This window comes from Apus apus, chromosome 4 (genome assembly GCF_020740795.1).
Source record: "Apus apus isolate bApuApu2 chromosome 4, bApuApu2.pri.cur, whole genome shotgun sequence".
In the NCBI taxonomy this organism is placed as follows: domain Eukaryota; kingdom Metazoa; phylum Chordata; class Aves; order Apodiformes; family Apodidae; genus Apus; species Apus apus.
This window is the reverse complement of record NC_067285.1, coordinates 19,255,439-19,316,386: the sequence shown is the minus strand read 5'-3', so window position 1 is coordinate 19,316,386 and position 60,948 is coordinate 19,255,439. Positions and strand designations below refer to the sequence as shown.

The window sequence follows — 60,948 nt, the reverse complement described above, 5'->3', positions numbered from 1 at the left end:
AATTGATCACTTAAGTGAACTAACAGCACTACTGATTTCAAATGGACTCACCAGCAAATGCATCTTCATTGTCTTTCCAACTGGATTTCAATTTCTAGACATATTTATTATTCATATCTACTTACAATATTACTAGTAGAAGTTATTTGCTATTTGTGGCCATATGATATAGCTTCTGGTCCCTGAATGAATGGCTAAAATTTTTATATGTTTGATTTAACAATTACTATTGTGTGTACATGGCAGAACAATTGATTGTGTTTAGGAAAATGAAGCAGTATATCTGGATCATGTAGATATCGAAGAGGCTTAAAAGACATCAGAAGAAATACATTAGTTTACTCATTCACTGTCTACTCCAGTTTTTTCCATAATTAAATAATTTTAATGCTCTTCATACATATATAACTTTACACAAAATTATGTATGAGTTTTAATTAACTTATTTTCCACAATACCGAGTTCAACAACTAGCTAGTGCATAAAATCAGAATACAAAAATGACTCAAAAGAGTTCAAGTTAGTGATTGCACTGAGTGTAGTTGGTAAGACAAACAAGTAGTAAAAAAGATGGAAAGTTTATTTGGTTGTTAAAATTAATTCCCTGTAAATACTGGAAGAGATTCTCTGCAGTCAGATGTTTAAGCAGGATTTATAAAAAAAGTGTCAGTAACTTACAAATGAGCAAGCAAGCAGCGATGTGCAACAACTACAGATTGGCTAAATTGGGGGACAATTTTCCTAACTTAATTGCTTTACATTTTGTAGAGATGAGAAATTTTGAGATCTAGATTAGAGTAATGTGTATTTCTAAATTATTACGAAGACATATGGTTAGATAAAAATTGTAAGAAATACAAGGATTATTTTTAACTGAGTAATTAATTAATAAATAACTCTGCTAGTTGCCCTGGAATACACTATTACTTAATAAGTAGACTGTTAGTAGGGTGCAGAGGACATTTCTCTGCTTTCCTCTTGTCTTCGGGGCAGGATGCACAACAATCTGTTTTTAACCTTAAGTGAAAACATGTAACTCTTTTCCCTGGCTCTGTTGATCTGAGCACTAGGTGAGTCAATTTTCTGCCTTTGTCCTGGTTATTCCCCATCCCCCTGCTAGATAGTAGGGGGAAAGCAGGCATGCACGTAAGAAATGCAAGGAGTCTGGGCAACCACGACAGACTGGGAATGTTTAATTTTGGTACATCTAAATGATGAAATGAAGAAAGACTTAATTTAGCTCTTGCAGTTTGGAAAACTGATTCTCCCAACTACTACTAATTCTTCTTTAAGATGTATAAATAGGAAGGTACCAAATTTCCAAAGGAGCAGAAGGGCTTTTTCTATCTTTGCATAAATGCTTTGAGGTGCTTCACATGCCTTCAATACTGAGAGCTGGGATTTTCTAAAGAACAGAGGGAAATGTCTGTGATTTGGAGCTAAATCTTAAACACCAGACACTGCAACAACTAACATTTACATTTCAGCACAGCAGAGGAATCCAGAAACATCAGTGAATTGTCCAAATATCTCAGCCATGCCCAGAAAGAGTTGGCTTCCACAGAACAAGCTAAAAAATCAACATGTTGAAAAGGGAGTCACTTTGAGCTATCAACCAGTGTCCATAGAGATGGAAATGAAGTTCCCCCCTTCTTTCTAGGGTTTTCATTTGGGGAAGCAGACTTTTTTCTCTAAGAACTTGGTTACTAGAAAACTCACACATTGTGAAGCTTCCCTCAGTTGATAGAAATTCAAATCCACTTCTGCTACCCAGAAGAGCACCATTGTTGATGCCTGTGAATTATTCTGTGTAGCAGATGGGTCTTGCATCTTCTCCTGTTTGTATTGGGCTCCTGTGCAGGAAACTCATGATTTACTGAGTCAGGGAGATAACAAAAGGAGGAGGACCTGTAGCTTACCCATCCCCTTACACGCACATGCACATACTGTGAGATTTTGGGGGTCTCAATTTTGCATTAGTGAACTAAATTACGGCTAAATCCTGCTCTGGATTCCTAAACCCATTATTGGTTCAGATCCTGAGAGTGTAAGTCCCTTGGTCTCCTTTGAAAATTGAAACCTACCTTTTTTCCAGAGCCATGTTCCCCCATTGGGCTATCTAGAGCTATGCAGCTGAGCAGTAAGCATCTCCTTCGCTTTGATGAGTGCTGTGTCAGCTGGTGTTTCCATGTGAGGAAGCACCCCCTTCCCTTCCCAAGAACTGCCCTCTGCAGACATGACTGATCTGGAGGTAGGGATGATGATGTAGAAGTTGGTATCATCTACTTGATGTGTCTCGGGGGAATGGCAGCCACCACTGGTCTGTTCCCCAATGATGAGAGCTCTACTCAGTCTCTTCATGATGTACACAAACTCTTCGGCAGCCCCAGCTGTCACACCACTGGTGAGGATTATGAGACCCTTCTGAGACCCATACCTCTCCCCTGCTGGAAGGGACAAAAAGCATCAGAAAATGCATCTGTGTTCTGAGTTTACATGCATAATGGAGCAAGAGAAGCCAAGATACAACACATGTAATTCCAAACCTGCTATTAAAAACCAAAGAAGTCTGGAAATTTACTTTGTACCTAAGCACTTTTTAAAGTAGCCCAGCCTCTATACTGTAAAAAATACTCTGTCACCCGGTGTGGTGCTTTTGTGCCATAAGCTCCAGCTTCAGCAGCTGGGAGGTCAGCTCCCAGTAACTATCACGGCTGGCTCTTCTGTGGATTTAACTTTTACAGGAGGTCTAGATCCCATCACAGGAATGGGATAGGCAGGTGAGGAAAGTGACATTTTCCAGTGCTCAAAGCCTATCAAGCAGAACCCTCAGTTTCACTATCATCCCTGCTCTAGGAACATGGCAGTTTGGCCTGCAAACTAGGCAAGCAGCAATTTATGAAATTAAGATAGCGGTTTCCCACAGGTTTTTTATAGTCTATAAACGGAAGGTATTGCATCACATTCAACAAATACTCCTTTATTATTAGAATCTGAGCCAAGTTATCTAGTTTTCTAACATAAACTAGCTGACAGGAATAGGAAATATCCTGTACCTTATTTTCAATATATCTGAACATGCTAGATACTCTTTGAGAGAGTGGTTTATTTGAAAAAGTGGCCAGTGCATCATAACTGGGACCTGATAACTTGAAAACTACTCTGAACTGCTCTAAATATAGGACAGTTACAGTATGACATATAATTCTTATAGGAAGCTGTGAGATATGGATCAATAGCGTGGTAATTAATTTTCACACCATCTTTGCTCTTCTCATTTCACTATAGATGTATTATCCATTAGATACTACATTTTCATTAGATATCCATTTTCACAGTAGATATACATAATACAGGACCAGATTCAGCTCCTTTGAAGTTAGTATGAATCTGCCTGTTCTCTTTGATGGGAGCTGGAATGTGTACATAGTAATCATACCCAATAGCACAGCCCACCTCTGACTGGAAAAACAGATGAACCTTGAAGTCTGGAACAAAGTTTAACTATTTCAGCATGCTCCAAACCAATAATTGCAGACGTTATCGTGACACATTTTTTTGGTTCTGTCTTAGCTTTAAAGAGGAAAAGAATTAAAACTGATGGCTAAGGCTTCTTAGCACTGTGTCTGCACTTTATGAGCACTGAAGAGCTCTGTTTCTGCATGTTGCACCATCCCTTCAACTTCTGTCAACAGTGGGATGGGATGTGTGTGTGTGATACATTGCCAAATGCTCCAGACTCACTCAGATGTGCAAACTTGTTGTGAGCCGATGTAGTGGTTTCTTTTTGTCTTGAATTCTCTGAACAAGCTGGGCTATAGTGGACATTTTCATCTAATGAAACAGATTAACAGGCAGGAAGTGAGGAATGACATATAAAACTACATGTGAGTATTGGAAGAGATATTACTAGAGGTCTTAGCAAAACTGGATTTATTTTTAATTTTGGCAACTTTTTAAAGCAACAAGTCACAACTACTGTACACAGTATTCAGCTAAACTTCTGGGGATGAGATTCCTAACATCGCCCATTCTTAGGACTGATTAACAGTTATTTCTAGATTCCACTGAGGGACATGGTTGAAATGCATGTTTTTGTTTTTGCATTCTCTGCACAGCTTGGCAGGTGTTTTCACTAAGTGAGTGATGGTGTCTAATGGCTCACTTTGAAATATACGAGGAGTGACACCTGAAACTAAAAGCTAGTAAAAAACCCAACAAACTGGCATTTTACCTTTGAGCTGTGGCTGCGTCCATATTTCCTTTACTGAGTCACTGGGTCTGTCATAAACTTTGTCCAAGAGAATTTGGTGTCCTTCATCAAAGAAGTATGAACATAGGATTGGTACAGAAGTGGTAGACCCTCCAATATTATGCCTTTTCAAAATAAAAATATTAAGAAAACAATTGAAAATCATCCTTTCAAGTGTTATTCCTTAACATCAGTACTGCAAGGGCTTATGACTACATTTTGATACATTTACATTAATTGTCCCCTGTCAGCATTTTCACATTTATCAGAGAAATAAAATCCCATCTAGCAGTCTCCGGCTGCCTTTGTCAACAGCTGACTTCAAAAGCAAATATAAAACTGAACTGCCTATTTTTTGCTTGATTCAACCTGGAAAAAATTCAGAAGGTAAGCAAAGACTCTTAATCTGCAGAGGAACATCCAATTCTTGTTATTCTTCCACTCTGAATAATCCATGCTGTTACTGAAACAGGCAGCACAAGTAAATACCTGAACCCTAATATGTAAATGTACAACCCAATGTCATCAATATATGTTTGTAGACCTGGCATGTTCTAATTTCCTGCTGTACACAATGAGAATACTTGGGTTTTGGCACTTTACAAGACCAGGCCATTTATTTTTGTGTCTGCTTCATTAGTACAGTCATGTTTGTTGACTTTGATTGTAGTTTAATTTCACATAATTCTCTGCAGATTAAATTCACTGAAGAGCCTAAGTGTCACTGGAGAACCTCTGCTATGAATATACACAATGGAAATTTTTTTTTTGTTTGTGTCTGTCACTTTTCACTAATACTAGAGCACATCCAGCACTGAAAATATTTGTACCATGCTCACTAGTGGGAGACAGACGCAGTGCTTTTCTGTAGTTGATGTTAGGAGCGCTTAGCAGAGACACTCCAGGAAAAACCTGCTAGAAAATGAGTTGTGCTCAGTCTAGCCCATAAAGAAGTTTATTTCACCTTGAGAAAATGGTTAGACAGTCCAGAGAGAAGAATTAAAAACCCAAGAAAAGAACTACAACGAGACCATTTGGTACCTAGGACATGATTTCACCTTTGCTGTTTTAATGCCTCTGGTCCTGACAGGAGTTTTAGTGTAGGCGAAAAACAAGGCAAGATAGAAGAAAGTCCCAGTCCCATCTCATGTCTGCTGGAAGATAGTGAAGCCTTTGCTGAATTTAAATTCAGTCACGGGTGTGTGTTGTTGGTTGCTGCCCTGCTTTCTCTGTGCTTACATAGTGAGACTGATCTCTCTGCTCTCATTGCTGTGCTCATCTTTCTTGCAAATCCCAGAATATTAAGATTACCACATACTGAGAGCCTCACAATGGCAATGGACATTAGTTATTTCAGTATTAAAAATGAGTTCTTACAAAGGCCTTATTTTATTTAGTTGATCTTTGTAATTTTCTGGCCTCACAAAAATTAGCTCTGGACCAAAAGAAGGGAATGACTTATCTAAATATTGTATGGGAAATGTATGCCTGTGCTATTAATCTGCTTTGATAGCTGGCAACAAATGGATGCTATCTTCTGGTTTGTAAGACTTGGTGGATTGTTGACAAACTCAAGTGTTCAGCAGCAGAATCCTAAGTTGAGAGCAGGCATATGATGCCGTAACTTGCTGCAGCAGGGTCTAGGAGATCTATAGTACCTTTGAGGCAGCAGTAGTACCTTTAAGCCTCCTTTGTGCTCTGTGCACAAGGGCTATTCTGTACTGGGCTGATCATCCAGGATAATTTAGCACTACAGGTATGGCAAACTAGATGTTATAACACAGCCTTATGCATGGTCTGTTTTTGACTGTTCAATCATTTGACCATTGCCTGCACTAAAAAATTTAATTAAGCCATATATATATATATATATGTATACACATATAATTAATACAAAGCACATGCAGAGTTAGACTGGAAATAAATCAGAGAAAGAAAACAGATGTGACATCCAGGATTGCATTCTGCAATATATTCCCTAATTTTGCCTATTTAGTTGTAAACATCTCAAGTGATAGTACAATTTGTCTTGAGATACACTTCCAGATTGTTACTGTTTGCCTTGGCTGTTTTCCTTTTCTCCTTTAATACCAGCAATGCTAGCTTGTAAACAGGACAGTAAGCCATGTAAAGCTAATTCACTTTCACAAATAAAATGCTGTTTTGAAAGAGCCTTGGTTATTTGCCATTCAAAGGTTTACCTCATGTCTATGATTAATGCATCTGTGTGAACAATTTTCTTCCAAACATGCTCTACTAGTAGGTCAGACACCTGGGTTAGAAGTTCACAGTCTCCAAACATATCGAATCTCAGATAGCCGATGTTGTTTTCAAATACTTTTGTGTGGAATGAAAATTTAATCAGATCTTCAAATCCTTCTGGGGAAGGGATCTGAAAGAGTTTGCAAAAACAAAACAAATCATTAGCTGGCACTCATAGCTTGGCACACGATTTAAAAAGAATTGTATGGAGCAAGTTTAGTCCAGGTGGTACATATGTGAGGAATGTGATCAAGCTTGAAGAACATAATGAATTATATTAAGATTTTTTAATATTAAGCATAGGTTATCATGGGCTGCTGCACTGTTTGCCCAGTATAAGGTGCATCAATAGCACACCCAGAGTCTGGATCAAGCCCCTATTTGTCAGAGTTAAGTTTATTCAAGAATACAGGAATTTACTCAGACTAAAGAGGATGAGAAGGCTACAAGAACAATCCCCTGACTTGCAGCACAGGCCACTATCCCAGGCCTGCCACCCAAGCCCATTAGTTTTCTTTAGCAATTCTTTCTAAATAAAGGCACCTGGGATGATTATCATCTCTTGATTGGTCTCAGATGACAAACAGATGCTGGCTGCAGGTTGGCCCCAGCCCCTCTTGATGAGCCAGCCCCTGTGACAAAGAGGAACCGGATGTGCTGGGCATGTGCAAGGATACTCATGAGGTAGACTGTGTTAAATCTCTCATATGGTGGCCATGTGCCTGGAGTCTCACGTGCTGGGCTTTGAACAATTTAATTTTGTTTAGCTTACATTATTAAACAGCACGTATTTCTTAAATAACAATGTGTAGCCAACTAATAAAGTTATCCTAGTAGCCCTTATATGCATTGGAGTGATAGCCTGCTCCTATTGCCAAACTTGTTTTGCATGCCTGGGTCTAAAAAATTAACTCTCCTTCAGCCTGAGGAGATAAGGCTTTGAGATGTATATGACTTATGTGACCTTCAGCGATTTGGCTCCTCCTTAGAGTTGCTGTGAAAATGATTCTATACGTGCTCTTCAATCAGTTGCCCTCTGCTATAGCTCAGCCCCAGACAATCCATACTTTTATACCCAAAAGAACAAGGAGTCAGCAGCGAGCCATCTGCTAAAAGGTGGTCTCACAACCCAGAATATGCCACAAAATGCAGGAGGCATTTGGGCTTTCTGCAACTGTAGAGAAGTCAGGCAACCTCCTGTCCTATATGTAGTGCTCTGGTCTGGGGTTGTGCTCTTGCTAAATGCATGTCTGCCACAGCAGAACGAGGGTTTCAAAGGTGTGAGAACACAATGTAACATAGCTGAAGCACAGTTACCTTTACCTGCAGCAGTATTACCCACCATATCACACATCTGGCTGCCCTAGGCTTAATCATTCAGTACCTTCCATAAGCCAAAATTGCCAAAATTTCAGGCGTTAATAAAAAAGCCCTGTTGGCTAGGAGTTGATCTAATGGTGAGAGTAAGTTCTATGGAGTCCTCTTCTGTATGCTTTTTTCTCACTGTACCTTGGGAAAGTAACTACTGTATCTGGACTGCAAACATATCAGTCCAGCACTGCTGAGTTTGTCATTTCCAGTCCACTTCCCAGTGACAGCAATGCTGCTGGATCTGTCCACTGTACTTTGATTAACAAATCACAGTTTTGAAGAATATGGCCATCATGCATTGCATCGTTCTGACAGAGCTGAATCATCATTCACTGGTAACATCTACAAATAAAATTTATGTGTTACTCTCAGACGCTTACTAATGATATTTCAACTGAACACACAGGTTTCTTAGCTCTATCTCCAACAAGAATTGCTAGATGCATACCCATAAGCAGGCTGATTAAGAATAACTTCTCTGCCTGCAGTAATTTTTTCCCTATGTTTTCTTTTACTGTGCTGCATCACATCTTTGTTCACAGAGGAGTACAGTGCTTATTAATTGTGTTGCTAACTTGTGAAAATTGATTACAGTTTTCAAGGTGGGCAGGTTGCTTTTAAAACCTCAGCTCTCATTTAATAAAATGAATACGCAAGGTTCCCAGATAAACTCTTCTTCATCTTTATGGGTGTAGGAAAACGTATGAAAATACATCTATTCAAAAGGGTATAAGACCAGAACTCAGATAAAAAGCACTCAGAATGTAATTCTGAGGGGTGGAGAAAGCCTCCTAATTTTAAGTAAAAGAGGGGAGGAGGCTAGGACTGACAGAATCATGAGAGTTACTGAGTTACTGTCTAGGGAAGATACAGGTTCATGACACTAGCATATGGACCATGTGCTGCTGGTACCTAAGAAGGTGAGTCTATCTAGCTCCAGAGAGCATGCTCTGCTTTGGAAGGCAGAGCTCTGTTTGCAGGCCAAGGAGAAGCTGGGACAGGATGCAGCTGAGAGTTAAGTTGCTGCTGCTCAGTCAGGCAATGTTTACATACAAATTACTTGAAGGTTAAATATAAACCCTCAGGTGCCTTGGTAAGAACTCTGTAAGCAGTGTGGCTAGACTAAAGGACCTTCAAGCTAACACCACTTAAGCCAAGGAAGGATTGCTTTTTGTTAACTATATAGGGTTTACAGTCTGCACTGTCTTTCCACAAGTGAGTGGCCTAACTGGAACAAGTAATGTAGCACAAATTAGGACCTAGAATGCTGCCCTGGAACTCATGCATTTAGTTGCATCACTGGTGCTGCTACTGATCCATAGCCCAACCATGGGCAAACTACTTTTCCAGCTGTGCGTCTCTTCCTTCTTTTCTCCCTTTTCACCCATCCCCAAGTTGTCCTGTCTATTTAGATGGCAACTGTATTTTCATATCTAATTTTGTGCTGACCATTGTAATATAACTGTGATATGCACTAAGGTTGTTAGTGCTGTCAGCTGCCAGAGTAAAAATGGTATCAGGCAACACCCTTGTGCCATTGCAAATCCTGAGATTGGTTTATGAATCATGAGATCTCTGGGGCTGGATGGTGGAGTTGGGCAGTTCTTAGAATAACATTCAGGTTCCTTGTGTATCCTCACAGGCTGGAATGGAACCATCCATCCTAGTAGGTCCCCCAGCTCAAGGACTGAGCATGATCAGCTACATCCACAACAGCTGATTCTCACTTTCTCTTAAAAATGCCCATATCTCTGGGTGATTTCCAGGCAATTCAGTCTAGTATGTCATTTGCCTTTCTATTACTAAGATGTTTTTAATATCTAGTGTAAACAGTCTAAGTTCAGTATTTTGTACAGTTTAAGTGCCTTACTTCTTGGCCTGCTCACCATGGACAAGGGAACATATTATTCTCTTTGTATTTGAAACAGTCTCTTACGTATCTTAAGACTGTTTTCATGTTTCCTCTCAGTTTCCTTTTCTCTGGAATAAACAATGCAATTTTTTAAACTTTTTCAAGATTACTCTTGTTAAGTCTTCTCTTCGTTCCTGTTCCTTTTTTCTGTGGTTTCTCCACTTGAGCCACATTTTTCCAGAAAATCATTGCCCAAGACTCTGCATAGTATAGTGTAGTTAAATTTTCTTTAGAGCTGAATGTAGCAGAAGACTCCACGTCTTACTGATGATAGTTGTCCTTATCCATTCCAGTTTGATGATTATTATTTTTCAGCAACAACTTGACTCTATAGACTTGTGTTCAGCTTAGGAACACTGAATAATCCATACACTTTTTTACAGGACTCCCCTAAACAAGTTATTTTCCTCCCAGAACTGTGCAGTCAATTACTCTTACCCTAGAAACTGTGTAAGATCCTTCCATGTGTTCTTATTTAACCTCATCCTGCTTTTCATAGATAATTTCTCCAGTTTGTTCCAGAACTGTAGGTTTGAATTCTAATACTGCCCTCCATAGCACCAAGACACCCAGGCCGGGGGTTACCAAAAGGAAAAGCTGAAGGCCTCTGGGATGGTGCTCTGGAAAGGATTAACAGAATTTATTTAAGGCTCTCAGTCCCCATTGAGGGAGTGCAAGGCAGAATGAGAAGCTGTACTTCAACCCTGCAAACCGTGGCGCTGCATGGCAGTGTGTCAGCCTAGTCTGACAATGCACAGCTTGTAACATACCCATTGTGAGCCAGAGAAGTTACTTCCTAGTCAACTTCCTGGAAGATTACATTTGAAAGGAAAATTTGAAAACATGATTAATGGCTAAATTTTTATTTTAATCCAAAACCCATTGAAAATCCTTAAAACTAATAGCTAAAGCTACTGTATCATTAATGACAATAGAAAAAAAAAAAAAGAGCATAAATGCATCTCTTTCATGGGATTGTAACTATGAATGCAGCTGCATTGAGCTTGAGTATCAGAATCAGAAAACGAAAGGTACTACAAAAAGAGCAAAAGTGATTAACAAAGTGTTGTACTGTTTTCTGCACCAAATAAACGCAACAAGTCTGAATTGCAAAAGGTGAAAATGAGAGTTAATGAGTATAATGACAGATAAAAATGAGACATTTTTTGGCTTGCAAAAACTTGTATAGTTGTACTGACTTTACTGTGGTTATTTTGATATAAATCAGCATTGTATGGGACCACAAAAATTTGTCCACTTGTTAGCAATAGATGTAGAAATTTTGTTATCTGTCTTGACACTTGAAGCTGAGCATTTTGATTTCACTCATGAATGCAGAGACATAAGAAAACTATGCTCTTTTCTGTTGAAACATTTCTAACTATTGCTTCCTTCAGCAAGGACAATACTTTGCTATAGATGCATATTATTTATCTAGGAAAGGGGAACTTCAAATGCAGGAACAATTCCTCATTAGAAAGGATTTATTTCTGTCTTTTACTCTGATCATCATGTTCAGCTGCTTATCTAAAATATTAATACATAAAATCTCCTAGGCATTAAGATGGCATTAAAAGTATTTGGACATTATCAGGGGGCCAAAAGGGTAATTCAGGGAGACTCTTGTCACTTAAAATTGACATGACACATTTACCAAAATCACACAGCAGTTCTTCCACAGGTAGTCTGCAGTACTCAGATACTCATGAACACAACGTTTCAGTATTGAAAAAAAGGTATGACTGGAGGGAGAGAGAGGCAAACAGATGCACAAACGGTAGCGAGTATTGAGCAGCATATCAGCAAGTGTACAGATCTCTGCTTTATAAGCAAAAGGCTATTTTTTGAATCACAAAAAATCTATACAACATTTGCCTCTGGGAAGTCCGACTTCAGAAAGTGGCATTTATGCAGCAGACAACTCTGGCTAGCACTGACCTTGCTGCTGTCATAGAGGAGACATATTCTCTATCCTGTATTATGCTTCAGCAGCTACTCTAGTGTAGCAGATGCAAAGGTCTACATGCATTTCACTTGTCTGTCTCCTATGTCCTATCCCATTCTTCCTGCAGTTATTCATCATTATTTTCATTTAATTGTGTTGGATCTGCTTCACTGTCAAGGTCATTATCAAGAAAATCCCACTGTAAGGGAAAAGGTGGCTTGGAAGGTAGCTAGCACAAAAGAAAAACAAGTTCTTGGGTTTTTGAGGAATAAATGTGGTACAGATTAAAAGAGTCACTATGTCTATGTATAGAACTGTAAAAAAATAAAAATTACAAATGCAATTAGTGACATTGTGTAAGCTTCACTGTAATCTTAAGGAATTTGCTCTCTGGAGTACTGGTATTGCAAAAGCAAGGCAGGAAACAAAGGTACTCTTCCTGCCCAGTGCTCTGTGGAATAGCTGAATCTTCTATCACTAGGAAAAGCCTTTAATTCAGTGACTTCAGTGTCTTCATTTACTCACCCTCCTTTGCTTGGAAATGTGTGTTCTCTTGTCTCTCTGCCTCCCAGTTTCCTCAAGCACTATGAGGGAATGCATATGCCTTTGGAAACTATTTTAGTCTCATGAGAGACCTGTACTTCTCTGCTTGTTATACATTGTTTCCCCTTGCAAGAAATCTCAGATTTGTCCCTATTTTCATCCACATTTATGTGATTTCCTTATTATGGATCTATCCCCTGACCGCTTCCAATATTTTGTTTTGACCAAGAGGTAAACAGAAGCATTAATTAGTATAATGGCATTTCCTCACTACCTGTATCAGGATCAGAATTTAATGTCCTGTGACAAGTAAAATATTTGTCCTGTACATCCTTTCTGACCATTCAAAGTCTGGCTAAAGTAAATAAAATTTGAACAAGTGAAAATAGACAACAATGTCCAATAAGGTTCTCCAGTGAAAACAGTGACTAATTTGCAAGATGGGTCCACTTTCTAGAATTGGGAGAAATTATGATGTATCACTATTGATATGCTGCTAATAATTTAGCAGGAAGCTCTGAAAAAAAATGTATTTAGAATGAAGTTTTCTACACCCACCAAATGTAGGAGGGAAACAGAATGATGGAATAGAAAAAGCCTTTAATTAATTATTTCTATTTAAAGTTAGAGGCAAGAATGGGGCCAGCATTTCTTGGTTAACAAACTTGAAAAAAAACATCCTCCTTTGGCAATGCTTAGACTTTGTCCTTGAACATAGTGTTGGAGATAATACCACAAAGGTCATGCTCACTTTAAATCATGCATGCCAAAAACTTCAGAGGGTGCAAGCCTACAGATTTCCTCCCTTAGGAAACATTTAATAGTTACCTGACACTTAGTATACTCAGGTTCATTGCAAAGGCAAATGCATTCTCTTCAAAAAGTAATTTTATGAGTCCCTGGAGAAAAAGTCGTCTCTGATAGCCATGCCAGAGTAGTAGCCAGAAAGGAGCTAACTCCATCCAAGAAAAGGATCAGGTTATCCTAAGCCTCCCTTTAATTTGAAGATGGAATTTCAACAAGTGCTCCTGGGAGCTCCCTCTAGCACAACAATGAACAAGAAAGATTGCCAAGGCAGACCGGTGTATAAATACCGAAGTTCAGAACAAAGCACAGGCTGTTTTGCAAACCACACAGCAAGGGAAAAAGTAGATATGAAAAATAAATTTATCCCTAGGGTCGCCTTACTTCCACCCAGAAACTTCTTTCAGCATATTTCTAGGTGACTAGAAAACTGTCTGATGCTGAGCATGAGATACAATCAGAAAAACTTTCCACTGTCACTACCAAAGAAGTTGCTTGTTATTCTGGTGTATATTGAATTAGAAGTCAGGTACAGCAACTTTATATAGAAAAATCCATTAAAAAAAATGTGGCTTCCTGTTTTGCGGATGTATGCATTTAGTCTGGTCCAACCAAATTTTTCTTAAATTACAAACTTGGTTTGCAACCGGTGGTTCTCTGCATTAACTTATTAGAGTTTGAAAAGCCATAGCAGTGAAAAAGAGGGATTACAGAGAAAATGAGATATATTCCCTCTAACTGTGAAGCCCTGCATCAGAATCTTTGCTTGTGGCAGGTGACAACAGAGAGAGATTCACAACCTGAAGGTTATTGTCTCCAAAATGCATACATCCAGACCTACCATCTACTACCATGAGCTACTACTCTGTTTTGCCTTAGTGTCAGAAAGAGCTCAGCCTCCAAAACTCACTCAGGCACTGGCTTCTCTAATGGGCACATGTAAATCCTAGTGGGTTTATGATATGGGCTAGAAATGAGATAAGATACCTGACTCAGTGCTCTCATTCTAGCTGACATCAGAGAACTGTACCTGTTTTGGTATAATCCCTGGGATATTGTCCTTGGCATGTTCAGGGATGTAGAGTATTTTCAAGTGCTCATCACCAGAAAGAGCTTTCAAGTTGGCAGTCACCTTCCTGGCCAGCTCCTCTTCTGTATTAATCCTTTTATAACCGTCTTTGTTGATATTGTTGGTGAGGCTGGATGCTATAACAGTCCCAGTGTCCACAAAGGCATAATTATCTGCTACAAGCTTCCCTACAGTTTGCAGTATCTGTGGCACCTGGGCACGCAGGTTGGCAATGTGCTGAGCTACAGCCATAGCCTCACTGGTCTGGATGGTGATGTCTGGCTCCACTCCAGACACACTCCACACTTTGCCAGTGACTGGGCTGAGCACCACTTGGCTGGGGATGGAGGCGTACAGGGAACTGTTACCAACACGATGAATGCCCACTGAGAGGGCACCACCTACAGTGGGCTCACCAATAACTGTGGCTCGGTGTAGATCCTTCATAGCACGAGTGAAAGCTTCAGCTGCTGAGCCACTCATATGGCTTGTTAGGATGTAGATGTCCTTGAGGGAGCCATATCTCCTGCCAGCGACCTGGGGGAGAGTCCAAACCTCTGTGCTGCGGGAGGTACTACGATCGAAGATAGTGTAGAGGTGTTGCCGAGGCTCAGGATCAAAGAAGTAGGAACAAAGTATTGGGATGGCAGAGGAGTAGCCACCCGTGTTGTACCTCATGTCAATAATCATGGAATCTGTGTCCACCAGCTTGTTCCATACCATCTGCACCAGCTGAGGCCCAATGGCCTTCACTGCTTCTGCCTCAGCCATCATGTCAAAGCGAAGGTAGCCCAGGTTGCCTGGCAATACTTCAATTTTGAAGAGTGCCTCAATAATGTAGTTCAGCTCCTCAGGGCTGGGAATCATGTTGGGGAACTGTTCTTCTGGTGTTGGTTCCACGTGACTGTGGAAGACATGAAGCCGATGGTCTCCTGAGGCCTCCTGCAAGTCACTGGTAAGCTGGGAAGCCAATGTCTCAAAATCTACAGCTGATCGATAATCTCCTTGGGCCCGTTTGGTGTTAAGCATAGCACTAGCCTTAGCAGCCACTTCTGGGATGGCATAGTGAGCCTCTAGGAGTTGCCCAGTACCCTCCAAAAGTACTCCCATGTTCTTGTGGAAAGCTAGCACCTCCTCAGCCTTTTCCAGTGCATCCTCAGCTAACACTATGGCATCAGGCACAACTCCTCCGCCCATCCAGCTTTCCCCATGGTTGTCAATGAAGGTGATAACAGGAACTGTGATAGTTAGACCATGAGTTACTCCCCGCTCAGGCTGCAGCAGAGGAAAAGTAATAGTATGTGAGAGGCTTCCTGCTGTGATCTCACCAATCAGTGTGGCACGGCCCAGGGATTGCATGAGGTAAGCAAACTCCTCGGCAGCTGTGGCAGTGTGGTGGCTGGTGAGCAGGTAGATGCCCCGCTGAGCCCCATAGGGCTGGCCCAGCAGTTCTGTCTGGCTGTTATGCTCCTGTGTGTGATTGGTGCGCCTGTCATAGGTTGTGAAAAGATGGACAGGGCCAGCAGCAGGATCTTGGAAATAAGAGAGTAGTACAGGCACAGCAGAGGAGGAAGGGCCCCCAGGGTTGTAACGTAGGTCCATGATCAAATTCTCTGTATTTTGGAGGGGCTCCCACACTTTGTGGACAATGTAAGGTCCCAGCTTAACAAGCACAGAGGCATCAGCAAACTCATCAAAGCGCATGTAGCCTACATTGCCTGGCAACACTGACACCTTGAAGACCGTATCCACTAAGGCTTGCAGCAGTTGTTCATTGTCAGGTAAATTGTCTGCTACTGCAATTGATTGTTCAGCAAGGGGGGCAGCAGCTTCACCTGGCATCATGACTCGGACCAGCAAGCGGGGATCTTCAGATAAGGTCTGCATCTCAGTGTTGAGTTTGGTGGCCAGGTCCTCTGCGGATTGCACAGAAGAGAAGTCAGAGGTGAAAAGGTGCTGCAGCAGGGCTGGCACCCGCTCGACTAAGCTGTAATTGTTCTTTAATATGTTTATGAGGTGGCTTAGCGTGCCAGGTACTGCTCTGCGCACTGCCAGGATGTCCAGAGATTTCTGCAAGGCTTGCTCTGCCTCAGTAGCCACACATGGCATCACACCACTCACCTCCCAGCTCTGTCCACCCCCACTCAAGGGGCTCACAGATCGTGACACAGGAACCATCATATAGAAATTGGAGGGGCCAATACGCAGCTTCTGGATGTCCAGAGAGCCCCCAGCTGTCTTCTCCCCAACAATGATAGCCCTGTTCATGTGCTTGAGGATGTAAGCCACATCTTCAGCCACTCCTGTGGTATGGCGGCTGATCAAAACAATAACATCCTTGTCTTTGCTGTACCTCTCTCCCAACACCTTTGGCAGTGTCCATATCTCTGTGGTGGTGTTGGAGGGCCGATTGTATACAGTCTCAACATGTAACAGCTTGTCTGCTTCATGCAAGTATGAGATGATGAAGGGGAGGCCAGAAATCTGTCCCCCAGTGCTGTAACGAAGATCTATCACCAGGGCAGATGTTTCTATCAGTGTTTTCCACACCTTGTCCACCAGAAAAGCTCCAACTTTCTGCACAACATCCTGTCCTATGATATAATCAGTCCTCAGGTAGCCCACATTGCCCTCCAGCTTGTCATATGTGATTACATGCTCAATAAGACTCAGGAGCTGTTCACGAGTGAGGGAAGTCTCCATTTCTTGTTTGGGAGCTGCATGCAGTGATGGTTCATAGGAAATCACCAGTCTTGGATCATTCAGAGCACCTTGCACTCCAGCTGTCAAGACACTGGCCAGCATTTTTGGATCTGAGATGTCCAGGATCTCCCCACTCTTGATTGCTTGTTCAATGGCTTCTTGCATTCCCACTAAGTTTTCAGGATAGCAGTAGTTATCCAGAAGAACTTTAGCCATGTCCAGCACTAGAGTTGGCTGAAAGATTTCCTCAGCAGGTATGCTGCACATGATCAGTGCTGAAAACAGGAAGAAATGTGTCCTGATCATTTTTTCTTTGTATGGAATAGAAGAGAAGAAGTCAGAAACTCTGATTGATCAAGACGATGTAGTTCTCCGCTCGCTCTCTGAATCACACTGAAATTCCTCTTTTGAATCCAGGTGCACTGAACAGATAGAAATCTTTTATCTGCATTAAACCTTTAATCTCATTAAAATGGAGTGCATAATCTGAAGTGCTCCAATAGATGAAGTTCAGCTCCTTACTACTTCACAGCCCTCTTACGAAACGGTAATAAATTTCAATCATCAAGGGAGATCTTTCTGGTAGCTATTTGTTTTCAAAAGGTAATGCTTTGCCTGTTATGAACTGGTCCTGGCATATACTGACAGTGGATTGCTTAAATGGAAAACTTGGATTTTAACCACAGTTAGAGCAGCAGTCATCCAGTTTTTTACCATTATTTACAAAAAGCTTACACCAGGAGATCATTCAGTGACTTATTTGTATCAATATTTAATATTTTTTTTTTCAAAACTTGTTGACAATACATTGGTTTTGGTGGTTTTCAGTCTGAGCTGCAAAGAACTCTTCTTACATTTTACAGCTAAGACCTTCAAACAAGGAACTCCAGACATTTAGAACAGCTCATAAAATCCAAGGTAATGACAGCCTGTTAATTTCTGTGCTGAAAATTGCCAGGATTTTAAACAAGACTTTGAAATACATTTGCCTCAACATAATACAGCTAAATCTGAGGTGACTTTAATCTTCATAATTTGCACTCAATTAGGATTTACTTGTAATACCATTGAGTAACATATGGTCATGTCTGATGTCAGCTCCCAGCCAATAGACTTCAGGCTCAACAGACCAAAATAGAACATGGGGAGGTGTTTGCTTCTGCTCACAATGTATTTGAGACCCTATTGTATTAAGAGTTTGAAAGAGGATCAGAATATGTGGGATGCAGCTTCAGGCTGTACCCATGTGAGTCTTCAACATTCAGAGCTCCAGTACGATATGCCAAAGACATACAGTAACAGACTCTTGGCTTTAAGTCTGAAATGAGTTGCTATCACAGCCATTCTACTTGCTCGAAGTAGCTGAAAGAACAGACTAGGAAATCTGGAGAAAGCATGTTTTTGTATTTCTTTCAAAATGTCACTTGTTGCTACATATAAATACATGTGGAAGGAAAAATTGAAAGGTGGTCTACCACGGCTGGGTGCACTCAGTATCATGTGTGAGTGTCATTAGTGAAGCCTCACATGAGTGCAGTCCTCTTTCTGGGTCATTCAGCAGCAGTAATAAAGGAGTTTTGTGAAGTTCCTTCCTTTAACATGTAACATATGGGAATATCCTCATCTATATATGCAGGCACTATTTAATCCCATGGTTAATTTGTATCTGTGTGTATGTGAATGTACAACTGTAAATCCATCAAAGTGAACTATTAAATTCTTCTAAGAGTCTATAAGAGAAAGGACTGTTCTATGGCAAAAGCTGTAAAATGTGATGTTATAAACACAGTGTTTCTAAATGCTGTTTCCACAGGAATACTCACACACATTGTAGTGTGTGTCAAGACAATCAATTCAAGGTATTGTATTTCACAATCTCTGATTTAATTCTTAAGCACCACACGCTTTGTGCAGTGACTAAATCAGGGGACGTCTGAAAGAAAATCAGATAATCTTAATTCTGACATTTCCCACTTTGGAGTGCTTAACATTTCAACGTTACTTTAGTATTAACAATTTCTGTGTGTTTCAGAATTTTTCAATTAACTTGAAAGGGAGGATATAGATTATTTTGTTATGACGGAAACAGAACATAATGATAAAGAATATCTATGTATGATTTAAAACAATGAAGTAAAAATGTGTAAACGTGGAAAGGCTGGATATTTTGCCCACTGGGCTAGGGAGTTGGGTTGTTCCACAGGTTCCCTTTTTGTTTCTTATTTATTTCTTCCTTTTACTCCTGCTGGGTGCTGGAGGAGGGCATGCCCAGCAGCCACACAGAAGGGTTACAAAATGCATCCATTGTGACAGGAACTGGGAAAAAACGTACAATAATCCATATCCCTAAGAATATGTCAGAATGGATCTCTCTTTCTGTCTGTCTGTACAGTAGCTTTAAGCATGCAGCTTTCTATCTCAGAAAAAAGAATGACATTGCATGTTTATGGAGTATACATAGTACTTTCTTTTTTCTGTAATTCAGTACACAGTACAAAACGGACATATACATTTATATGAAACTATTTACCAAGTATGGAATAATTGTGGAAATAAGGTTAAATTAGTTACTGTAAAAATTAAATAAATTAATTTTTCTGGATTCCTTGAAAGCAATTTAATCCTGCTGTTCTTTCAAAAAAACTTTTTTTTTTTAGAAGGGCTTTTTCCCCACTGTATTATTTTCTGCCACTTTCTGCTTTTAGAATAGAAATTAATATAACTTGAAATGACAAAGCATTATTCAAATTATCTCAGTTTCAACTTTCTATGCAAAGGGTGTTATAGACTGTTACTGATGTTATACAGGAGGTGTTTACAGTCACCTCCTCTTACTCTGAACATAATAGACATAGATGAATTGCCATGAAGATCACACTCAAAAAGGAGACAGTAATACACAGTAACTGAGCATTTTTAATCAGGACATGTGTTAGAAAATTGCCTTCTGTATCTAAATGAGTTCTGGTAAACTCATTGTATAGTAAATTTTTTTTTCCCCTAACATTTAAGGGTTTCCACAAATTTATTTTTTTTCTAAACTGAGGCCTCATCTAGACATTAAAAATAATGAAATAGCCCTTTCCTGCCTGTGATCATTGCAAAATCATAAGATTAAAAAAATAACTTTCCTCTGCTTTCTAACATTTACTGTGCATTGTATCATGTTCTAAAGATTTTCATATCAGAAGGTCTGGAAACTGTAGCTGAGCTTTTTATGAAGCTAGAGTTTTGAGGAATAGATACTGGATTATGTTTATTATTTCTCAGTAAAAATCAAGATATGGCAACACTCCACAGCACAATTTATTCTACAAGTTCAGATGCATATTCTTCCTCATGTACTTTATCACTAGCACACAGAAACAAAACTAGCTTAATGATGTAAATGTAAAATTAATGCTTTTCCCAAAATGCATGACTTAAAAAGCTAAGACAGTGGAAAAAACTAATTTTCCACACTGGATCTCTTCAGTGATCTATTTCTCTTGCCCTGAATTCACCTGACATGTATAACTCACTGCTATCTTGTAATTCTTTATAGATGGTGTTAGAAGGTAAGAATCCTTCTTTATGTGGTGTGGATAATACAGGCTTTCGGAAATGACTTTTTACTTACTTTGTGCTCATTGAACTCTGAATACCTAAGTCCAAAATGTAACTCTACCATCAATTCTAATTTAAAATAAAACCCAAACTAAATTCCTATTTTTATTTTAGTTTTGAGCTGACCTCAGTATCTTAAGCCTAGCTCTAGCTTTTATATCTCATAAAACTTTAAGATTCTTTAAAGTCTGTCCACAAATATTTCATTTTCTGCCTTCCTGTGGGTATGAACTTCCCACATCCTCTGAGAGGAAGTACTTTCTTTTATCTGTCCCAGTCTGCAACACTCAGATCACATGCTAAAAAGCTTTCACAAGAGTGAGATTAAATGTTTTCCTATGTATTTTTTGCTTTACATGTTTTGCTTCAATACTTCCTAGTTCTGATCCCTCTGATTCCCTCATCAGACCTGTGTAGACCCTTTGGTCACCCGTAAATCGCAGTAGCAGAATGCTCATCGGAAGGTGGCAGCAAGAGCAGTTTTTCCACTGGCAGAAATAACAACAGGACAAAGGTGAAATTTGGAAAGCCTTCTGGAACAGCCACATTTTAAATTATATGTAATAATCAGAATTAATGTAAAGGTTTTATTTAGCTGCTAAACATTGAGAGGCAAGGTTTAGCACAGGACTATACTAATGAAATATTTAATGTTTCCAGGACTTTGGTAAGTGTTTCTGGACAAACCTCTACTGCCTTTAATAGATGTGCAAGTCTGGGTCAGTGCTACTACATGGCTGTCTGCTACAGGCATGACTGGCTTGCATAGGTATGGTCTAAGACTGTCTTTTCTGTTCTGTTCTTGTACTGTTTGGTACAAAGGGAACTTTGTCCCTGAGTAGGATTTCTAGGCCCCTTGGTAATACAAACAATAATAACACCCTTAGATTCCTTTATAATTCCTGTGCCAAAAGAAGTAATATTAGGTTTTTATCCCTAGTTCTTTCAGTTCTTATGCTGTACAAACCTGCACAAAATGAAAATTAAAGCTGTAGGAAGTTTTCTTTCACATTTTTTTAAATATTGAAAGCTTTCAATTTAATGAAAATTGAAATAGCACTTCAAGAGTATTCTTAATGATTACATTCATAATAAGAAAAACTTAAATCCAAAGTGTGTTGGATTTTTATTTTCTTCCCTTAATACTCCTTTTCTTTCTATCTTTTGACAGTGACCAAGAAAGAGAAAATGAGAAAAGAACAAAAAAAGAAATAAGAGAAAACAATTACTTTTTTTATTTAAAGATTTTGAAATGTTTCTGATTTCAGCCAGGAGCAGATGGAGAGCCATCACAGCTCACAGAGCACATCTGTGATAAACTGACATTGAACAGTTTTGCTGAACAGATAAACTGCCATATTCTAGGTCAGCAGAAGATTCAAGAGGGCTTCAGGAAAATACCTTGCAGCTACCCAACCTGAACTAATTCAAGAATACAGTTTAGAATTTTGGCAAGTAATTTTTCAACAAAAAGTAGAAACTGAAAAATTTCTACTAAAAGTAGAAAATTATCCTTAGATAATTACTCCGTTATGTGCTTGCTTTACACTGCCTGTATTCCTTAGGGCCTACATTTCTGATAGATTTACGTGTTGTTCAACATGGTGCACCAGAGGTTGCCAGTAACAAACAGTGAATATTAAATATTGCATGAAGAGCCTTCCTATCCTGAGGTTATTACTTGAAACAGTGAGAACTCCAGCCATCCACAGTAGTCTTTGTTTAGTGGCCAGGCACCACAAATGGCGGGCACCAAACTGGCTCCTAGAGATTGTGCTGCCGACGGCCCGACACCTCTGATGGCCGGGCAAACGTGTCCTGGCAAGCTGGCTTCCTTGTCCGCCATGCTGACATAGGTTAGTAGTGCCCAGCACATCCTGACAGACCAGCTGTTGGCATTTAAGCCATCTAGTTTGTTGTAAAGAGCTAGGTTTCTCCCCCGTTGCTGGATCAGAAACTTTGGTTGCTGGCCGGCTAGCAAGGCCTCAACCGCCAGGCCGCGGCCCACCCGGTGTGCGGGGCTGGTGTCCCGGCCTCCTGAGGGCTGAGGGCAGGGCTGCCGGGCTCTGGCCAAGCATCACGCCTCGGTGATGGGACCGACTCCGGGAGCCCCGTTCTCCAGGGCTACACTGCAGCCATTCTCTTGTGAGTCTTGTAGCCAAATTAAGTCTGATGGTTCATAAGAATCTTTAAGGGAGAGGACAAAAAAAGAAACGGGAACTGCTCTGAGGTGGGGGACGACGCGTTGCTGCGGCGGCCTGGAAGCAGCAGCTGCGCAGAGGTGGTAGCGGGGCATTTCAGAGACATGGAGAGGGCAAAAAGCCAGTTGGCAGCCCCGAGAGAGACATCAGGAGACACCTTTAAGTGGAGAAATTTTAAGGTACCGTGCGAAGGAGAGTAAGAAATGGGGTGAAGATGGCTGGGGAGCAAAGGCCAGAGCTGGCGCAGAAGCACCAGGCAGCCTGAAGATGGCGCTGAGGCAGCACGGAGGGAGGGTGCTCACACCTCGGAGATGGTGCGGCTGGAGCAGCCGGTAAGTTTCCCATAGCCTGGCCGTGGCACTGAGGTAGCTTGGAGGAAGGGTTTAGAGAAAGCCCTGAAGGCTGAAAAGAGATCAGAGATGGCTCTGGGAGAGTTTGTAGGCCTGGGTCAACCCCAGGTCGGCACTGAGAAGATTAGCACCTCAGGCACCTGCAGTTAGAGCCTCCTACCTAACAGATGGACAGACAGATCTCTTTGAGACCCTTGCTCTCTAGAGACTGCAGAGGGACCTGCCTTGTTTTTTCCCTGCTAATCACACTACAAATGGTATGTTGGGGAGGGGAGAGGTGGTTAGTAGCCAGATGCAGTGTTCTGTTAGCTGTTGAGAGCAGCCAGAAAGGTTGTGGAGCTGTTGTTACGCTATGGAGGTTAGAGTCTTGCCTCACAGACATTGGTCATTTACTACTTACTGGCTTTGCCAGCTAGTTCTGTGTTTGTATCTGTACCCTTCAGCTCTTTGCAGTAACAAACTTAGATTCAGTGCTGCCTATGAGGAGCTGCAGCAAGGTATTTATACCTCCTGGAGCCAACAGTGTATGCCTATGTGGACCTACATGCTGCATAGCCATGCACCTATGTGCATTACTTAGAGGTAATTGCCAGACTCTGAGGAGGCTGGAGAGAAGAATCACCTGTGGATTCAGTAATTGTGTTAGAGCACAAATGTGTCTGAAATAATAAGCCTCCTTTAGAGGCAGTCTAAGACCTATTATTCTGACTATAAGAAACTGTCAATTCTAGCTTATCATTTCCGTATTGTCAGAATCTTTCCAGTAGAAAGGTGTCTAAGTAGATATGAGCTGAACACCTCTAGATTCTCATGAGGCCATTACTTCTTCACCTGTGGAAAAGAATAGTGAAAACTGGTATATTTTTGATTTTCAGTGATTGCAGGTGCTATATTGTTAAGGGGCTAAGTTGCATCTGCTGTCCCGTGTTAGGACATGGCACAGAGAAGTGAATGAGATCAGTGGACATTGTGCCTGCTGTGTATGCAGAAAATGTGGGAAGCTGTGTAAAAATAGTGACAGCTATATCTCCTGACCAGCTTCTACCACCAGCTTCCCATGTTTATCTTTTAAGGCTGAAGTGCTACAGGATAGCCTTAAAATTGGCTGTAGAGTCATTTGGTGATTCTGGTGTTGCAGGTCTGTTAGATAGCTAAGAAGAAGGGCATATTCCAGCCATGTATTTGTGTTAAATAAATAAGTTTAGATTTTAACTGTACATCTGATGTACAAGTAGTGCACAAGCCCCAACCTGCTCCTCAGTAGCAGAAAACTGCTGGTCAACGTGCAGAATCGAGTCACAAGAGGCATTTTTTCTGTGTTGAAGCAGGGGGCAAGGTGCATTGCCTGCTCTTGGTAACCTCTCTAACACGTTTTGGCCACCTGGCTGACTCATTGCATCCCAAAGCAGTTGAAAAGTGAGGAAACTCGAGCAATTGTTTAAAATGAAATGTTCAAAACTACATAAATCAAGCTGCTAAATTTACAGTGTAAAAGCAAACAAGAATTTGACACACACTTCAGCCGTGCTGTAGGTAGCATCCATAGTCACAACTGGGTTCTCATTTCTTCATGGCCCTAGTCATCACACTATGGAAAGATTAGTGTTTCGTTTTACATTTGACTTCAGAATGTAAAAAAAAAGAAGTCTTGAGAATTTCTGTCTGTGAGCATGTGGGGACTGGTCTTTCCCCTTTCACACTTTTTCATTTAATTATGGACAAAGTCTTATATTCATTGAAGTAAAAATATAACTAGGACCTTGTGTTTAGATGACTTAAGGGCACACAGCTACAATTACCTTGACATATGGGTGAATGATTTCCCTAATGTGATCACATCAAGTGCTTGTTTGGTGGTTTCTTTAACTTGATTAAGATTAGTTGTGTGTCATGAACTCAGAAGATACGAACAACACAGGGAGGGAATACAAGGGGTTCTGAATGGAAGAAGACATGACAATGACTGTAAGATGATGAGCCAATGAGCAGTGGTAAAATGAGAGGACTGTCATGGGAAGCTTAAGAGGTAACTGACATGCAACTATAGATGGATGGTGTTTGCCTGGACCCAGATCCCAGATCTGATCCAATTGCAGTCCAGTTCTAAGGGAAAAGGCTTTAAGTCAGTCCAAGGATTCTGGTGAATTGTGCTTTGTGCGCGTGGTTTGTGATGTAACCAGTAGTTCTTGATGGAATTACAAACCACTCTGCTCACACTCACCTGCTATTTGCTCTGCATTAAGTTAACAATAGTAAATAAACTAAGTATTAGATTTCAGGCTGACCTGTTCATGCCTAATGAATTCGTCTTGCCCGCAGGCTGCCCTAATTTAAAACATATGGATTCATTTAGATCCTGTTGCTTCCATACATGTTTAGATTTTTTCTCCATCAATATTCTTCACCATTTTGAACACATGTAGTTTGCTGTGGGTTTGGACTAAAAGTGTTCTCTGATATAGTTTTATATTTGTGTGTGTGTTTGTAAGATGATGGAGTAGAAGTGAGGTGGACTACGGTGGCATTGTACACTTATAACTATCACCTGAAACCAACAGAAGACACTTTGTTCTTGTACAAGCAAGACTTTCATTAGAATCAAAGGAAGTTTACTTTAATTGCAGGAAAGATGGGGTCCTTATTTAGTAAAAATACAACTGAAGTCAGGAGAACTATTGTATGTTAGTGTATTTCACATACAGTGTAAGTCTCATAGAACACAGAGATTTCAGTTTTTCCCAGACTTCTAAAGGCTGACAAAATTTTGTATGCAAAATAGAGTTTTCCCTAAGAAGAAATTAAAAAATTGGAGTCTAATATCAGACTCCAAAGAACATATTTAGGCTTCTAAATAAGTAGCATGGGCTTTTCACAAGTGCTGAGTTCTGCTAACCCCCACTGCTTGTAGGATACAGCTTCCAAGGCTGAGCATTGTTTGACTGCATGTTCTTGCAAAGAAATACTAAGAATATGCAGTAGGTCAAAGTGGCTCCTTATCTTTGTGCGCTGATAAGGACTGCTGTTCCTCCTAGGAAACAGCGTCTTAGAAGCGGAAGGCTGCACTTCTTATCACTCAAGTATGTGCCATAAAGGGGTAAAAATAGGGACGCTGAGGATAAGAAAGCTGAAACCAAGGCACCTGCTACCCACAGAAGGAAACCTGGGAATGAAATAAGATGGAAAGTCTCTTCTCTTTTGAATACTTGTCCCAGTTTCAGCCAGGATGAAACCACTTTTACTGCAAATCTTCACTTACAAGAGTAAATTTGCCTGTAAAAACCTCTAATATACAAAAGGTTTGCAGGATTTAGATTCCTCACTTTGCCATGCAAACTAGGTTCCATTTACTGAGTTTAACAGAAGTTCAAAATGTCAGAATTGGCTGAGAAAATTAGTTATAATACCTAATAAACATTTACATGGCATCCTGAATTCCTATTGAAAGTCCTTTAGTTTGTGACCTAAACAGAATCGATTAGACATAAAAGTTGAAATAAGGTTTTCAAATTGTATCACTGTTGCCAAATAATGCATAGTTCATTCGATGTTAAAATATTTTAATCCAGTATTCACTTTGCCATGATATATAATGCAGGCTATTTTCAATGATTGCTGTTCTTTAAATGCTGGTTTTCCTTTAAAACAAGAAGCAGCAACAACAACAACAACCAGCTCTATTCCCTGCTCCAAACCTTGTTTGCAAAGATTTTCATTTGCATCACTAGTGTACAGACTTACACAGAACAGGAAAAGAGGGTATTCTTATTTTTAGCAATTCTGCCTTGTATACTACCTGCAGCCACATTCTGCCACTTTCATCCCTTCATAGTTATATATCAAAGTGGGCACACCAGCATCATCCTTATAAAGAATGGAGATTGAATCCAATTTGGTTGGAACACAACAGGCCTTTGAGGCTTTCTTCGGGTTTTGGAGATGCACCAGAGTTTGGACAATAGCATGTTTTGTTGGGGTAACATTATCTGTCAGAGGGAAGAAGCAACCTCCTTTACACTCAAATGCTTCATAATCTTTTGGTGCAATGATCCAGGAATCCCAGCCAATCTCTTCAAAGTTCACATGGAGGGAAGTTCTCCGGCAGTGGTTGACTCCAATGCTTCTCTTGCTTCTGGAAGAATGCTGGTGGGGCCCAGTGATGGCCTTTTCCTCTCTCTGTTCTTCCTCTTCAGACGAACTGGTGTTCTTTCCTAATTTCTTTAGTGCACTTTCTTGTTCATGAACAATCATCTCCCGAAGCTCCACTTTGGTCTCCTTTGTCCCATTGCTGCGGTCATTGGAGAACACTATTAACAGGGGCAGATTTTTAGTGTCAGGGGTCACACTGATATCCAGCTTCCCACAAGTAAAACCACCCAGAGCCTTACTCTGTATAACAACCTCTAGCTTGTTTTTAGTCTTCAGTTTGTCTGTCCTGACCCATCTTTTCACAGCGCTGGACACTTCAAACATCTCCCAGCCACACTTCCGAATATTGTGAGAGACAAGGAAAGATTTGGTACTTTCTGGGTTTTCCCAGTAGTCACCATCTAAAACATCATAAATGACCATGTTGCCTTTCAGCCTAGAGAGAGATCCAGCTTCCCTGTTACAGGAGATATAAATTCTCAGTTCAGCTCTGGTGATTTCCTCATATCGTGGAAGAGAGATGTTGAAGAGCAAGATGTGTTTCTGAAACGGATTTTCTTCTGGTGAAGCTAAAGAAACAACATCTGTAATAGGAAATTAAAACATGTGGTTACAGTGTTTCTGACTGTCCAAATAACTTGCTTTTAAAGACTCAGGATGTATTTTGGGGGTAAAATAAGAGCATGGCTACCCAGCATTAAAAATAAAAGAAAGTACGGTCTTTGGCCAAGTTTCAAGGGTGGGGAGTGAAAAGTTGAAATTAAGGTCCCTTGTGTTGGTAGTATTTTCTCTAAGATTTCATGGTCCGGTGAGGGTGTGGAAAGGATCAGAAATAGTCTACCTAGAACAAGCTGTGGTCATTATTAAGTACAAAAATAAGACATCTGAGTGTTCAGATTTAGCAATTTCCTAAAGAGATTTTTTCTCCAGAAATTCCTAAAAGAACTCTATGAATTTGCTACTCTTACAATTGCACAATGGGTTGAACTGGCCTCCTAAGAGATAAATATTCTATGGGACTTCTGCAAGGGCATGTAGTGATAGGATGAGGTGTAATAGTTATAAGCTTCAAATTAATAGATTTAGATTAGATATTAGGAAGAAATTCTTTACTGTGATGGTGGTGAGACACTGGAACAGGTTGTCCAGGGAGGTTGTGGAAGCCCCATCCATGGAAGTGTTCAAGGCCAGGTCAGATGGGGCTTTAAGCAACCTGGTCTAGTGGAAGGTGTCCCTGTCCATGTCAGGGGGTTGGACCTAGGTGATCTTTAAGGTCCCTTCCAATCCAAACCATTCTATGATTCTGCGATTCTATGTTCAAATGTCTGTAAGAAGCAGCTATGCTGAGGCTTTTGTTGTTGTCTTCAAATAACTTCAAAAGCAGCTAGGTTTACTGGGAGTTTGGGGAAATAAAGTTTTTGAAAATCCTGAACTGAAGCTTCGTGGTTTGTTTATGCTGGGACTTAGTGATAAACAGCCTTTCATGCCCAGGTCCCAGTCTGTTCCAGGCTGGATTCACTGAGCTTGGGGTTGTTTTTTTTGTTGTTGTTGTGTTGGGGGTTTTGTGTGTGTGTGTTTTGTTTGGTTGGTTGGTTTTGTTTGGTTGTTTTTTTTGTGTGTGTTTGTTTGTTTCTTTGTTTTGTTGTTTTTTTTCCTGCAAAGGTATGTGCAGTATCAGCAACTCTGCCTGATATTTGGGGGCAGATATTTGGCTGGAAGATCAGATTGATAGTGCTTAAAAGTAATCATTGACTGATGTTTATTTGTTGGTCAATATAAGATAAGTACTCAGTCATGCTTGGGTTTTAGGGCAATCTTAATTAGCTAATGTTGGCACTTCTTCACAGCATTTACCCACTAAAGCCGTCAGTGAGGAAAATGAGAATTATAATCCAGTTTATAGTGCTCAGGTTTCTTTCCATTTCAGGACTAGGGGCACTAGTTTGGGAATTTGAAGTTCTCCATAGTGCTATTACCTCTGTATTTCTATTTTTTATATAAACTGAGGCTTCAATTCTACCTGTCTTACTTTTATCACAAGGATTGTGATTAATTCAAACCTTTTTACTGCTGCTTTTGATGGAATTTTAAAAGCCTATGTAATGTTACGAAGACAGGGATCTCTAACTTATTTATTTTTTTGACAAAAGTTTCACAAGCCATTTCCATATAAATCTTTCCATCTAAACCAGAATTTTGGGGTAGAAGTGCTGTTCCTTGCTTGGATCTAGAGACAGATTTCTCAGTTGGCTGCTGTGATTTTTAAGTATGAGAAAAGCCCACCTGAAAGATTAGCTCTCTAGCATGGATGTCTCCATTATAGATGATAAAAAGTTTGCATTCTAACATTAAAACTTAGTCCCAAATCTCTAGCTTTGGGAAACATGATTCATGTAAACACTGTTATTCAGTGCATCATCTCACTTGATGCATTTGGAAAGAGAATACTGTAAATTAAAAATAATAAAAATCAAAGAAAACTAAAGGGAATTCTTATTTTTTAAAGATTGAAAGAAAGCACAGAGCAAAACTACAATCCAAATTTTTAATCTGTTTTGTTTCTAAGGAATCTGTGGAAGTTAACGCACTAAATTCCCTCTGAATTTCAAAAGAATCTGGGTACCTATTGTCCATGTACTTCTTGAAAAATTCTAATCCTTATTTTTAGGACTTCTCCTACCTTCAGTACTGAAGCTCCTTACAATATTGGATGCAGGGATGGAGGACTTGTCTGCAGTGTATCTGTTGTATAAATCAATCATGAACTGCGGTGGTTCTTCTTTGGTCTTCACTTGGGAGGGCACTCGTGACAAATTCAAACTCCTCAGTAAATCTGTCTTCATATTCTCCAGGAAAGATTTAAAGTCAAAATGAGTCTCATCTTCCACTTCCCCAGGATCATGAAAGTGTGCATCAGACTTTCCCACAGCTGATAACTTGTCCCAAGCTTCCAAAGGCTTTCCTCTTGTCAAACAGGCAATGATGTTGAAAACAGACAGTGCAGCTAATACTCCAAAATAATGCATTTCTTCTGTATTTACCTTCTGAGGGAGAGACGAGAGAACAAGGGTATTTTAGCTAATTAAAAATCTTCTTTCATTGCAGACAGAGGAAAGGAGATGGAAGGCAAACAACTGGAATGCCCTTTGCAAATCACTTTCTTGTGTTCTTTTTGCAGTCTGCTTCAAACCCCAGCCTCTTGTCAGTTGTCAAGCAGATTGGTTGTACACTTGCCCTTATCAGAGTCATTGATGCCATGCTTCAGCTTTTGTTATCTAACACAGCTCTTAGTTAATGAAGATTCTATAAACATCTGACAAACACATGTGGCTGGTGGGAAGGACGTTGTATATTGTAAAGAATCCACATTTCACTTTAGGTCATCATTGCTTAATTAAACTCTTCTATCATTTCCTTGCCAACACAGAGAGAAGCTTTTTTAGGGACGTGGAAGATTACACAGTTTTCATCAAGACTAGAAAATAGAGATCTAGAACAAAGTTACTCTATTAGCTGTTAGTAAATAACATCTCACAAATCTTTATTACAGTCTCTTAACATGCCATCAGAAAATCCCTGATCATTTGATGGAGACCTGTGATTCTGAAAGACATGATCTCACGACAGTACAAACAGCCTTAAAACTTCTTTCCGTTTATCAGCCAAGAGCTATTGCTTATACACAGTGAAATATCTGTTTTGTGTCAAGTTGGCTTCGTGTTGTTTGCAGCTTGTCCATTTTCTGTTTGATTCCTTTTGTGTATGGGAATTTAGTCTTGTTTTTATAGTATCTCATGTAATAGATTCTTGATGGTCAATCTAGTCCAAGAACAACCAGTTATTATTTGAGTGACTTCAACACGAAGACAGAACTAGGCCTTCTAAGGCCACATAAAAAGCAGAAGGTCTTGGTAAAATACAGAAGATCATCTATGAAGATACTGTTATCCATGAGAAGAATAAGCCAAGACAAAAATACAAGACTGATAATACAATTTTTTATGATACAGAAGAAAAAAAGTCTATTTATAGGAAAAATTTCCCTTGCTATTTATCTTAATGAATGCATTAGGATTTAATCTAAAGATAGATGTTTTATCTATGCTATTAATGTATCATGCTTTTCAAAGCACAACTCAATCTTTTTGTCATTTCTTGGCCATTCTTCTCAGGTTTTCTAGCAGTGCATACACATATTTAAAGTGAGCCCAGACTTCTTAAATACTCACTTATGTGTCTTTTCAAATGTCAGTTGGGATGCAAGATTCTGGTTTATTATCTTCCTATAATGTAAAGTCAGAAAGGATTATTTGGCACTGATCCTGGTCTCCTGCATGGCAAGACTGTTATGTTTTATTCAAGGCCTTTGTGTTTCCTACCTGCCTGCAGAACCCAGTTACTTGTGTTTGGCTAAAAGATAACTTTTTAGGGGTCTCCAGAATTTACATGAAGATGTCAAAGCTTCAAAGATTTCTTCAATGTTAGTAGCATTTAATGTAAAAGATCATCACTTACAATTAAAAAGCCATGGTACTTAATGTATTATTTCATTGTGCCTGGCTTCACCTTCTAGACAGGAGTTCCTGTAACTTCCTGCTGGCTTAAGGAGCCTCGTAGTGCTGGCATTTTCTCTTCTGTCAAAGTACTCGGGCAATTTAAACAGGTTACTTCTCAGCCTGTGTTCTGATAAATAAACAGATTGTGCTTTTAGTTACATGTTAAAATGCATTTTCTCTGTTTCATTTTTTTCATTTCTCTTTCAGAATTTTAATGTCCTTTTGAAAAGGTGAACACATAATTTTCTAGTGGTAGTCTACCAGTGCCACATGCAGCAATAAAATCTCTTTTCCATATGTGGTTTACCACTCCAGTGTGTGTCTTTTCAAAGTTTTAATTAGCTCTCTTTATACCCTGGATGCTCGTACTGTGCCAGAAGTTCATGATGCACACCAAAATTGGTTTAAGAGTTATGGCTTGCAAGAATGTAGTCTTACACTCAGTGGGAGCAGCCTCTATTCCTTGTGCCTAGGTACTAAGGTCTGCATCTGCCTACCTTGAAATGAATTTTGAATGACCTATATAAATACCTCTCTCCTAAACATTGTCTTCTGGAAGTGCTGTGTGGGTTGTTATATACAGACTTCCGGTTTGTATATAAAGTTGTCAAATAGTGCCAGGCCCAGTGTCAGCTTTGCAGAAACTTTATAATGAACAGTTTCATTCAGTGGTAATTCCTCTTGAAAGCTGCTTGTTGATGTTTGGCAGTGAGACAGTTGTGAATTCATGTGATACACAAACATGTTAATATTGTTCAGTGGTTTCTTTTAATTATGCAGCCTTATACAAGTGAATTGAAATACTCACGAAAACCTACCTATGTTTTAGCTGTTGCTGTTACTTCTGGCAGTTAAAATGTGGCCTCAGAGAATGAAGCTGGATTTGTTTTAGAAAATAAATAATGCTGGCTAGTCTTAGCTGTTTTCCTGTTTTATCTGTCTTTAATAATATTTAATTAATATATCCTCAGTTCTTTTAGGATTAATTAGTGGAATTATATTCACCTGCTCTTTTAAGTGTTCAGCACTAGTAACTTTCTCTAGAACCTTAAACACTGAGTAGAATTTTTTATAGGATGTTCACAGAAATCAAAAGATCTGTTGGAACCAAGAGAGTAAGGGTGTCATCAGCTGACTGCATTTGTGCAATTTTGAATGCAAAGTTTCATTTGCTAGACAAAGATTAGACATCTAAATACCAAAGACCCAGACAGTAGTAGCCACTTCTAAAAAAATAGTGGTTTAAGACCTTGTTCACTTTGACCCATACAGCTAAACTCTAAACTGAATAAACTTTACTAATAAGAGAATTGAATTGCTTCTGTAGTAAGGGTGTGCCTTGAGAGCTATGCTGCTTACAGGTATAACTTTGTTTTGACCACGCTAAATAACAAAGCTATGCCAACAAACCTTTAACTGCAGACCAAACCTGTCAGGGTTTTATAGATATCCTACTGAGTACAGGAGTAGAATTTTTCCTTATGTCCCATAGAGCTTGTAACAGATCACAGGATGGTATCTTTGTCCTAATTGCTTGTATCAGCATATCCTGGAAAGAAAGTTTGCACCCAAGGACTAATTAAAGATACAGAAAAGTTTTCTTAAGGAAGACAAAATGCAATAGGTGAGAACATAAGCAGACTAGGCTAATACGTCATTCTTTTCAGAGCTGGTGCTAAATGGGAGCAAGACTAGAACTACAGAAAAGTATAGATTTTCATAGAGAAGAGAAATGACAATGACTTAAAGATACTTTGAGAAGTTTTATGCTTATGGCTGTTCCATAGGAATTAATGATTTATTTCTTAGAACTTTTTTTTTTTTGCATTAACATTACTTTGTCAAATGTAGTTGAGTTTCTAATGATTTATAGAAACACAAGTCCCTATATTTTTAAGTGAGATCTTTAACAGCAACAGTATAAAAAGGTTTGTTCCAATAGTTTCAGTGTGAATCACTGTAGTGATTTAGGAGACAAGAAATGCCTAACTGGACCCATAATCTTTTGGCAGTCATAACTAGCAGTTCCTACAAGGTGCCTTAGAACTATATACTTCTTATTGAGAGCTGTTCAGGAGGAACTAGCAAGAACTGCTGCGAAAGTAACCTTGCAGACACTCCCATACACATGGAATCTTACTTTTATGTAGGTTAGCAGGGAATATTACACACCTCTGTTTTCTGAGAATATGCACCACATGAGTATGGAATATCAGTGGCAGAAATTACTTAGCAGCTTAGCAGGATAAGGAGCCTTCCAGTCAGAAGGTAGTGCGTGTAGTATCCTTCCCCTAAATGATACAACTCTTAATAGGACAAGATAATGCAGAAGGTTAGACTGTCTCTTGAGGAGGAAACACTCCATATCTTGCACTCTGTGCTACGTTATAGATTTCAGAAGTTTGTTCTGCTCCTGATCTGCCTATGCTATTGTACAGCAGGTGGGTGAAAATTGAGTATGTGGCAAGTGTGTCCTGACATGTAGGGACACCGAGAAAGAGGATTGACAGTCATAGTGCTGGAGCATCAGCTCTTAATGTAGTGTTGCAGTTCCAAGGGCTACCATGAATGTATCAAGAGGATTGTACAGGAATTGAGGGATGCATGTACTTTATTTCTATAAAGATTTCTAACAGAACCACTGCCAAATATTGTGTCCCATTTAGATGTTCACTGTTGGAAAATAAAGTTAATGAAAGTTCTGGAAAGAGTTCAGAAAAAAGCTCTGAGAAATAGTTTTGAGGCTTAGAATAAGAAATCAAAGTACCTATTTAAATCTTAGCCAAAAATGTAATTTGACACTGCTCTATATACTAAAAATACACAGTGGAAGTATTTTGGATAATAGATAAAAGGGATCTAATAAAATAGGTTACAGTAGGATCAAGTGAACTGAAGCTAAAGCTCAACAAATTCTGACTAGGATTAAGCCCCTGCATTTGAACAAAGAGCACTAACTTTTGGAACAGCTACTTGTAGTCCAGTAGAGGTATTCTATCACATCTTTAAAGCCAAATTTATGCATGTTTTTCAAAGACATTCCCAAGCTCAAAACAAAAATTCCATAATGCATGGTACAGAAACTACTGGGCAAGGTTCTTTGATCTGTGCTATGCGGGAGGCTGGCCTATATGATCATAGTATTCCCTTCTGTCTTTAATCTATTGAGGTGCATTATGACAAGCTTAACAAGTATTTACATGTTTCCATCTAATTACAGAATGTAAGAGTGCATTTATAGAAAGACAATGCAACTATTTTTAGATACTACTGTACATTTAGTTTATTAGCTTTTGTTAAAAGCATGTAACAATCTAGAGGATATAAAGTATAATTTACAAAAATATAAATCTTGGTTATTTTATTTTTAGTATTTCAACATATTACTATATTGTATGTGTTACTCAGAGAATGCATTTAATAACCTGAAATTTTCAAGCAACCCAGAAGTGGGGGATATTGAATATCTTTTGTTGAACAAATTATATATTAGGGAGGGGTAACCAAAGATGGCTGTATTAACATACTGTTTATAGGAAGTTTATGCAGTGCATTACACTTGCATCCTGAAGAAAATACACATTTTAAGCTCTTTATTACAGCATTTTTCAGTATAAATATGCAGATTAAAAGTATGAGTTTTTTAGGCAAAAGATTTTGACTTTTGTACAAAAGTGATATTCTAAAATAAGCCTGACTTTTCAGTTTCACTTCCCATCTTCTCAGTTAACTGAAGAGATAAAATGGTCATAAAAGTAGCATATAAAAACATATTTTAGTCCTTTGATTATGGAAAACTTAACACTTAAATTTCTTGCTAAACACCAGGTGTCTTGGATATATGGGTTAGGAAGGTATTTGTAAAACTATTGAGTTTCTGAGAGATGAATATGAAAGACAAATAATGATGGTAAGACACATCTTTCAAGGTGTGCACGTGTATTGTTTTAGTCTCTCCGCATGCTTTCTGTAGAGGAATTGTAGACTTGCATTCATTCATCAACACAAGTGGATTTCCCATTTATAGCTTTCCCATTGTAGTTGGGCAGATGTGTAGATCTTATTAAAGATGCGTTTGTATGAGCTTATCGGCAGGCGCAAGTTTCAACCGACATATTGGGATATACCTTTAAAACAACATTTTTGTTCTCATCCAAGAACAGGACACTGAGTGAGTTCATTTTATCAGGAACGCAGCAGGGTTCTGGGATGCCAGGAATGATTCCTACTGCTTTTACGATGCTCTGGATTGTAGCATGATTTGATGGCCGGACAATCTGCAACAGAGAAGGAAACAGTTATCGCATAATTCATGAGCAGTTACTTTTCCAGATGGACTTGGAAAAAACCCAACAATTACAGTTCCCTGTTTCTCAAAAAAAATGAATATATATGATTGCATTACAGAGGCTACGCTTTGTGTTCCTTATGCTGCCTTCATAAAACCAGAGGAGGGCACTGGTGGCACAGCCAGCAGTCAGTAGCTTGGAGAAAGAATGTCTCAGATTGCACCTGCTAGATGTTGGAGGCAGGCATGGAGGAGAAAAGGAGTAACGTGTGGCTCTCAGTCATAAGATGTTATCTTTTATTTTCTTAACCTCTCATCTGACTTGGAAAATTGGCTACTCTAGGAATTTCCAAAATAACTATCCCTGTGTTCCAGTAGTATTTCTTCTCATGTATGCTAACCTGGAATTAGTCACTTTTCCCTGTAGTAATTACTCTGTTTGAAAAGAGCAGAGTGCTCCACTTCAGAAGTAGAGTCCACAGGAGGAAGTCAGTCTAGAACAGTGAAACAACTTGAGAGAACCTATCTGATCATAACCCCATGACAAGCAAGTACTTCATACCTGCAGCCTTTTCTGCTTCCCTCTGCCTTCCTCCCTAGACTTCCCCCCATCCCCCTGAGCTAGTGTCAAAGTGGGAGAAGAGCACAAAAGGCAGTGAGAGCAGGAAAGGTATGAAGTGAGGTTTCACAACAGCGTTACATCTATATGTCTCTACATCTCAGTTCAAGGGTACTGAGCAACAATTTTATTTCTACTATTGATTTTTAGATGCAGTAAACAACACGAGGAAAAATATTTTAGAAGTAGAGGAAGCTATGAGGCATAACAGCAGTGAGAATAAGAAAAGGAAAAAGTCAAGGTATCTAAATAGTATACTGTTTAGTAGTTAAAAGTAACTTTTTTTTTTTTTTAGCCTTTATTCACAAGCTACACTTAGTGCTTATAGTCTGAGCAGCTGAATAGTGCTAAACAGTTTTCACCATTTCTGTTTCTTGAGGTACATACAACCAAGCACAGGTTTACTAGTGATGGAGTGACAGCTTTTCTCTGTCATTGCCTCAGCATAGTATGGAATGCGTGTGCTCCCATTACATGAATCAATAGTATGGCATGCAACCCATCACTGAGGCTGAAGCTTCAGTGACTCCTGTTCAGTTGCCATGCTTGAATACTGTCTCAGAAAATTAGTACAGTAACAAGAGGAAAATTGTGTTGTATCAGGCTTTTTCCTACAGTTTCAAGAGCTTACTGCAACAGATCTGGTATGTGGCACATAAAATCTTTCATTGCTATTGGTACATAGCTGTGTATTGGGTGGAAAATTACATCTGTGGGACAGTAAATAAGGATTTTGCACACCACATGGATTCAGATACTTCAAGTGAGAAGAATAATGCCTCATATATTCTCTGTTTTTCAAATACATAATTGAGTATATGCACTACATGATTTTTCATTTCAACATGAAAAGTTGTGTAGTCCATAGGTATAACAAAGGAGCTATTTTTAGGGTAATTCAGTTTTGAAACATTTGCTCTAAGTGTAACATATCAGCAAGTAAGATCCAAACATTAATTGCTACTAAGGCTTTCAGATGTTCCTTAACTAAATTTACTTTCTTTGAACTATTACAAGGAGAAACTGTGAAATCCATCCTTGATCTTTCAGGGCTTCGAGACAGCATCCTTATAGCCAAATCTCCACAAGTGACCCATCCTGGAAAGTGCCTTTCTGTAATTAGCATATGTTGGTATAATTAGCAATAGCTTGCTCTCCCATGCCACTCGTCATCTTTAGATTTCAAAGCTGTCTGCAAACAAGCAGCGGTGAATTAGTCTCACAGCCGCTATGTGAAGTAGAAATAAGTTTCTCCCCACACAGGCCATGTCAACAAATCTGGGCAGCAAGAGAGAGACAGAAGTAGCTTTCATGTGTTTAAGCAACTGCAGAGTTAGAAATTCAAAGAACTAGAACTTCTAGAATCAAGTTCTTACTTTAACCTTTATGAAAAACCTGAAGCGCTCTTAGCACATTTATTATTTCATATTGTTATTTGAAACAGTCAGAGATCCTAATGTGCTACACTGAAACAGAATTTGTTGACCTCATGCAGTCATCACTGCCTTCGGTGTCAGTTACTGACTTACAGGATTCCTGGGTATGAACCTGCAGAAGATCCTACAAGGATCTTCTCTAACTGTGCAGTATCTAATGTCTGCAAGGCACAAACAGGTGTGAGCGAAGTTTAGTGTGAGCAGCTGTCTACCAAGACAACAGCAATAATAAGGTATCTAATGCCTGCAAGTGTACACACTATGCACAAAAATGTTTATAAAGAAAAATGCTTATTATAGACTATTAGTCTGTACAGAATCTGGCTGCCTGAGCCCTACATCTGCAGCAGAGCCAGACAGCACAGCCATCCTACATTCAGCCAGGCTCCAAGTTTTCCAGCTCTTCTGGAAACCTGGCAGGAGTGTTCGGTGATCATGAGCTAGGCTTTACATTAGCCTTTGTACAGATGTGCTAAAGTGGAAAGCTTGAAGAACGAATGCCCAGTAATGATGGCACTGAGGAAATGCCGATGTTTTAAATGCTGGCTACGAAGTTACATACAGCAGGCTATGTTCTGCTTTTAACCTCTAGGATATCCTAGCTCAGGAATATTTTGGACCTCATAAAATAAAAGGATGGTGATGAAGCCAAAAGGCAATTGAACAGCAGGTTTAAAGTACTTTTGACCTTCCCACATACTTCTATCACACATAGGACTAGCATTTATCCAGCAAACTCAGCAATGCAGCTAGTGATTATTAACCATATAAGCTAGTCTTCTCCCTCACAGTTCAGGGAATAAGAATTCCAGCAGTAAGGTAGGTGAACTTGTGACAAGATTTGTACCAGAGCTGTTTTGTATCTAGATCAAGTTTTGCAATTCTTAAAGTAGCTGAGCAGAGTGATGTACCAATACTTGGAAAAACATAGTAATACACTGTGATAATTTCCAACATGCCAGGTATATAATTCTACCCCCACAGTTCTAAAAAGGTGCCTTGGAAGTAAGGTATCTATCACAGGTTGACTGTCTTCCTGAATAGCCTTAATCTGGCCTTTGATTTAGGAGTGCCAAGATCATCTGCATGCTCTCCTGATTTAGACTATATAGGCAAGAACAAAAGCTGTTTTCCCCTCCATAATATTTAGCAATTCTTATGCTCTGACCTGAAGGATTATTCATGCTGATGTCCTAGTTATCTGTTTATTTCAAAATAGTAATTGTAAAAAATTACAACTGTGATTCTGCCTCTTTTTTTTTTTTTTTTTTTCCTTCACAAACCTAAGAAAAAGTAGACCTCTTCCAAATCAAACCAAATCAGAGTGTATCAAATCCAAAATACCTGAATCTATGTATCTGTGGTTTAGTTTTAAATTTCTCTGGGGATTTTTGTTTCTTTGTTGTTGTTTTTTCCTGCACCAACATACTAGTGCAGTCACGTTAATTTATCTAGAAAACAAATATCAAAAGGAACTAAAGCAAGTGGTTTTGATTTACAAGGGAATCTTTATTATATAGCAAGTAATATTTCTAGATAAGACATTAAATAAGTCAGCAATAGAAGCTTATATAACTATTCCAGCAAGAAATGGATGAACTCTATCCACTCTCTTTTGGTTCTGCCAGCTTTTGCATCATGCTGTTTTGCTTACAAGAAGCCATTTTTTTCCATTTGGTATGTATGAATGGTGCATTAGACTGTGGGTCTAAGGCAGAGGACCCATATTCCCAGACTGTGTTTTGTTTTGGGTAAGTTAAATGGTGATTGTGTTGCATAATCTCTGTACACAACAAAAAAGTGAAGTTGTATGTGAGGCTGTGCAAGCTTCAGTTTTTACTAGAACATTTACCAATTTATGGATACATGGTTCAGCATCAGCCAGCTAAACAAGAACATCTGGTGAGATTTGTACACTGCACCATGATGTCTGGATTTTCATTGTTCCTGGACTTAAACTAGCCTGCAAATCTACTCTTCCTGAAATCATACTACTTATTTTAACACAAACATACATCGTTGTCCCTGTATGCAAAGTAGAGCAGATTCTTGTCTCTGAGTTTTGAAATTTTCTGCTGTAAAATACTTTCCATTATTTATGTGCTGAGTGAGCACATGCAAAAAGGTCAGTAGAATAAATAATCAGGCCATTTGTGGATAGAATTGCAAAATAGTTACCATTTTTAAACAGGCAGGTTATTCAGTGCTTCGAATGCTCCCTTCCCTCATTACCTGAAAGCCCTATAAAATGCTGATAATTCTTGTGCTGCAAAGGATTGCCAAAATATCTGCTTCTTTCCATAGAGCAAGTGAGTGGGAGTGGGCCAAATCAAAATTCCATTGGAGCAGGAGTTCATATTTGCTTCTTGATTACCAAATTTCACACTGCTTCTATAGGAGGAATTCTGTACAGCAGCTTTAGGGTGTTAACAGACAGCTGTGAAGTGTTTTCAGCCACATAAGGCAAATCAACTTTATTGTTCCAGCTGGATTATCTTAATTTTAAAAATTTAATACATTAGAAAAGCACCAGAGAATTCTGAGACACAAATGTCAGCTTAACTAGAATTCTTATTTTCAAAGTGACAAGCAGTTTCTTAAAGTTAAAAATACCTCAGTGTCACTACTCTGCATTTTTCTTCTAAGGTGTTACCAGTGGAATTCAGAAACACTCTGATACCTTATTTTATTATTAACATATAATACGTCGTACTTCTGCTACCACAACAGAGTAGTTTGATGATTTAGTGTGTGTACACATTTTAATAACCTGCATAAGTCTTTATGTTATGCTTTCAAGATATGAGAAATTGTAAGATAAACCCAAGACATTTTTCATATTCTTCAGATTACATTAAAAGAAAACTTGGAATCTTTCTTGCACTCTGATTAATAAATTTATGGAAACAATATTGCTTAAATTATTTACGATGAACAAGGCAACGGAACAGCGAAAGTGGTAAAAATCTAAAGGAAAATTTAACTAAAGAAGTAGTTGGATAGTCAGAACAGCAGATAATACTATTTGCAAACTAGCAACAACAAAAGGCATACTACCTTGGGCATTGGAAATTCACATGCCCCTGCACAGTAGTAGGCATCAAATGATTTGGGAGATATGATCCATTCATTCCAGCCAATATCAGCAAAGTCAACTTTCATGTATCTTCTTGAACAAATCCTTGGCTCATTCCATTGTTTTCGCCTTGCTTTCTTCATTGTTTTCTCATCAAAATTAAGCACCTGAGACTTTGTAAGTGTTTCTGCATTTTCTTGCCCTTTTCTCCTTCGGTCTTTGCGTGAGGCTTTTGGTTTCAAGGACTTGTAGGCATTCTCCCATATGTCATGTTTGTTGTATTTATTGTTGTTATAATCTACTTCTGGCAACTCATTGTTCTGAATAGAGCTAGAGAGGTATGTATCCCTCCTTACTCGGGTATCAGTAGAAGCGTTAGGGGATACATTTGGATCCCCATCATTGGAAGGGAATGGATCATAACGCTGTAGGGTGACTGCCACACTGTTAGGTTCAGAGATTGCAAGATCATTGGCATAAACTAGTATATAAGGTAAATGACTGGTGACCTGTTCAGGGAAGCCCTGGTATTTCTCCCTAGAGTCAAGTTCAGCACAGAGAATGAGCTCTCCAGCGAGTTTTGATTCTTTTATGATGTGTGAAATGTCCTTTGCATGCCAAGCTCCTCGTCTTTGAAGAAACATAGTGATATTCCCTTTTACTAGTCCATAGGCGGAATTCTGATGAATGCTTTGGAAAATGAGATTGAGTCGCAGGATCGCAGGTGTGTGAAGGAGGCGGCAGGATGAGTTCTTGGACCGCTTACAAAACACTTCTCGGTGCCGAGGGCGTTTGTCAGTGTAGAAGTGAAAAGTGGCAGCAAGGATCATCTCTGAATCCTGCATGGATGTTAGATTGAAGCAGTACAATGGCTTCTGGGTCAAGAATTCTGCAAGAGAGCAAGGGGAATGTGGGTAAATATCTGAGACCAAAAATAGTAGTGAAACTCTTATTCCTATATAAGTGGATTTACAAAATTTGCTTCTCACCCCCTTCAAATCAGTTAGTATAGTGAGCTTGTCACTTCAGCTTAAAACCATGGTGAGTAAGATGAGGAAAAAAAACATGACAATATTTAATAGCAATATTACAACAATATCAGGCCTGTCAGGGGTATAACTCTTCCCAGAGAATTTCAGTTTCAGACTACCTTTCATTCCAGGCAGACAAGAAAAACAATCCTCACTTGTATTTCCCTTATAACATAATGAAGCTCACAGAAGCTATCAAATTTGCTGGTGGCAGAGCTCAGAAATGGTACCTTACTTAGGATCTAACAGCTGAAAACCAGGTTTACAGTTAATATTACAGTTAATATGCAGAACGGTCTAATCTAAAGCTGACGGCAAAGATTCCTGAATGATGTCTTGGTGCCAACTCTGGGCAACAGCATATGAAGTTCATAATCTGTAAATAGTGCACAAGAGGCATTTCACAAGGGGGCTGGAGGTTAGCAGTACAGCACATTCTGGGGCCTGTAGCTTTTATGAGCAATCCTCTTTCAAGTATACATCGTGTAGGGGACTTGTGTTTTGATCTGCTTGAAGTTAGTGAGAACTACTCTTGAATAGGAGTTGACTCTTAAAATTCAAACTCCATTTGATATAGCTTCTTTGTAGCTAGTTGAACAATTTGTGTTCAGGTTACGTCTACCCTCCTCTCAAGGAAAATGAACAATTTTACACTAAGAAGTGTTTACACCGTGTTTATTTAAACACCAGAAACCTCTCTTAGTGTGTTAAAATGTAATTCCAGAATCAAAGACCATGCCTTCCCAGTCTATCACTGTGAAAAGCTGCCTTTTTTTTTAATAGCTCAAGAGTATACAGGGAAGTGGTGGTAGAGCCAAGAAGTGATTCCTGTTTTCCCAAGCTTAGACTGGTACTTAGCATACATTAAAGGACTACAGTGGGTAAATCTGCATCTTTAGTTATCCCAGGACAAATCCCCTGGCAGCCCATCTTGGCATACCTGGAAATTCTCTGGCAGCAGGAAGAAAAAACAACAAAACCATGCAAAACGAAACAAACCCAGCAGCCAGTCTTCCCAGAAATACTTAGGTTTCTTTTCTAACGTGCTGTGGATGATGAGTCACAGAGATTTTGGCAACAACAGAAAGGCAGAACTGCCACCTGTCAGAATTTTCTTCCTTTTAAGCAAAGTTTCATTTGAAAGATTGAAATTAGTAGTTCTGCATCTCACTAAATTGGTGCTTGCTGTCTTCCAGTTCATGCTGTATAGAAGGCCTATGGACTAAACCATTGCAGATTAGAATGTTCATTAATGCCAGGCCCACACAGTCTGAAAGTAGAAATGTTCAAGTATGGAATTTTCATCTACACCATCTGCATTTTTTTCCTGATTCAGTGTAGTGGAACAATCTGTACTGGTTTCATAGGTGGTGAAGAGGCTAACAGAAACAGTATTCCATGATGAGAACTGCTTTGTTTCTGTCTCTTCAGGACAGGATTTCTATCAGTAAACTTTTAATCAACACTACTCTTACGCACAGGTGTTCATACTATGAAAAAAAATGAAGAGTTTAGATTCTTTTCAAGTCTTTGAAGCATAGAAATTTCACAAGACTGTTTTTCAGACCAAGGTGGAGAATAATAATCCTTTAGAATGCCAGTGTATTTGTAATGCTTGTTCATTTCAGAAGCCGTATTTTAAGAAAAAAAAAAGAAGTCTATTCACTACCTATCCCCACGTGAGCTGTACAGAGTCTTAAGTTTTGGATGGAGCATTATCATATTTATCATATTGTATCAGGTCACTCAGGCTTTTAATAACCTATCAAGCAAACATTTCCCAGGTCTACTCTGAGTTGAATTGTACTAGATACATACACTAAAGCTATTAATATTTTACTGTTTTTATCTACCTCTGATCACTGTAGAAAGTTTAAAATTAGGAATACAAGCAAGATCTGTGGCTGATACATGAAAGAGATTGGTAGAGAAAAAAAAAAAAAAAGGCAAGTGTCCAAAGAAAGAAAATATGAGTCTTTAGTAGGTAATTCACACAGAACTGTGTTACATTGCAGTATGTGAAGATTAGCAAAACAGATTTACATGGCATTTCTGATAACATATTTGTGAGAATGAAATATGCAGAGAGCCTAATTTAAAATATTTTAAGATCTGAAATTACATTAAAGCAAGGCTCTAGAGGCCAGAATTACACTTCCTTGGGTAATCTTGATGTAATTTTCTTGCACATATGCATTATGATAGTCTTAATTAAATGGCTGGTATTTTTGACTATTCACCAAGGCATTTGCTTCATTTAGCAGAGGATGGATGATGTTCAGGCAATAAGTCTGAGCTGCAAGAGTCAATTTATGTGGAAGTTTCATGGCCTAGGCAGCAGGCAATCTAGATGAAGATGGACATTAACTTAGTATTTTGTATTTGGCCACAAACCACTTATGACTTGACTGTGTAACCTCAGTCAATTGGTGCTATTTTATACAAGTACAAAGTTCTCTGAAAGCTGTAAAGCACCTAAAGAAAAAAAGAACTTGAGAAATTAGTTCATAGACTCTCTCTCAGCTCCTTATTAGAGCAATAATGTACTCATATCAACACATGCAGGTGATAGGTGATCAGGTATTTATGAAGCACTCTTCCTGAAGTTGGAAGTACTGCTAGAAAAACATGAAGTTCTATCTGGGACACATGCAAATAGCACATGCATATATATAACAAGTGCTCACATTGACTATGGAGAAATATTACATACTCAATATCGCTGTCAACACCATCTATATGTAAGGGTTATGTAGGATGGCAATACAATTGTGTAGTTGAGGAGCATCCCATAATGCATATGACACAGGAGCAAACTAAGTTGGGACTGAAAGTTTGCACCTCTGGAGCCCACATTTTGACAACTGTAACTAACGCTGATGCTCAAGTGTCCCCTAACAAATTTAAGCTGCAGCATAGGAACAGAACATTATAGATTTTCTGAAAGGTACACGTTTAAAAGAAGAAATAAGTCTATTGCTTAGGATAATGGAATGGAAATTATTGTACATTTAGTCTGTTTTGCTTATTCCAATAGGATCAGAGTTATCATTCATATTTTATTAAAGAACAGATGTTCCACATGTCTTGTTGGAGAAGAACATGCCTAATTCTTCTCTCAAAAGAAAACACTAGAATTTCTTGGAGGACATAAAAGAAAAACATACCATCATATAAGTCTCTTCTTTCCCACTCTGCAATTTGTGTCATTCTGTGGTTCATTTCAGACTATTCATTACTAGGCTGATGAATTACAAAGGAAAACACAATTTATTGTCATAAAAAACATGGCATGGGAGCTTCAGCTTTCAATCTGTGTTACTCAGGACAGATGGAATTCAGTACAGAAGGTACACAGATGGCATACAGGAGATAAGGTTTTGGACATAGGTGTGTTTCATTTCCATTGCATGGAAAGACAAGTTACTTCCAAGCATCTCTGACTTGGTTTCACGATCTGAGAAATAAGCAAAATTATATTGGTTTGTAATTATTCAGTAGAGTCTGTCTATGGGAAGAAAATGCTGCTCTTTTAGTGTTATAAACCCAAATGTAAACTGCTTCTATGCAAGTAACTTGTTCAGCAGATTAATTGAAAAATTAAGAAAAATAATATAGTGCAATCTTTGCATTCTTGCCAAACCAGTCTTGTGGTCCAGGGCTTTAGGTAGCAGCCAGTATCAGCTGCTCAGTTTGCAGAAAAGTAAAAATGATAGTAGGAGGTTATGGAATAACCATCCACGGTGGAAGTTCCTTCCTAACCTGTTAGCAGCTTCTAGCTGATGATCTAGAGCATGACAATTTATTTCTCTCCCAAATGTCTGTGATTGCTTGACATCCTAACTCCTAGATTTCTAGACATTTTCGTTAGCCACTTACCCTTTCATTGGGATCTTCTCCTCCTTGACTGTGAATACTTTGTAATAATACATTTGGCATAGGTTAGAAATTACATTGGGGTGCACAAGACAGTACGAGTTATTGTGCAATATTGTAGTAACCATTCCCTAAAACACTGTATGCTTCATTGTATTCTATACATGAGACTTTTAAATGTAGGAGAAATAGACTGAAACTTACAAAAGCAATTTTTGAATTTGTCTATCAAATGAGCCTATTAAAAATGAGTATTGCTGGCTATGTAAAAAAATAATTGTATATTAGAAGCTGATATAATTCTTAAGAGCTAAGATCTTAGTTATAGTCAGTAGTAGTTAGTAAGAGTTAATCAAGGAAGGAAGGCATTTTCCAGAAAAGCTATTTTGGGTTTCCTTGGCAAAGTATAGCAAATTTAGAGTATGCAAGCCTCCTTATTTTTTAGCAAGACTGGGATAATAAAGTGTTCTGACACAGTATATCTGCTCTTCCACCCTTATGATCAAGCCAAGTAAATCTGGGAAGACGGAGGTCAAACATCTGTCTCCTTAGTTTTAGGCAGTGCAGACAATTTAAGATCCCGAGCCGCGTTAGGCGGTCCGTAGGCGGCAGTCTTCCTAACAGAAACTCGTGAGCCTGCGAGAGGAGCTGGAGGGGAGGACTCTCGGCTGGAGCGCTCGCTACTAGTTTTGTGCTCGAAGTATCTCTGAAAATATCTTTCGACCCAGTGCGATGTGCACTGGGGATAGCGCTTCTTTTGCCGATTGATGGTTTGCGTTGGTAGCCACGGAGGCTTTGTGAAGGGAAATGCCGTGCTAGATGCTCTTGGGGGAGGGGATGGGGCCAGTGAAGCCGGGGAAGGTGGGAGACCTCCGCAGAGCAGAGGGGCGACACCGTGCACATGTAGTTAGCAAGGGTCTCCGCAGTATTCACCCAGCCTGACACCCCCCGCAATCAATGACAACCTCGGCGCAAACCCGTCACTTTAAAGCGAAAGAGGAGCGAGGGGGCTCCGGCGGTGCCCCTCTCGCTCGGCCCGTCTTACCCGGCCTGGCTTTGAAGCTGCGGACCGTGTTGCCGTCGCCGGGACGGCTCCCTTCTCGGTTGTACTTCTCGTAGAGCTTAAGCATGTGGACAGCTACCATGTCCTGCGCGATGCTGCCCAGCGCAGGGGGCGGCGAAGAGCCCCTGCGGGGGTCGGGGCCGCGGGAGGACGAGTCCCGGGCGGCCGTCGACTGGACGGGGCAGGCGGGCTGGCTGTCGGTGCCCTCCCCAGCAGGCGAGCGGCAGCCCCCATAGCTCAGGGCCCACAGCAGGAGGCAGCAGGTCAGGCGGCCGGCCATCGGGGGGATGGTGCGGGGCGGCCGGGTGCGGAGCGGCGGCGGCTCGGTCGCTGCCTGCGTCTGGGTCTCCCGGTCGGCCCTGCCGCACCGGGGCGAGGGGGCGGTGGGGCCGGGGAGGGAGGAGGGAGAATGGGGGCGGCCTCCCCCCCCTCACGCTGCCGCTGATGCCGCCTGCGCCGGGCCAATCCCTGGGTCCGGGGGTGAGGAGCTGCGGCCCGGGGGTGGCGGAGCAGGGCTGCAGCGGGGAGCGAGAGCAGTGCCAGGGGTCTGGATGCAGGGGGAACTCTCGTGAGGGGACGCTGCATTCTTCTAACGTGGGCCTTCCCCGGTCTTTAAAACGTAGAGGGAAAAGGATCTAAAATAATTAGCGAACAGCCGCTGATTGGAGACACATGTCACCGCCGCCTCTGTGGCAGCGAGCGCTGCGGTAGGACGGCACCTTTGCTGTCAGCGCCAGCGAGGTGCTTGAAAATAATTTCTGAAAGACAGAAGCCAATAGATAACAAGCGGGCAGGCAGGCGGTGGGAAAGGACGGGAGGGGGGTGAATGGCAGGGATAACGTGAGAAGGGAAGAGGGGCATATACGTGCAGAAAGAAGTGGAAGGGTCTGTTTCAATCGGCAGAGATGACGGTGCTGTCTTGGAAAGGCAACGCTGTAAATAGTGTTTGTTTCAAGCACTCCAAAGAAAAGACGAGTCCCCGGTGGGTCCACACTCTGGAAGACCCAGTGTGAACTAGTCGAGAGTGCAACAAGGGTCACTGATAATTCCAAGCAGATACTTAAGTAGTAGGGGTTAAAAGGGCTGTGCATGGGTAAACTTTCGTCATTGGGCTATTTCTATGCGTGATCTGAAGAAGGAGAATACTGGCGTGAATTTCTGAAGGATTTACATGGCTTAGGTCGGAAGGGGTTGATTTAAAAGTGAATGGTGCATGGTTGCGCTTATTCATCATGTGACACAGGTAGTTCTGAGTCAGCTTACAGTCACCCAGTGGGTATAAATGTAAAAGCAGTTTTAAAGACAACCTGTAAGGAGAGTAATATATTTTAAGTGAATTTGTTCACTCTGCCTCCTTTTTTAAAGCTTGTCCTCCGGTAGCCAAGACAGTTACTTTCCTTGGAGGGTATGCAATGCAATAATTGAAAAATTGTTGGGAAAAGCTACTGTTGCTGTGTTGAACACAACTCTTTTGTGATTTTTTTAACCTTGGAATGTCAAATCTGAGCTGATACTATTGAAAGCCTCTGAACCACAAGTTTGTAGTTTTTTGATCATGCCAAAGAAAGGTTTGATTGATTTTGAAAATTAGGAACAGGCCACATTGCTCGGTGCCCCTTGAGTGTATGAAATGAACAATTTGCAAATACAAATTTTCCCAAATGTACATTGCTAAAGTATCAAACCTCTTATTATTTAATCTTTGCTTATAAATAAGCCAAACCATCCTTTTTTTTTTTTTTTCTCTCCATGGTAGCATGCTCATGACCTCCACTGGGGGTGTGAGCGAACCTTTTGTTGTTTGTGTTTTTTGTCTGTACTGTTTCTATACAATCAAGGTCCTGTGAAAAGGAGGAAGAGGCAGCAGGAGGTAGGAACAAGCTGGGCTATTTTGGACCAGTGTCCCATTAAAATGTTCTCTCTCTCCTTAACTCACTCCAAACCCCTATTCAGGCATACACTTTGTATCAGTCTTTAACCTGCACTAAAACCTGTAGGACACTGATACTTTGACATTGTTGAGAAAGAATTAAAGAATCAGCCAGGGATGGCTAATATTTCTTGCCTTATTTTATTGCAGAACAGCAGGAATTCAAAGTCTTTAAAGCTCTGGTACTTTGACTCTTTTATGCAGCTGAGATGATGAAATAAAAATGTGTTTGGTAAAGGAATTCAAATTAGCACTGGGTCACATAATTCCCTTGTTCTGAATATGGCCAATCAATGGCATCTCTAAGGCATCTAGAGGCAAGAGCTATGCAATTTCTGCTCATGCAGAATAATATTCCTAGCGTGGAAAATTCTGCTAATTAAAGCTCTTGCCAAGTAGAGGGTTTTTTCTTTTTTTTTCTTTTTTTTTTTCTTTTCTCTTTTTTTTTTTCTTTTTTTTTTCTTTTTTTTTTTTTTCTTTTTCCCTTCTTAAATAGCTCAAGTCAAAGCTTTACAGGCCAGGACTTGGAGAAAGTCTCCCTATAGTCAGAGCAATGCATTCAAGATTTTAAACTGCAGGTCTAAGCTTCCTGCTAAAATCATTGTGGTATAGTGTTACACACCCTTGATAACAGCTTATATGTGAAAAAAAAAAATCACCAAATAAACAAATAATGTTTTCTTATGGAATCAGAGACATTTGTACAAAGGAAGTATTGTGACTTGTGCTTGTGTTTTGTTGTAGAACATAATTTAGGAAATGCATAGTAAATGTTTCAGAGAGGATATAGGGAACCAGGGGTAGTATCTATTATTTTTGTTCTATGGTGAAATAATTTGTTAACTCCCTTTACGGTTAAACCTATCTACATTAAAATAATTTTGCCTGACTCTTTATTTTCAATAATGAAGTCAGTAGCAGGGCTAATGAAGGTTAAAACTCCAGGGAAGTTAATGAAACATAAATTATTACTGAATTTGGACTACAGTCCAAATTTCTCATTAGTACTTATTGTAGCAAAGCTCATTCATTTTTTCCCTCACAGAAATACCTTGCTATGTATTGCTACACAATTAGCTGGGACCATACAAGAACATTCCTTAACTATGTAACTTACTAATTAGAAATTAACTGAATGAAGTGCAGTGGGCTGCAGGTTCTCATAGAAACTGATGGCAGAACTCTAAAAACCCTTTTCACATTCCATCCAAAACATATGGTGTGACAAGAATGATATATGGTCAGTAAAAAAAGGCTTTTGTGTTTTGTTCAGTTTTTCTGAACAATAGTGAAATTACCTTAATGCCCAAAAAACCCCAGAGTCATAGTGGTGTTTAGGTGTTAGAGCAAGCATAATGCTCAGAGCTGATTCAAAGCCCTGGAAGGCTCTTAGTGTTGAGAGAAGAGTTTGGGCCTGTCAGGCAGTGCCTATTGTTGGCAGACAAAGCTTTACCTCTTGAGAAGCAGCACTTACTGTCCTAGTCCATTCTGTCAGCTCAAGAACAAGCTCTCACCTTGGATTCCATTCTGGATCCACATTCTGTCATATTCCTGTCTGTGACAAGAATAGCCCCTGCTGGGCTCCCCATCTTTCATCTTTACTGACAAAACTGTTTTGTTTATCTTTTTAAGAAGCAAGAATTGTCTCTGTTTGTGTCCTACCAGACTGTCAATGGTGCAGAATTACAGGAAGTAAGGAACTGGGAGACAAGATACACAGACTCCATTCAGTTTAGCTTAATTTGTCCCACCCTACTGTAGATGTCCAAGATTATTCATATGGTCTGTGTTCTAGGGGTGCTAGTTGCTTTTAATTGACTGTGAAAGAAGTCTACATCAGCTAGCTGACATGGGCAGAAGATTAATTTCACTCTAAGGGGGTGGTTGGTTGAGGTGGAGAGCACCTTCCTCTTCCATTAGTTTCACTGGCATGTGATAGGACATCCATTATTCAGCCCCAGGATTAAAGGTTTTGCCAGACTGGATTTAACTTTATTTTCTCTTTACACAATTGGCATGTAACAGGTATTGGCAGATTAATCCCTTATCCCCATCAATAATGAAAATGTCATTAGCATCTATTTCTTTTCTAGCTTTATCTCATCAGCAGTCCAGCATTTATTCTTTCATATTAGAAGGCTTTCAGAACAGGTGTTTATGACAGGTCTGTCTATTTGAAGCCAGAGACTTGTGTTTCTACCTTGAGGTCCACCATTTATGCTCCTAATGAGGATGGCATAGACAATTATCAGAGAAGCATCTCTTATTCTGTTGCTGTCCAGAAGGTGCCAGCCTCTACTGGAGGATTTTCTCCATGCAAAGGTTACTAAGTACATAGATGTCACCTGATATTAGCAGAAGTAGAAATTCTGTGGTGTTACTATGTGCTGGCCTGAAATTAAGATCATGATTTATTTTTATTTTTTTTTACAACAGACACTTTCAGAGAGCCATGCACCAGCACATAGAATCGTTTAAGAAAAAAGGCTAGGTATTTTTTCCTGTTAAGAAAGGAAAGCACACTTTTCCAGTGGAAATTTCAGTGGTAACTCATATTTGTTGAAAACCTGGTTCATCCAGGTTGGTAATGCTGCCTCAGAACTCACCTACAGTAGCTCCTGTCATGTTTTGATACATACCTCCTTACTGCAAGAGGATGAATCACTTGTGTCTGGCCATTGCACTTCCTGAGGTAGGTAGCCTTTGCTTCTGTGGGAGAGGGAAGCCACAGACTGTGCAAGAGTATGAGGGCAAAAGGCAATCAAATCACTCACATTGTGGTTGAAGCAAAAGTAGACAGCAGGGTGTGTGTTAAATCCAATTTCCTGTTCCAAATAAATTTTAAGGAAATATTTCAAGCTGCCCTAGGCACCAGTCTGTAAGTTCTGGACAGCAATCTATAGGGCTTTGAGTTCCCTGTGCTTTTACTCAGTTTCTTAGGCAGCAAAAACTCTTACTGAGGTCTGTGTTCAGCAGAAGTTCAGAGCTCACTCGGTGCACTTAACAGGCAAGATCCATACCTGCTAAGCAACAGTTGCCAGTGTAAACACAAGTGCTTTCCAGGAGAAGAAGTGGGAATGGGGGGTAGGTTAGATAGGCCTGGTGAGACTGCAGTGTACCATTGTATACCCTGCATTAGTACTAAGATGGCCAACTGTAAAACGCATCTTCAAGCTCCTGTTTACAAGTGGAATTTGAAGGCTGTGGAAAGAGGGTGGGAGAAAGGCAGCAGCAGCTGGGAACTGTCCATGACCACAGCTGGTTTTGCGAAGATCTTCTTGCAAATTCGGTTGGGATCTCTCCAGGATTTTCTTGGTCTGACTAATGCTGCAGATGAGAGAAGGATGTGTTGTGCTGATAGTACAGGAAGGTTTCTGCATATGGTGGACTAAATTAGACAAATACTACGCAAGTATTTTAGAAGGGTGATGAACATCTGCTGACCAGTAGGTGGCAAGCGTGCCCCTAGGTCAAGGCTAACCGATTACTCTCTTGTGTGGGACCCAGTCGTGTCCTAAGGGTGACAGCTAGGCTTACTTATGGTCCTGTAGCATTTTTTCAGCGAGCAGCTTTGTCAGCCTCGGTGCTTCCAGATTACATATTCCTAGCCTTCTAAGCCTTATGATAGCTTTCACTGACCTCCTGCATCCTTCCTGTGGGAGAACCTGGGCCAGTGAGCTAAGCTTGGTGCTTGTAGTTCTCCCCTGAACTATAACAACTGTATTAAGGATCCATGCTTCCTTAATTGCAAGTGATAGAGAACTCACAATAAGAATTATATTTTCATTAATATTTAGGATTTACATCTAATTTTTATTTCAAATTTCTCGCAGCTCTTATTTCCTTTGAACTGCAGTATGATTTCTATGCAAGAATAAGGGGTTCTCATGCTCTTGCCAGAAGGGACAGCATTGCAGTAATACCTCTTCCATAGATGTAATTGGATGTTGGTTTATGTTCAGAGTGTATTTAGTACTGTGGATGGAAGATGACACAGATATTTAAGCAGACCTAATCCTGCCCTGAGATAGGGTGAAGAATGAAATGATCTCCTTTAGAATTTTAGTTCCTAAAAATTCTGTAGTTCTATTAATGGAAAGGATGTTAATTTTTACTAGTAAAAATAAATTTAATACTAAATATGGCAGATATGCTAGGGCATTTCCTCCCTGTAAGAACTTATCAAGCATCTGTTTTGGACCCAAATACACTAAATCTATATCACATCTTAAGCTTCTGTATGAGATGCAGAATAATTTTTTTGCTTAAGACTATTTGTCATCTTTCTGGAGCATGTGCTCTTTGTTCCACCATCAGAGTGGAAAATGTGTGGCCTTGCTGTTGTAATTGTCTGAATCTGTACTAACATCCTTCCTTCAACCCTGGAAATACTACAAAATACATCCTTTTAGATGCATTCTTTCCGTGATCAGGTCTTCTGAATGCAAACATTACTTCTTCAGGATGAATGAAAGCAAAGAGATTGAGATATTTTTACAGGTTTCCAAGTGTGTGTGTGTGTATATATATATATATATAAAATTTTTTTTCTTTAAACTTTTACCGGAAACATGTAGTTCCAGGCAAAAGAATAGATGCATATGCATGTTATTTTAACCATGATTCCATTCCCTCCTTGGATTTTAATTATTTTTTTTTTAATTAAATTGCAATGCTTATAAGAATACAGGATTCTTTTGTGGCTTTGCTCTGAATCAGTGGTAATCATACAGTGGCCATGATGATCAGAATCAAGGCAAGATTTGAAGGTACAGATAGTATTTTACATTAGATAACTAGCATAGGGAGACTGAAAGTTTTTCTGAATTGTCCAGCCATACTTGTAGGTCTAATGAGAGCTATTTTCTCTGTCTGCCTTGATTCTGAATCCCTAAAGTGTCTTCTCTTGTTTTTTTTTTTATTTTGTGTAAGCACTTACCTTCCTCTTCAGGAATTTCAACAATGCAGTGGAATTTATTTCTTCAGATATGTCCCTCTTTCCACCTTTTCTCAGTCCATATGTGTCTTTCTTGTTTTCTCAGATTGAACATTTTTGAAGGGATATACCAACATTTCTGAGGAAATTCTATTCTGTCCTTCAGCAGAAATATGCATGAGTGTGTGAGTGCAGAACAACAGTTTTCCTGAGGTTTTCACCATTCAGGTGTCTCATTTGAAAGAGTCGTTCAGGTTATCATCCCATAATATATTCTATATGCTTAAAAATCCAAAACCAACACAGAAGGTGACCAGAGTTTGAAGTGGTTTTTATCCTGATTTCCATAAACAGAGTCACTGGTAGTAAATAGAATTCACGTGTTGTGTATAAACTGACTCCACAGATCACTGCTGTGTAGTTTGGATCCACGTGGGCATTTTCCTTGTTGTAAAAGAATACTAGGGGGATGTTTTCTGTTTTCCTGTTATACTAAGTTGTGGGCCAAAATGTAACATCACTACATTAACTTTGGAATTTTACCCAAGATGAATTTGGCCCTGTAACTTGTTAAATTCTTGCTATGATTGATCTCAGCTTGCTCAGAAAGGGATCATGCCAGACAGGCAACCACAGAAATCACCATCTGAAACTCCACCAAAATTCTCATTCCCTGTAAATTGAAAAATTAAGCTTTGAAATAAAGTGCTTTGTTCTTCAATCTCACACTAAGTTTTCACTAACATTATATAACACTCAAGCTATTGGGAAGATGCTAATTAAAACAGAATGGATTGAAGTATTTGAGTCGAGAAAAATGGGAACGTGATTCTAATTGAAGTATTGTACCAGTTCTTGGCATCTTGTGGCATCTTATCTCTGATACTTTCATTGCCCTCCACCCCTGTTTATCATGGATATACATAGATGTGAATAAACTAAGGCCTATTCTTGGCATATTTATTTTATAAATTAAAACCCACCCATTTTCTGTATGAATGACACAATATGAATGGTATCTCAGCTCTTCGACCCAAACTCTATGCAAGGGGACTCTTTCCACAAAAAGAAGAAATACTAGAAATTCCATAAGGCTCACTTGGAATTACTTTATAGCAAATTAATGAAAAAAGCTTGTAGATAAATATTATAGCAGAATAATCATGAAGCTCACACTAGATTTTTTTCCAGTACTAAGAGCTATACTTGTATGTGACTTCAACACATTTCTACTCTGAAAAGTTGTTATAATACAACTTCTTAGATTATCAACACATCAGAAAAAGTGTACAAAAGGAACAGATACTAAAAAATCTGCCATCAGTAATTGGTGGGTTAGTCAGCATTGGATTAAAAGGACTACCGATCTAGTTGCATGGCAATATCTCTATGCACCCATAATGACATTGTACGTTCATGGTTTTTTTTACATGCTGGTGATTTGCACATCAGATAGTTATTTCCAGTTTATGCACCAGCACTGGTAATTTTCAGCAAGCTAACATGAATTGCCTGGGCCAGCTGTACTGCCTTCCTGGTGGGGATGGGTAGGTCAGGAAAATTCAGAAATAGGGCTAATCAGTTTGTGCTTAGAATAGAGTGAACTATCATACTGACTTTCAGATAGGCATAAACTTAATTTCTAATGCATATAGGAATAGAACCAGTAAATGTTCATTATTTATCCCTAATGTCAGAAGAAGAGATAGAAGGGAAAGCTAGGTTGAAACCACTTGTATGCATTAGTAACATTCAGCATTGTTTTTATAATTTTTGTCTCATATTCTGAGTTTTATTACATTCAAATTAATGCCTGTGCAATTTCATAGATAAAACATTTGCAGAAGCAGCCTGGAAAGCTGTGTCAAATCTGCTAGATTTCCTGTCATTAAGGGGGCTAACAGAACTTTTTTACTGAAAGACACTGAAGCACTGAAGAAGATGAGCTTTTTATGGACATGAAAGACAAACATCTGTGATGAATGGTTAGGTGGAATTGAACCTGCTGTGGGTCAGCAGAATGGAGTGGATGATCTTCTGATGTTCTTCCCAACCCTATGAGTTGGGAATCTTATCCAGCCTTGTATTTGTAATGCGATGGGGCGATACATACCCATCTGAGTAGTGAACTTGACAAAGCTGTGTACAGGGAAGTGAATTTGCGAAGTAAATTCCTATTTCAGCACTTATGGTGTCCTTGCTTATGCAAGGGGGATTCAACTAGATGATCGTTAAAGTCCCTTTTAACACAAACCATTCTATGATTCTGTGATTCTATGATGAGATGGTAGCAGTAGCAAGTGCAGACAATAAATGCATGCTGCAGTTGTGCCCAACAGAGCCATATTAAATGCTTTGTAAACTCTAGATCTTCATTAAGATCTGTATCTTCTGTTGCAGTTATCTGCATCTTCGTTTAAGAAAGATCTTGGCATCTATGCAGATAAAATAAAATGTAAAACTGATTTCAGTTCTTCATCTGACTGGATCTGTCATCATGAGTTTCATTAGAAGGATTCTGAAGTGCAGAACAAATGGCTCATGGCTTGCATGAAAAGAGGGATTTAAAAACTGTTAAATTTTCTAACAGTTACTAAGTAAAGTAAATACCTTGCTTTAAATATTAGACATGTAATTGTTGATTGTTAGGGGCAGGCTTAAGGACACATTCCTCTCACCTTCTCATCAGATTAATAGCTGACTTGCCTGGTTAGTTTAAAATCAGTTGAATAAAGCATTCAGCTGCAGTTCTTTAACAGCACATTGACTTCTGGGGATTTCAGGAAATGAAGGTTTTTTCAGGGCTATTTGAAATAGTAGAAATAACTCTTTGAGTAATGAAGGGCTATTGAAACCCTCAACAGCTTTCGCTGCAAATGCAGGATGTTTCCAAGGCATAGAGCACTTTCTTTTACATAAATAAAAGACCACATCTATGGGCTTGTTGTTTGCTTTATATATAAACTCTTAGCAAACAAGAAGCTTCCATACCCAGAGAAATTAATTGATTTCTTCATTCATGTGTCTCTTGAGGAAATATTGTAAAAGCAAACAGAAGACATACCTGAACTCTGTGGCTCAGTATACCATTGGATGGCATTTTGATGCTAAGGTGATGTAGCACAACCTGCATAGGTTAGAATAGATATTCTAGACCTTTGTTGCCAGCATCTTAGTGTCACCGAGAGCCCCACTAGACAAACAGGTGTGATCTAATAAGGTAGTCCAAGTGAGATGGTCAAAGATAGTGGATTTCTGGCTCCACTGAAGTCTAACCTCCATGATTCTGCTCGGTGAGACAGCTGTGAAGCAATGAAGCAATGTGTTCTGAAATTGGAAAGGCCTGTAGCAGGCAGTAAAATTTTGTAGTCAAACAAAGCTCTAAGCCTCCACTTTGTGTTTTTGGTGGGTCAGGCTCCTTCCATAGGAGCTGAAAGCAGCCGCGGTGCCGCCATGTCCCAGAGCTGGGAGTCAGAGAGCTAGTAAAGTTGGCTCAGCAGGGTTGTGTTGGAGCAGAGACAGCTTCCAGTGGCCCTCTCTTTAGTGAGGAGTGTCAAGTTTTTATGAGCATCGTTACGTTTTTATAGTTTAATGGGTTTGACTATTAAAGCATAACAAAGCACGTTAAAAACTTGCCATGGCTCATTTCCGCACTCAGTAGCAAGTCCTTGCTATGTGCAGTGTGGGTCCCTAGGAAATACTGAATAACAAAGGCCAGCTTAATACAATGCTTTTCACATCTTCCTTATCCATTTAAAACAACTTGGTCCCTTTCTATGTAAAAATTGTCTTGATTTGAGATGAGTTTTATTCAGCTTCAAAGCTCTCAGCACAGTGGCTGGTCTGGAATTCATACCTGTGGATTGACTTCTCCAGGAAAGATTATGGTAGTTTGTATAAACCCTGCAGATGAGAATAGAGATCATTAGAAAATGTGTTTGGGAGGACATTGTCATAGAAGCCAAGAAGCACTGGATTGAAGACTAGGGTGAGGAGTTTTGGTAAAGAAGCAATAAAGAATAAAGAAAGCAACTGTGACTGCCAACATTCAAAGTTTGACAGAATGGAGAATGCTGTATTAAACAGTGGTGCTGGCATCTTCAGTTACAAAAATATGGAGGTGGATCCAGGCTGTAGTACAGGGGAAGTTCGGTGTAGCAGCAATTAAAAATTCACTCTATCTATGGCCTATGAGGTCTATAAATCACTGATAGTGTTAAATTGAGATATACAGTACTCCCAAGAATGGCAATATTGCCGAGAACATGGTAGGGCACTGAGGTGTTAAAAGCTGGGTGGGACTCCAATACTGGAGCTAAGCAGAGAACAAGTATATCAAAGACAACAGAAAATATGGCACAGAATACGAAGAGCAGTTCCTTAAGTGTAGGCAAGGGGCGCCAATGACTTTTTGATGCATGTGGACGTAAGCTGGAGTGCTCTGTGGATGTTTTTCCATCTCTTTCTCCATTTATTGAGAAAACTAGAAAGTATAAAAAATTCAGTTAAAATCTTTTCAGGTGGAGTTTTAATGTCTTTTAGTTCCAACACTCAGCTTCAGCAGATAGATGAACAGAACACTTAAAGCTTACTTTTGATTTTGGTTTTCTATTCCAACAGAGTCTGCAAAACAGAGTTTTAAGGTTTCTATTAAACTGAAACCTACAAGGCAACTTAAACGTAGTGGAGCACCTACATACTTGTATTGTTTTTGAAAAAAGGCATTTCTGTGTCTTTAAGATACAGATGTGTATGCCTAATGGCATTTTCAGAAGGAAGCTGGTATCTATATTAGTAATTTTGGAAAAACTTACTAGTTCCTAATTGGCATTGTTTCATGCCTGAATATGATTACAATTAGGTTCCTTTGTGCTTTAGGATCAAAGTGGTTTTGTAAAGTATTTTATTATTATTTATTACCACAGCTTAATTTGCTGATATGTTTTATAAGCTCTTGAAAGCCATTGCCGTGTTATGACAACATGATCCAGACCTGGAATAAATCCACAGATGAGACATTAATCAGGGATGTATTTACCACAAGGCATTCCAGTACTTGTCAGCAGTGCCCAGTTCCCAAAGATGGTTTGTTAGTACATTCATCTTCCTGCTAGCAGTCTGCATTTAATACCACTTGCACTCATGACTCAGAGAACACAGGTTCATCATGGGGCTACTTATCATGGGCAAAGAAATTTCATTATTCTTTTTATTCCCAGAAAAGAAATAAGGAAAGGATTCTAGCAAACTATTCCAAAGGGAACTGATACATTCACGGATTTTACTTCATGACCCAAGTTATAGAGTCTTTTACAGAAAAAGGGAGTTTTACTAAATGTCACTGACAACATATTGCAGATCACTGTTAAATAATCCCTGCTCTGTTGCAGTAAAAAGGGATTCAACATTACAATGATGAATGTGGAAGAAAATCCTTCTAGTGAGAGGACATATGGACTTTTAAATTTCTAGAATGGTAGCTGACCTTCCGTGGGAAGACTAGTAAGCACAGGTGACAAGGATGTCAGCTGGCAGATTTTAAAATCTTCAAGCTTTGACAGGAAGGAGAAGGACCAATTATGCAGCAGATTTCTCAAAGGAAGGTGTCCTTGCTTGATGGGAAGGAAGAGAAAGTAGCCTATTGCTTTATTTGACAGCAAATAAAAGATTGATTCTGAGATTTCACAGCAGAGTAACATTACTTTGAAAGTAAAGAAAAATCTTACAGAAACATTATAATGTTGTCTGTTCACTTGGTCTATTCAGTGCTTCTGAACAGGTTTGTCTTCTCTCTTCCCCCTTCCACATAGTAAATGCTGTCAGCTGCTGTAAATATGAAATGTGATTTTACCAAGAAATGTCAAATGTAAAACCTTCTTGACTAGGTACTTTCATATGGGGAGTCTTCATGTGGCAATGGATGAAGTATGAATAGGAAAAATGTGAAGTTGCCATTTCTGATGTCAGCAAACAATTATTTGTTAGTGCAAGTATGGTCCAGGAACAGGAGCTGAGACAAGGAGAGGGAGGAAGTGAGGCAGAAAATGTAATGGGATTGAATGACAAAAGGGATGATGCGATAAAAGATTAGTGCAATGGAGGGAGCGAAGCTGCTTAGAATGAATATGATAGTTAAATCTGTCAATGAGGGGATCAGAAAGTATGTATATTATGATGTCACAAAAGAAGCAAAAGAAATGCAATGATACTGATGTAGTCCTGGTGAAACTGTGATCATTTAAGAAGAGACTGAAAAGCATGGAGAGAATATTTGCTAACTGTTGTATTTTTGTTGAGCTCGTAGCCTCAAAATCTTCTCCAAAAGATTGAGATTCCCATTGAAAATATCTGGATTGTCACAGTGAAAATAGATTTGAAGTTCCATTGAGAACTAGTTTGCCAAATATTCCTTCCATCTTTTCCACCAGAATCTGTGGGGAGAAGATTAGGTGGTTTCTGTTAGATTTAGGTGAAGTTTTTGGTTCAGCTGAATTATCTAATGCTTCTGCTTATTTTTAACATGAGAAGTTTTCATGTTAACCTTTTCCTCCTACAACTAATGTAGAATTGTCCATGCAATATAATAAACTTTTATCCCAGTGAAATTGGTAGGCTTAACTCCATCTGCCTAATGACAAAATGTAATGCGATTAAGGATTTGTTTTTCTTATTGGTACACTGTGCATGCTGAGGAATTACTTTAGTAAGATTATTTTCTTCAGAATCTGGTCCAGGCTGGTTGTGACCCCCACAGATTAAAGCTACAGTTCTCTCGAAACATGAGGCATCTGGCTTTTACACATCTGGCATTAGGTGAGGTGGATTCCACCATACGGATAGCTAAGTTAGGTGAATGAAACTAGATCCTGTGAATATCCCTAAGGATGAGGAAGTATAGCTACCTAAACTTAATGTGATAATGACCATTCCACTTCTATTTTCAGTGGCTTAAATGGCAGCACTGAAAGTGAAA

General features: G+C 39.4%; 3 protein-coding genes across 3 annotated transcripts; all 3 read right to left on the bottom strand.

Annotated features, from left to right (window-relative positions):
- Nucleotides 1–454: 454 nt before the first annotated feature.
- On the bottom strand, nucleotides 455–17,241 carry RBP3 (retinol binding protein 3). Its single transcript, XM_051619799.1, has 4 exons — nucleotides 14,120–17,241; nucleotides 6,454–6,644; nucleotides 4,235–4,377; nucleotides 455–2,444 (listed from the first exon to the last, which is right to left on the bottom strand). The coding sequence occupies exons 1-4, from the start codon at nucleotides 17,165–17,167 to the stop codon at nucleotides 2,116–2,118; spliced, it is 3,711 nt and encodes a 1,236-aa protein (XP_051475759.1). The 5' UTR covers nucleotides 17,168–17,241; the 3' UTR covers nucleotides 455–2,115.
- Nucleotides 17,242–25,605: 8,364 nt separating this feature from the next.
- Nucleotides 25,606–30,428, bottom strand: GDF2 (growth differentiation factor 2). Its single transcript, XM_051617826.1, has 2 exons — nucleotides 29,845–30,428; nucleotides 25,606–27,748 (listed from the first exon to the last, which is right to left on the bottom strand). Exons 1-2 carry the CDS (start codon nucleotides 30,188–30,190, stop codon nucleotides 26,808–26,810), a joined length of 1,287 nt encoding a protein of 428 aa, XP_051473786.1. The 5' UTR covers nucleotides 30,191–30,428; the 3' UTR covers nucleotides 25,606–26,807.
- A 4,549-nt stretch (nucleotides 30,429–34,977) lies between these two features.
- On the bottom strand, nucleotides 34,978–47,472 carry GDF10 (growth differentiation factor 10). Its single transcript, XM_051617818.1, has 3 exons — nucleotides 47,092–47,472; nucleotides 41,121–42,028; nucleotides 34,978–35,997 (listed from the first exon to the last, which is right to left on the bottom strand). Exons 1-3 carry the CDS (start codon nucleotides 47,387–47,389, stop codon nucleotides 35,806–35,808), a joined length of 1,398 nt encoding a protein of 465 aa, XP_051473778.1. The 5' UTR covers nucleotides 47,390–47,472; the 3' UTR covers nucleotides 34,978–35,805.
- Nucleotides 47,473–60,948: the final 13,476 nt, after the last annotated feature.

What these genes read in the sequence shown, in the direction of transcription:
- RBP3 (XM_051619799.1), bottom strand. Translation starts at nt 17,167, where the DNA reads ATGATCAGGACACATTTCTTCCTGTTTTCAGCACTGATCATGTGCAGC. An exon ending in CAGGGATTATACCAAAACAG is followed by an intron (nt 6,645 to 14,119) that starts GTACAGTTCTCT and finishes AAACTCTTTCAG; the next exon opens with ATCCCTTCCCCAGAAGGATT. An exon ending in GCATTAATCATAGACATGAG is followed by an intron (nt 4,378 to 6,453) that starts GTAAACCTTTGA and finishes TATTTTGAAAAG; the next exon opens with GCATAATATTGGAGGGTCTA.
- GDF2 (XM_051617826.1), bottom strand. Translation starts at nt 30,190, where the DNA reads ATGCATTATTTTGGAGTATTAGCTGCACTGTCTGTTTTCAACATCATT. An exon ending in AAGGAGCTTCAGTACTGAAG is followed by an intron (nt 27,749 to 29,844) that starts GTAGGAGAAGTC and finishes TTCCTATTACAG; the next exon opens with ATGTTGTTTCTTTAGCTTCA.
- GDF10 (XM_051617818.1), bottom strand. Translation starts at nt 47,389, where the DNA reads ATGGCCGGCCGCCTGACCTGCTGCCTCCTGCTGTGGGCCCTGAGCTAT. An exon ending in CAGCTTCAAAGCCAGGCCGG is followed by an intron (nt 42,029 to 47,091) that starts GTAAGACGGGCC and finishes GCTCTCTTGCAG; the next exon opens with AATTCTTGACCCAGAAGCCA. An exon ending in GTGAATTTCCAATGCCCAAG is followed by an intron (nt 35,998 to 41,120) that starts GTAGTATGCCTT and finishes TCTCTGTTGCAG; the next exon opens with ATTGTCCGGCCATCAAATCA.